General features: G+C 43.4%; 1 protein-coding gene and 1 pseudogene across 1 annotated transcript; one reads left to right on the top strand and one right to left on the bottom strand.

The window, feature by feature from the left end:
* The first annotated feature begins 7,562 nt into the window (after nucleotides 1-7,562).
* Nucleotides 7,563-42,048, top strand: LOC120850042 (cytochrome P450 3A4). The gene is made up of 4 exons (XM_040222386.3): nucleotides 7,563-7,774; nucleotides 10,290-10,479; nucleotides 23,888-24,096; nucleotides 41,122-42,048. Exons 1-4 carry the CDS (start codon nucleotides 7,592-7,594, stop codon nucleotides 42,046-42,048), a joined length of 1,509 nt encoding a protein of 502 aa, XP_040078320.2. The 5' UTR covers nucleotides 7,563-7,591.
* Nucleotides 42,049-53,799: 11,751 nt separating this feature from the next.
* LOC120850209 overlaps nucleotides 53,800-60,243 on the bottom strand; it is an 11,289-nt pseudogene continuing 4,845 nt past the window's right edge.

Genomic DNA, 60,243 nt, shown 5'->3' with positions numbered 1-60,243 from the left:
AACACAAAGACTGAAATATCCAATCTTATCCGATTCAAGCACAAGCTGATCGGGGTGTGTGGCTAGCGTGGCGGTTTACTAAGCTGAGTGCATTGATACAGCTATAGGTTTTTAAGGTAGAGAAGGGGGCTTATGGTCGGTATACAGGTACACTGGCTGGGTAACGGAGGGTGCGTCTTCCAGGAAAGGGGAGCATGTGCGCCCGATGCACCCGACTACAAATTTTTTTTCTTCGAGTGCAGTTGGGAAGTAAATATGTGGAGCACTAACCGAAAAATCGCGGATGTGGTATTCGCGCTAAGAGGGCCGCGCATCGACAGAGCGGTATTGTTAGCGCGAAGATGACGTCGGCGCTGCTTTCGTATTTTATTTTCATAGAACAACGACGGGCACAATATTTTCCCACTTCTAGTAATTTTCCAAATGAACATATCGCACGACAGTGCTAGTGAAGACAATAGCCTTTCAAGTCTAACGAAAAAAAAACTGAATAAAACGGTAATCGTTTGCTTGCGCTAACAGTGTTTTCGCGATGCACGCACTAATATCCTGCCAACCACTCTCTCATGATGCTTCTCTCGCTGCCCGTCGTTATGCCAAAGTTTCGTCAACGCGATGAAAGTTTAGATTATGGGTGTCCCTGCGGCGAAACTGAAAATCAGCACTTTTGGCCGAACACTTGTCGACCATGTTTATGTCCACGGCGGCCAAGCTGAGAATCAGCTCTTCTGGCCAAACACTCGCCGGCCGTGTTTATGTTTCCGGCGGCCAAGCTGAAAATCAGCACTGCTGGCCAAACACTTGCCGGCCGTGTTTATGTCTCCGGCGGCCAAGCTGAAGATCAGCACTGCTGGCCAAACACTCGCCGGCCGTGTTTATGCTTCCGGTGGCCAAGCTGAAAATCAGCACTACTGGCCAAACACTTGCCGGCCGTGTTTATGTCTCCGGCGGCCAAGCTGAAAATCAGCACTTGTGGCCAAACACTTGCCGGGCGTGTTTATGTCCCCGGCGGCCAAGCTGAAAATGAGCACATCTGGCCAGACACTTGCCGGCCGTGTTTATGTCCCCGGCGGCCAAGCTGAAAATCACCACTGCTGGCCTAACACTTGCCGGCCGTGTTTATGTCTCCGGCGGCCAAGCTGAAAATGAGCACTTCTGGCCAGGCGCTTGCCGGCAGTGTTTATGTCTCCGGCGGGCAAGCTAAAAACAGCTAGTTTGTGGCCGGACCCTTGCCGGCCTTGTTTATGTCTCCGGTGGCCAAGCACTTAAAGTGGCCGAGCTGTCCAGACACTGGCCAACCGTCGGCCGATCGGAATTCACTTTCTGGTGCTGCTTGGGAAGAGATTGCTGGAAAACTTTGGCCAAAAAAAAAGGATGAGTGCATTTTAGTTTGTCTTAGAAATTTTGAGTTAATATTATCGCTTCCCCAAGATGATGATAATTTCAAAGAATCAGTTAAGTTTACAATTCCAGTAGGCTCCATGGCAATTGGAAACATAGGTCTAAACTCACAACGTGGAATGTCATAAGATACATTTCCATCACCTACAGAAAAACTATTTGAAAAAACTTTATTAAACACTGATGGATATTCTGCCCGAGGGATTAACGCCCCAGAGTCATCGCTAAGAGAAATCAAGCCGTCGTCATTCATATTAACAGTCTTCCAGAACTATGTGGGGTCATTTAACAATAGACTCGGTAAAGTGTTCTTAAAAAAAATTTCTTTGACGTCTGATACAGCTTGGGAATATTCAACCTCAGCCGCAAAATATGCTTCCCAGTGATCAATCGTGTTACGTAATTTAGCTGAACGAAAAAGTCGCTGTTTTTTTATTGGAAAGACGTTTTAGGGTGTTAGTATACCAAGGTGCTTTAGCATCAGATTGAATACGCCTGACGGGTACATGCGCATCATTCAGTTCATTTACTTTAAAACAAAATAATCTCCAATTTTCCTGCACGCTTCGCTGATCAAATTCTGGCAGATATATGTCCAGATAGCTGCACAGTTTTTGGTTAATGAGATAAAAATTGGCTTTATTGTAGTCAGAAATAAGCTTTACTTTTTTACTATTGATTGGGGGAGCAACTTTGAGATCAAAATTTAACAACGAGTGATCACTTAAGCCTGGAAGATACGTAAGGGAAGATAGAAGGTCAGGGTGTGTCGACAGAATTAAATCAAGTGTGTTCGCTGTATCATTGGCATACCTTGTTGGTTTCTTTACCAGCTGTGTCGAATTAAAACAGGCGCACAAATCCAAAAAAGTTGACTCTGGGTTGAAACACGTTGAAAAGAGGTGGATCAGACCTCATGATATCAGGAAAATTAAAATCTCCTAATAAAAAATGGGAGAACTGGGCTACTGACAAACAATAGAATTTATAACGTAATGTAAATCGTCAATAAATGTCACTGCGCTGTTTGGGGGGCGGTAGCAGGCACCCAATAAAATTATTGTGTTATTTAAAGTGATACAAGCCCAAACCATTTCTAGATCGGAAGCAACATCTACGAAAAATGAAGGTATGCACTATGATACGGCTATGAGTACGCCACCCCCATGTCTACCGTCTCTGTCAAAACGATATACATTATATGTTTTATCTCATTGGAAAATTTCAAAGCTGCAGGCATGTTTACTAAGCCATGTTTCCGTAAGAAAGATTAGGTCTGCGTTCGTTGAGCTGACAACAGAGTTAAGCTGATCTCGTTTATTCATAACACTTCTTGTGTTAGTAAACGTAACTGAAACAGATGAAAAAAAAGTAACATGTTCGCCACTGCTTCTTGCACGTAGCTATGACGCTTCTGACAGTGTCTGCGAATTAGAAGATGTCGCTGCCTGATTTTTACGTGAACGGGTGGAATAGGCTTGTTCGTTTGAACGTACTCGGTCATGGTCGCCCGAAATAGTTTTGGCACCAGCCAGTCTTTCGCGTGTTTGTTCCCGCAGCCTGTCACCGGCCCTACCTCTTCCGGACTGGGAAGTGCTAGCAAGATGACCTTGTGCATCGTTCACGTCATCAATCCCAGAGCCCGTAAGCTTACACCTTTGACAATTTTCGTCATCCCACACATACACATCCTGATTAATAACCAACTTATCATACTTAAGATATACTTTATTTTCGGGTTTTCTTTTATCTTTACCTGTTGCCCATAACTGTTTCCGGATGTTCTGAATTTTAAGCGAAAAATCTTCTGATACTGAAATTTTCGTTCCCTTAAATTTCCTTGCGTTTTTCTTAGCAGATCCATTTTTTCGTTAAAGTCAAACAAACGCAAAATTACAGGGCGAGTTTTGTTTGGTGTCTTTTTACCCAACCGATGTATACGTTCGAGGCTACTAACCTTAATACCCAGCTTCTCCTCAAATATTCCTGTCAAGACAATCTTCGAGAGAGAATCGGGCGTTTCTGTTTCACGTTCATTGACTCCATATACAATCAAATCATTCCGTCGACTGCGGTTTTCGAGATCATCTATTTTGCTCACTAGCGTTGCAACCTGATGATTTAGATTGTTCACTGCATGCTCACAGTCATCCACTCTTTCTACTGTACGCGAAAAAGACTCCAGCTTTCCTTCTATAGAAGTCAATCCTTTATCTGTTTCCGATATGTGCGAGTCTAATTTTTCTTGAATTAACTTTGGTTCTTTTGAGTTTTTTTTTTGACTTTCAATGATTTGTGCCAGCTGCTCGTTGATAGTTGGACCAGGGTTCATTTCAACATCCCCGCTCAAAAGAAGAATAAGAAAACAAAACGAGTCAAAACAACGCGCTATACAATCACACAACACGCCTGGGAAAGGCAGCACAATGAAACATAAACAATCACTTTTCAATTCCTTAGTAGAAAGCTTTCTACTAACCTGGACGAAAAAAAGCGAAGAAATTGAGCCGTGGCTACATCGTTCGGCTGCTGCCTTGCCCACTGACGAAAAAAGCCTGTGGGGCGTTGCTCGCTGGTCCTGTGGATGTCGATGATGTCGCTTGGGTGTTGCCTCGAAGAGGATAAAGTTCGAAAAACCGAGCGATGCTTTCGTTTTGTACCGCTGAGTCACCATCGTCGAACGTTGTCATCGGTAGTGGTTGGTGGCACTTGACAAAGGAGGAATCACCCGCGCTGCCGACATCTCCGATAGAAACCGGGTTGACGCACTTGACGCAGCAGGAATCATCCGCGCTGCCGACATTACCGAACGAAACCGGGTAGACGCACGAGGCAAGAACCTGGACGAAAAAAGCGAAGAAATGGAGCAGTGGCTGCAACGTTCGGCTGCTGACTTGCCCACTCTTTACGATTAAAATAGTTCATTTTATCAAAAATGTTCAAGTATGAATACTCTAAATTTTGAAATGCGAGTTGCATGCAAATTAATGGTAATATTTTTATTGACGGAAAGGATACAACAGTGTGATGTTTTCGAATGCGAGCAGTTGCACGAAAATGTAGAAAGGTTAATAAATCGGCATCGAAGTGACCATGAATTACTATGTGTAGAAAGATAATATCTCGGGTGAGTGGATAGATGTTGTAAATACAGGCTTTTCGAGTAGGTGGTCTAAGTTATAATAACATCTGTGTAAATACTTATCACATATATTACGAAAAAAAAAACTTCCTTTGCGGTTTCAATTCGCGGCACATCAAAGGCCGTCGAAGAGACTCATGCTACACTAACGAACTCACGTAATGCTCATATAAGGCAGAAAAATAGGAGTACAGTAAAAAAGAAGTCCCTAAAGTCACATGAAAGCCGAAAAAGTAAACCAAGCATTCGTACAAAACAGGCAACGATCTGACGAATATGACCAGGAAAAGAAAACCAGCTGTCAAAAGAAATCGCAAGGTCACGAATCATGGCGACACGTGTGATAGCGAACTGTTGAACCGAAGGGTAAAATAAAATCTCGCGTTCTCCTGATTTTGTCAGTAGTTCGGTTTTGTCTCGATTAAGTATCAAGAAAATTGCTGAACACCCCTCATAAACGCGTTCAATATCTTCTTGTAAGGCACTAGAACGAGAGGACGATTGTATATTTGTAAAAATATTGATGTCTTGAGCAAACTTCAACTGACGTGACAGCTTTGTGCACTACTCAGGATGGTTCACGAAAAGGAGGAATAAAAGAGGCCCTGGTCTAGATCCTAGGGTACACGAGATGTGGGTGTGAAGGTATCAGAATAGATGTTCAATATCCTATCACTACTTTGACGATCAGTCAAAGGCGTTAGGACAAGTAAACGGTGACGCTACTTTGAGGCTGCTTTGACGATAAGTCAAAGAAAAAGTAAAGGATTTCAATGAAAGGGTAAATATGTGACATATTGTCACAATCATCAGTCAATCTATCTTCATCATCATGCTATTGTTGTTTTCTTTTTTTGCCTGATATAATCTGAGAATATTGACCGCTATCACCAGCTGCACTTGCAAGCCCTCTATTGGAGACTCAGAGGCCAATGGTATTAGCTGAACTTTAAAATTTTGTGCTGAAATATACGCAATAAAACAACTAAATATGACTTGTAGTACACTCGCAGCGAATCCCTTCTGACCTACTTCGTGTGACGGTCGAAGCAATGTCGAAGGACTCGAATAATACCTAATATTTTATTACGATTTGCTTTTTGATGCGGCATAACGTGGTGGACTTGCTTTTTTATACTCCAAATACTTCAAGATAGTTAGACAGATAAGCAAAACATTTACGTACGGGCTGAAGCTTCATGAATGGGAACAGTGTTCGCTTTAGAGGGGCATGATATAACTGATGTTGTATGCTCAATCTGGCAGCGAAGGTGTTACCGTTCATTCCGGAAGACCCTATGGGATAGAATAAATACATTTATTTGCCAACTGACTCCTATTCGTGGATACCGGGTTCGATATAACTGATTAGTCTCTTAGTTTTGTCATGCACAAGCTGGCAAGACACGCGCGATCGGGAGCGTATATTCAATTAGGTGAAAAATGCATTTGCAAGCGCTTACGAGGACCGTCATCACGGGAGTCAAATCGATATGTTGATGAGCGACACTCTGAACATGTATCCATGCACCCGCGATGATAGTCGTCAGTAAACACTATAAAGATGGCTCATTACTCATGAGACTTCTATTATGGGCAGCTGTCACCTTCATAATTCCCATGGGACATATAACTCGTTGTTGCTTTTAAGCGGATACTTCAAAATTGTAACCAAAAAGGCTGCATTGTGAAGATAACTCGCGACATCTTGCAGCTGATCTGCAGTATTAAAATTGCGGATTAGCTGCCGAATTAGGCACATAATGTGTTTCAAAAAGCGATTTGCAATTCTGGAACTTAAACATGATCTGTGCAAATTTCTTGAGAAATTTCAAAGAATTTCAGTGCAAACAAACACAAGGTGTGCAAAATTATTTAACACTGAATTGAGAAGGGATCTTTATATTGTACTAAAGAAGATATAGTTATATTATTCCGCATAATATATTGTCAAAGGTAAAAGCTAGTTGGACCAATCGAACTGCGTCAAATGTGCAAGTCGCCGGGGCTTTTTTGTTTGCGATTGGTGCAGCGCCGATAGAACACGTACAGAAACATCACCTACGCCATGATAGCGCGCTTTTGAAGCTGTCTGAATGGTCGCGTCAGCTCGTAGCGTGGGCTGCGTCTGGACTTAAGGTGAAAATAAATATATGTAGATACATAGGGAGCTAAGCAAGAACTTAATGTTCTTCTTATAATATTCTGCTCGCGTTAAAGTATTCCCGCCAGCAGGGCCAACATCATGAACTGCTTCAGTTTGGTGCGTTGTGTTTTCCTAAAGTGAATCATAAATAAAATAAAATTTATTGGTAAGCAACCTTTTGATCATAAAGCGCCACGACGCGACGTGTCATCCCCAAGAGTTGAGAATATAAATATTTAGGGCACCTATGCTCTAACAACAAAGCTGCAAAACAAAAACTCGCCTCCGTTGATCGTTTTTTTAATTTTTTTTCTCAACTAAGAAAAAACTTTGTGCATTGTATAAATTAAATCGACGAAGAGAAAACTTACAGAACATCGCTTTCGGTAACTAGAACGTGCACTCCAGAAGTGCACGTAGCAGGGCGCGTTGAAACACTACAGAATATACAGAAAGAATAAAACACGTAATGGACGAACACAGACACACACAGTTCTTTCAAGTGTGTGTCTGTGTTCGTCCTTTACGTGTTTTATTCTTTCTGTGTATTCTGCACTCCAGAGCCGCACGCTTGTCCTCTCGTCCTTCGTAGGCACCTCCCTGTCCTCCTCGAGCAAAACAAGTTTACTCTCCCTTTCCCACTCCCTCTCGTCTTGCTTTTCGTCTCGCACTCTCCGTTCCTCTCTGTCGCCAGTCTCGCTCCAGCTGCTTGCAAAGACGAAGTTGAAGGCCAAGTTGTATGGAGTTCAATATAACTTCCTCTCCCGTTCGTACAGGCCGCGCAGCGATACCTAAGTTATGAAGCATTTCGTGGTCATATACGCCTTGTGTATATTGCCTTCCTTCAAAAATATTTGAGATAGGGAGGTGTACTTTTTTTAGAGAAAGCAAGGGTCCCGAAGATGGAAAGCTCGCTGCTGACGACATTGGTATGGGCGACGCTCGTTGTTGCAGCAACCGCTGCCTTACTCTGGGTACTGAACCGACGGCATCAACACAATTTGTTCAGAAGGTATGGAATTCCGGGCCCCAAGCCTGATCTCTTCTCCGGCAACTGGATGCAACTCAAGAAAAATCGACTTGAGGTGAAGTAATTTACTTGGAATTTCAACATGCTTCACCGGAACCTTTAGAATATTACGTTTTTTAAGGTTTTAAATTTGGCAACGTAATTCCCTTGAGGAGTCCTGTGGTGGTCCTATTATTGAGACCGGTGGGTACCGATCTTTTAAAGGAGCATGTTAAATGTTTCTAGGTATTAAAGCCTGTGAGATTATCAAACTCAAAAGCTTGTTGAAATACGTACTCCGTACTTATTTTTTTTTACCAGAATAGACAGTTTCAATCTTTGAACACTAAGCTCGACAGACGTTGGGCGGAAGTTAAAAAATTATGTGCTTGCGCGAAATAAATACTTTTCATACAAAAACTTAGCAATGTTATCGGGGAAAAACATATTCTGAGACAATAAATGTGCCGCATATCTTTTAGTCCTACAGGAGCAGTACTGTTCAGGTATCGGTATCTTTGTGACTTCACTAACAATTTAAAATGAAATACATTCTAAATGAATTTGTTTTGTTTCTGTGAGCATGGATATTCATTATCTATACAATATAAAAACGATGCTTGATTAATATCATAACTAATAGATTTTCCTGTTGTATACATTGTTTAACAATTAAGTGTAATTTTCCTAGGAAGGGTGCAAGGCTTGTGGTCCAGTCGACCATTAAAGTTAAGTGTTGAGCTTGATATTCGATTAAAAAGAAGTTGAGATCAATAGGACCAAGGCCGTACCATATTGACTTACAATTTATGTGTTTGTAGCAGATAACGGTTTCTTAGGTGTGGCAGATATAACCATCTTTTCTACAACCTCCCCTTCGAGCTGAATATCCTTGCACCACCGCTGTCGCAGACTCTCCGTGGTGTGAAGGAACTACTTTTATGGAATGCCTCTCCCCCTCGCCTGTGCAGCTGTTTCCATCCTATTATTAACCGCATAATGGCGTCTTCGGGAGGGGTTCCTTCCTGCCACCCACCAGAAGAAAACCACTAGGGGCCTGGCCATACCCATGCGCGTGAAAACCACTGGGGGTCAGGACATAATCACACCCGACCAATAAATATTATGACTGGTCGTACAATATGTCACAAAAGAAGGCCGAGTCCAATCGGGTGCTGGTCAATCACTGCGTTGTTTGCATTAAGGTTTTTTCGTGAACGGCCGTCATCTGATCGGGTTCGGCCGTTTTTTTTTAGCACGCCGTTATGAACAGTCGAACATTTTGCCGCGCATGCATTTGGCCTGACCAAGCCCCCAGTGGCTATTGCCTTATAGGTTACAATGAAAATGTGGACCCTACGAAGACGCCATTTTGTCGTCATAAATATTGCGGAAGAAACTGTCTAGGCGCGGGTGTGAGGCACTCCCAAAAAGCGTTTCCAGCATGGCACGGAGAAGCTGTCGCATGGGTGGTACAAGGGCACTCGGCTCCAGGGAATGTTTGTCGAGAGGGTGAACATATGTACTGACCTATATGGAGCCGGCATATGCAGGAAAAAAATTAATTGTAAATAAATATGATACGCCTCTCGTATATTTATCCGGTTAGCTGTGAATATGATTGAGTTGTTTTGTATTTAATAAGATTTACATCACTGTTTTTTTCAAAGTAGCCCTTTTTACTTTTTACGTCGTCGATTATGATGGATTTGAACATTACATGGTATCTGACTTATAAGCCCAAACATGTTTTTTTTTTTTTTAAAAGTACTCAGATATTTTAGCTCTTATAATGTTGTTGCATTCAAGCATGCAACCAGGGGTTCTTTTTAACAGTACTCCTGCTTTGCGTACGAAACACCTGTCTTTGTGCTTTCGACATTGACTTATACATAGTTTTCTTCTGTTTAAATGCTCAATCACCACACAATGTACTAGCTCAATCGGGGAGGAACTCAGTAGTATTCCAAGAAACCTCAAGCTGAACTGATTTGCGCACTACATAGTAATCCACATGTTTGCAAAATTTACTGGCACTCTAATCAATCCGCCACGCAGGAACCTGATAATGCGACGTTGCTCCACACCAGCCTCTGTTTACCTTTGTTCGATGATTTGCTGTTCATCTGAGTATACTTACGAAGGTGCAGAAATTACCATCCACCAACTCGCGAGCGATCCCAATTAGGCTTTGAACTGGATTTCTCTGAAATAAATTATTAAATGATTTTCACGTTATTGAAAATATGCTGCTGGCTATCACGATGACACTCAGTTTTTTTAGAGATGTAGGTTGTCCAGAGGTTTTTTCTTTTAAGGTAAAAATTCTATGTTCGAAATTAGACACCCACTAAATGAGTACGTATCTAAGTGAAACGTCTACATCCGTTATCTGGTTCTCCAGAATGCCCATTTTCGAGTTTTTAAAAAAACTGTCTATGCTACCTTGATATTCATGTTTAACTAAAGTGAGTCGTACAATTGGAGTACTTAAACACTCTTCTACAATATAGCGTTATAGTAATATTATCAGTAAAATGTGTGCTAAATGCAAATGGAGTGCAAATAAGCGTATGGCCACGTCTATACAGGTCATGGAAAGTTGGATCAAGACATATGGCAAGGTTTTCGGCTACTACGTGGGAGAAGTGCCGTACATGGTAATCACGGACCTGAACATAATCAAGCAGTGCTTGGTAAAGGAGGCAAACATCGCCTTCAACCGGCCTGATTTGGTTGTCAACGTTGAGCCATTCACAAGTTGCCTGATTGGACTCGTCGGCAAGTTCCTCACATATTATGTGCGGTTTGTCATAAGGCGCTAGTAACTGTATGTATTTATTTTTTCAATTGCTGAACGTGTAGCTGTCTGCCTCTATTGTCCTCTATGTCCCTCTTTCGTTTTCGTAAATTATTAAAAAGGCAGACAATCATATATTTATTCACTTAGATATTTGGTTTTACAATAAATTAGTAATTAATTATTTTTTACTTATTCATTTGATTTGAATGAAGCAGACCACGCGGACAATTCAGGAGGAAGAAAGAATAAAAGCATAAGCATATTATAACATGCTTAAAATTGAACCTAAACAATGTGCATTCATAAAAAGTTTGTCGAAGTAGCCTGGCCGTCAAATGTGGTCTAAAAATGTGGTAGAAAGCAAATCATGAGGACGTTATCACATCCAGCAAAACTATCCACGAGTAATGAACTGGGCCAAAACCTTCTCACGATGATTTACCAAATTAGTTTCTTAATGTTAGTTTTTTTTTTTTTTTTTGCATTCTGTGGTGTTGGCCTCCCTTTGCCTTGATGGGCAAAGGGAGGCCAACACCACCTTTGCCTTGATGGGCAAAGGGATGTGCAATTTATGCGTATGAGTCCAGGACTGTGAAGCAAAGCAACAATCTGAAAGTCTTAATAATCCACGCCACCAATATTCATTGAGAATGCAAATGGCTAACAGTAAATATCAAAAACTGAGAACCCTACAGAGTTCTTCAACTGAATGTTATGTATTAGAAAAAAAAAGGTTATGTTAAACAGCCAGAAAACAATTGATTCCAAAGTAGAGATTTCTATTTATTTCATCTGGCGTAGGTAAACTATGTACAAATCCTCGAAGATGAGACGGAAGGCTTGTTGCGGAAATATTCTCAAAGAAATAAAGTGCGGTTTTGTAAAGTAGAGAACACAACGGACACTTACGACGTCTCTGTCCGCTCTCAAATCTCACAGTAGTGGGATTTTGCTGCTTTTTTCGTCAACCGCCACGTTCAATTCCATCCCTTGCTTAGGTGCATTTCAGTGGCTAAAGCTGGGAAGTCCGCGGCGGAAAAAGTTACGCCGCAGACGTCGACTACAGCAAATGCCGGCGACGTCAACTTTATTTTACGGCCGCCTTTTTTTTTTGTCAAAGCCCAGGTGAACATTTTGTTTAGTGCAAAAAACCACAAGGGTAGTTTGAGGAAAGTCTATGCTGTCATTTTGCTAGGATTCAACAAATCTTTATTAACCGGCGCGACATCCATCAACTATGCTTGAGGTCGGTGCAACCTAAAACCAGTTAGAGCTCAATGCTGTGCCTCAAAAATATTGCCCAGGGCACCGTTTGATCTACAAGAATTCGAAGCTTACAGCCAACTAAAACATTTTGCCAGGAACAACTACAAGAACCTAACCTAGAGGCGCATGTATTTGAGTGGAGTAGTCTACCTCTAAACAAGTAAGACTCGATACCGTCTTGGCTTCTATAAAATAACTGAAAGTGTCATCAGAGAAAAAAATTCATGATGGCCTTGTCGTTTGTTCATGTTTTAGGTGATTGGAAGTCAGGAAACAATAAATTTGCCAATCACAATCAGTGGCAGAGCGTCTGAGTCCCGAAAATGCTGAGGGACCGAAACTCAAGAAATTTGACGTTACCAAGATTGGCGCACACACATTGATACCAAACCAAAAAGCAGTTTGGCATATCGCCTATTATGTTCTTTTCGGAGGTCGTGGTATAAATCTCGCTACCAAAGCAATTGCACCATGATGTACCAACCCAAGAACGTAACCAACGAATCACGATCTTGTCCCAATATTTTCTTTACGTTTTCTGAATGAACCATTGGAGTGTTCAACTTCGTGAAAGCTGCGCTTTACCGTGAAGTAGAAAACTGATTGTATTGAGCTTATAAGAAGTTAATATCATATAGTATAGGAAGTTTAGTATGTGAATCAATAGTAATATTTTAAAACGTTCAATTACTGAAGAGCGTGTTGATAAAATCGACTGGCAGGAGAAAGTCAGTACATAAAGCAATTTGCTATTCTATTGCGATTTGCAGACGAAAGCATCATACACCGAGTGTCGTTTTATGAAGAGGGCAGAGGACGCTAAGTCCTGTCTCAGGCTTCAAGGCGCGCGAGGCCATGCAAGCGTCGCCACCTTTTCCTTTTCCTGCCTTGTTGATTTTCAAGCTTTCGCAGCTGGCGAAGTGTTCTCGAAGCGTTTCGGAGTTTTTTCTCCTGTCTGTTCGGTTTTTTTTTGTTCATATTTTTCAAAGATGGATCGCTTGATTGGCGGAACTCGTGGTGCAGGTGTTTGGTAGCCGGCCGACTAGATTTTACCATGCTTCTTTAAATTTTTACAAGCTAAATCAGAGGTGGCCTCAGTCAGAACTCAATTCTGCAGTAACACCTCATTCAACATTTGAAGTCAATTATCAAATGGTGTGAAGCCACCAATAAATTCTCGAGCACATATTATTGACTGCATCATTACCAGCAGCGCCAGGCTTTGGCGGAGGGGAGCTTTCTAGCTCTATCCTTCAAACTTCCTAAGGGCCACCGCCCAAGGTGGGGGATGACGGGTGGTCGTTTCTAAAAAAAGATGACCGGATAGGAAAAGATGGGCATGCTTTTAAGCAGGTTAGTTTTTACTATTTAGCCAATAATATACCCCGCGGTAAACACGTGTGTACAGTGCAGTACGCTTATGTATGCAGTTATTGTTTTATTAAATCATCTTGAGTATTGACTTGGCGGGAATGTGAGATGGAGATAAATGAGGATTACGTAGGATAGCTCATTAGATTTCGTCCAAACTTGTCAAGCGTTTCATATAAAAAAAATTGTGTGGTTGCTGTAGATTTCTGAGCAAAAAAATTCTCATTCAAAAAGATAAAAAAAAACTGATTCACTGAAAAAAAAAAAGAAAACCTAAATCCCAGTTGGTGAGTTGAAACAAAACCTCAATTTGATTTTATCTCAACTTTGGACGTAGTTTTAAGACTATTGGCTAAGAAGAGAGTGATATATTTTCTTACGCGGTAAGGAAAATTACAAATCATCGTTATCAATAAAACGGTAATTTGTAAGTTTCATAGGTATTTTAGCATAAAATAGTGAGTCTACTATCAGGAGCAATTTGACCTCCAATATCGATTACTCCAGCAAATGAACGACCGTTAACGATATGAAACAGGTGTCCGTGCAAAGCAATGCCTGCAAGCTATCTGGTAGTTCAAAACATTGTATTGGGCTAGTTCGTTAACTATAAACTAAAAACTTAAATGCGAAAAAAAAAAATAACGCGAACAAGGAACGGAGACATGCAACGCGGACTGGCGCTAGCGCCAGTGCGTGTTTTATCTCTCTCTTCCTTCTCCGTGTTTTTTGCGCTTTATATCCTCCTGATCCTGTTGTTGCTGTTATCCTCCTGGTGCACCTGTTGCCTTGGTATTGTTTGACAAATAACTTATATTGAGATACAAATATATTACAATTTTAATATTAAGATATATTGGAAATTCATTTTCTTAGAAATGCCATGTTTTATTTCTTACTTATCATTATTATCCAGTAGGATAGGGGAAAAACAAAGGCGATTGATAGAAGAGAGAAAAAAATGCACACAACAGGAGAACAACGTACAACCTGTTTGCGAAGGGACGTTAAGCTGATGCACGAAACTGTCAAGTGGGTCGGCATGAGAGATGCTGGTATGAAGGTTATTTCAATCTCATATCTTTTGGGAAAAAAATGGATATTTCAAGCAGTCAAGGCAAATCTGGAAATTATCTACTGTTCTTGTGTTATAGGCCCTAGTATTGTTTCTAGTGGAAAATCTAATGACGTTGTCTGTATTGATCTGAAGGTCAGTTGGGATGATTTGGAAAGTCGTTTTTAATTTATAATTTTTTGCGCGGTCAGCTAGAGTTGTCGAATCAGTTTGGTTTAATAATACCGACGGTGAGTCATATCGCTCAAATATGTTGAAAATAAATTGTAGAGCCTTCCTTTGAATTATATTCAATATCTCTATATTAACAGCCGTGTAGGGGTCCCAGATGACGTTCGCATATTGCACTGTGGGCCGTATTCATGTTTTATAAACGAGTAATTTAACTTTAGTTAAATTTGAGTGAACGGTTGAAACGCCATAATTTGTTTCTAGCTTTTGCTGTAATTTACGCGATGTCCAAGTCCCAGTAAAGATTGTTTGAAGTGATAACACACAGGTATTTGTATTCGTGAACGTTGTTGAGTGTATGACCATGTAGGCTTTACTGAAACTTGTAGGGAGCTTGAACTTGTTCGTATGGGAGCTAATAGCATAAAACAACTCACTCGTCGGCAAACAATGTGATGTTGGCGTCAACATCTAAAAATGAATCATTAATAAACAGCAGAAACAACAGCGGGCAGACTCTTGAACCATGTGGCACACTGGATGTGACATTGCAGTTTATAAGGTCCAGAAATATTCAATATGTGTTTTACGGTTAATGTTTCTTGTTGTAGTTGCAGACTTGTGCCTATCTCAAATACTCTACTCAAGATACTGTATTTTAAATACTTTTTGAAGTATCTAGGTATCTTACGAATACTTTTGATCGAGAGTATAATACTCTATCTTAATTACATTTTTGAGTATCTTGTACTCATTATCTCAAATACATTTTTGACATTCCGCCATTTTCCGAGTTTTTTGGTATGAAGTGGCGTGGGTGTGGCACGAGCAAACGTGAACATTCTCTCCAGCAACCAAATCTTGGTGCTACTCCGATTCGCCACGATGACTTTGATTGAGCTCGTGAAATTTTGCCGATTGTGATTCATATTTCATATTTCAGCCGAAAGCTCGTACAATGAAGGTTTTCCCCTCGCCTTCTCAAAGGCGCCTTTTGTTTCCTAGAGTTTCCCCCAAAAAATCCTCAAACAAAAGGGGTGGTTTTACGGAAGTAAAGATTGCCACATTGAGGCGCAACGCAGACCGGGAAATGACCTACGACAACACTGCAGACTTGGCTTCAAAAAAAAAATAGCAAATAGAAGAAAATGAGAAGTGGACACAAAAATAATACTTTTGTTTTGCTTGTATATTTGACAACGCTACTGCAAAACGTCGAGATTTTTTTTCTTCTTTTTTGTGTTGCTAGTACGGCACTTATTGCTCTCGCGAACACTCTCTGGAAACGATCATTGTTAAGCACAGAACAGGACAGGAAATGAACTAAGAGCCGGATGACAACTCAAAATGTCAAAAAAGCGTCTCCCAACGTTGAGTGCGTTTCTGAACGCAACCTACTTGAAGGTGCGACCACTGCCGTGGCTATTATGTGGGTTTTCTTTGTTATCCCTTCACTCATATCCGTATCCCAAGTTCGTTTATAGCGAACTCAGGGAATATGGATTGTAGTTAAACGATGCGTCCGTGTAGGACCTGATATTTAGCGATGTCGCGGCGCTCTGTCTTGTTTGTTGTCTCCACACCTCGGTATTTACCCAACACAAGGCCTGTGCGCGTCCTTACAGGCCTTGTGGGAATGTCCATGACGTTAAGTGCCGGATCTCTCCCGAAAGCAGTCGTCAGAGGATGCGAGCTTGACCCACTTCGGCATTTGTGCTTAGCTGAGGACCGTCCATGCTGCATTGTTCATGCAAGCCGGAGTGGTAACAAAAAAGCCCCTCCTCCCCCTCACTGGAGAACACGAACTCTAGCCGAACGCTGACGCTGCATTCGGTCATGTCAGCCGAGCGACGAGTCATTGTTTTTGTTGTCCCCATCTGTGTAGTTCTAAAGTTAACCGCTTGGGGCGCCACGGTCTGATCCCCTCCCCAAAGCGACCTTTCTTTTTGTCATAGAGGTGTTTTGTAATATTATCAGTGATATTGCCACGCGCGTTGCTGAGCGAATGCGTGTCCGAATGGCTGCCGCGCTTGGCTCTCGGGCGGAGGCTCCGGGTTCGATTCCAGAGAGCGGACTCCTCTTTTTATCTATTCTTTCAACTTGACATTCTCGCAAGTTGAAAACCTTATCGTCTGATCGGATTTACGAATGTTCTACGCGCCGAACGTTCTACGCCGAAGGTTCCAGAAATCCACGCGGGTGCAAAAGGTGCTCCGTGTGGTGGCCCAGAGTCAGCCTCGCCCCAGCGCTCGATCCTGCTGTTTCGCCGACATAGACGCCTGCGACGCTAGTCTTTCTCTTTTTTGTTTTGGCACAAGTTCGCCCAATTAAACGTTTATTTTCTTCATTTATTTGCCGCCTCATAATTTTTCATTCGCGACAATATCCTGCTCCTTATAATATGACTGCATAAAATAAGCGTAGGATGTTTTTTTTTTTTTTGCCGTTTTGTGTTGTTGCGTGCTAATACACCATTCCGGTAAACCAGAGTTGCGCAGCTGTATAATTGTCGTTGTCAATGACGTCGATACAAATTAAGCAATGCGAAAGTATCTTCAAATTAACTGAATTACATTTCTGAGTATTTGTACTCTACTTAAGTAACTTTGCTGTGAAAGTAACTTCAGTAGTATTTTAAATACTTTATAAAGCAGGTATTTAGTAATTTAACTTAAATACTTTTATCGAGTATTTTGTCCAACACTGGTTTAGAGACAACCAGTTAAGCTAAATATGTCAATACGTCCTGATCTATGCTACCTTCACTGCAATTCTACTGGTGGTCTCAATATTAGCAGATGTATTCTGGAATCTACTTTACCACGATTTGTGTGCTGTTATATTTGCTCATAGCAGCACCTAAAATATCCGTTTGGCGTTAGGAAGGGCTAGAAAAAAAAATTCATGCTAAAAGAAGTGCCACCTGCTGTCTGAGAGCGGGGCGAGCCATACATGTTTCAAGTTTTCGCAGAAGAGTGTTTTTAGTGGATTAATCGATGGAGCGAAGTGCAATCAAGTAATCTTGCATATATAGGTTATACTATTTAGTATAGCCCTGTTGCTCATATAAAATATACACCTAAATAATATTGCAAGAGCCGTTACAGATAAAAAATATATTAATAAACGATTTGTATTGCATTCCAATGTATCTGCCGATATAACCACTTTGGTTTTTGACAGTTGACGGAGACCACTCTCCATGCATGCAAGCAACAAATCAAAAAGGAAGTCTTTGTCAGCGACTATTTTTTTATTTCATTCATTTGATTTCGTACTTGTCCACTTAACCAATGTTTGGTGTAATCGTTTAGCCACTTATTTTTTATCGTCAGATTGTCTCTATTACTTACTTGCGTTCTCTTTAAAAGAATATATATATAAGACTATTTATTTGTGATGCATTTCAGCGATTAGAATTTACGAAATGCTGGACACTAAAACAATAAAGGGTTCAAAATAGAGGGAGAGAGATAAAGAAGCAAACATGACTCGCTTTCACAAGGACTAAGACACTGGTTTTGAACCAGCAAGTAATTTGCCACTCGCATTTCGTACAATAATGGTTTAGTTATGGCTCAGTTTTTATCGTAAAAGAAAATAATGTGGTCAGATCTGCTTTCCGACGCAACGATGTGCGAATTTCAGAGATTACTGTGAGTGACCCATCTTCAAGCCCTCCTGGAAGCCTTGGTGAGCAGCATAAAGTAGTATAATATATCTAGAAACAAGTATATTATGCAGGGCTTTAGACACCCTATTTTAAATTCTCATTTGTATGAGAAATTTCTTGTGTCCAATAAACACATATGAATCATACAAGATATATAAGAACATATAAGAACCGTAAAAGAACCATATAAGAACTATATAAGAACTATATGGGATATATGAGAACATACAAGCGCCAATAAGAGACTTGTGAGAAGTTTCTTATAAATGTCGTATATGGTTCTTAATATCTTATATAGTTCTATATAATTCTTACATATTTCTTACATGGTTCTTATATGTTCTTATATGTCTTGTATGATTCATATGTGTTTATTGGGCACAAGAAATTTATCATAAAAATGACTTTTTTCACTAGGGCAGTCTCCCTTGCGCATGCTGCATGTCCTAACCGCAAAGAGCCGGCACAGTTACGCTTCAAGAAAACAGAAGGAAATTGAGGGTTCCTACTGCGGACATGTAGGTATAAAAGTGACAGCACACACCCTTGCAACGAGCAAATCAAGTGCTCGCACTGAACCCTCATGCCTCTATTGTGAGGAGTGGTAAGCGAACCTCAGAGTTTTTTTTTTTTTTTTTATGTCAATGCACCATGTTAACAAGATTGATGTCAGCTGCTCACACTTGTGGTTAAAAGTGAAACTGCCAACGAGGGCACACGTTTAATCCACGAGTCATCGAGTATTATTCTAAAAAGATCCGAGAGACTTCGTGGACGTTTTGAGTATGGGAGAGTCTGGAGCCATGCCAAGGCGCTACGATAAGTGAAAACGTTATGCAGTAAGCCACGCGCTCTTACACCGACGATAATCTCGACTGTTCCCACCGGAGCCTCAACAAGAAGGACGCTGTAAACGTTATGAAGGACGATGAACAAAAGGTAGTCATCTAACGTTACGTGATGAGGTCTATCAGAGAAGCCTAGCAGCTGTTCATGAAAGCCAACACGGATTACAAATTTGAACTGACGAAGTTTCTTCTTTTTTCATGTTGCGGCCAAAATAGTTTAAGCTAAACCCTGACTGTTCCGTATGCGTATTCGTGTGCTGCACACATTTTAAAGGCTGCTTTCCCTCAACAACATGGGGCGGAAAGAAACAATAGCGGAGAAGATAAAAGCTTTGTGCCTTTGCCTGAGTCCATGACCGATTGTTCACGAGGCGAATGCAAGGAGTGCCTAGCATTGGTCGACTCTTTTCAAAGTACTACAATTTTTTCCAGACGAGGAAATTACATTTTTCACGTGGGAAAGCAGCAATTCGGTGAAAAAGACTGCGAACTCGAACGCCTTTTTGATAGAGGTGCAAAAATGGCACACAATATTTCCCACTCACGATTTCATCTGAATGAGTTAGCGGAATGCTATTCGGATCGAGAAGGGAAAGGTGACCACTAGACATAATGGCATGCGTGTTGACTGTACAGAAAATTTAACAATCATTTTGCCAGAAATCACCAAATTTCAGGGATCACGTGTGCTGTGTCGACCTTGCAAAGTCCCTGATGTTTCGGTGTCGTGTGTGAAGACCTGTGCAACGACACTCCCCACGCGGAACTCGTTTTGAGATGCATTGAGGAGTGGCTGGAGGAGCAGATTTCAGTATGTGCCTCACTAACGTATGTATCTGGTGGAGCGCCTGCTCAAACTTCAGCTCTAAGAGTTCGAACAAGCCGGTCTTCTGAAGGCGGAGTGGAACTTTTTTGTCTCGGTACACGGTAAAAACATCTGTCATGGAGTTGCGGGGGCTTTTGAATCATCAGGTGTCTGTGCACAATAGCCGTTCGCCTGTGGTTGCGGTCATGCTGACATAAACTGGCCGTGTGAAGAAGGTGAAAAATTGTGAAAAACGTGATTTACGTGAACAAAAATAGAACGTGAGTAATTTCCACAAAACCAAGACAGCCAAATTGGGGTCCGTACCGCCTAAAAAAGGCATCCATCTTTCACGCCTGTGGTAACTTGTAAACAAAAAGGTGTCTCCAGCAAACTTCACCAGGGTATTTTAGTGTCTATATGGTGTTTTGCAAGACAAAGAGCAGTGTAAATTATCTAACCAAAGGACGGGCTTTTTTTTAAACAGTCATCGGCGTGAACACGCGGGGACTGTTGTGGATAATCATCTACGTTTATATATGCATATTGTTATAACGTATGTACATTACTAGTTAAATTTAGTGTTTTAATGATGTGATACCAGCGGTTGTTTCTATTTTATCAGCTCAACTATGTATGTTTTATGTAAGCTGATAAACTAAATAAAATATGATTTTCACATTTCAAACCGGCCAAGTTTCTGCAAGAAAGATTTGGTGCGTTCTTGAGTGAAAAAAATAATTGGGACACCACCAAGTTTGTTTAGACATATGGGCATCGGAGAAATTAGGTACTGAGCAGCATTATAAATGATTCCCCGGATGTTTTTTTTTAATTGCGCTTCTTATGTCATACTGTGCTCTAGCGATTGGTATGAAAAAAAGACTAGCCTGCCAATGCCGTAAATTCAATGCCTTGCTCGTCTCGCTCTCAGACTGTAAGTGGCACTGCTGTTAACATTAATTGCTTATTGTAGCCCTCTGTAAGGTACTTCAAATATTGCAGTTCTACATGAGCGCATACAAAAGCAAATAATAAAAATCACACTCCAAAGAATCTAATATTAATGAAACCGCGTGAAGCATTGCTGTTAAAGCACATATAGCCCAACCAGGGATGGAATGGCAAGAACATTTTTTTTTAAACTGGCTGTCCCAGAAATACCACGAAAATATTCCACCCAAGACTTATATGTATTCAGTATTTCTAGATCTTATAAAATATCAAATAAAAAATCATTAAAAAATTACTTTTATACAAAAATTCATTTGAAATATCTCAAAAGTTTATAATTGTAACATGTTTGGAGCTAATTCCAATGTATCTCGTAAGTAAAACCAAAATAAAAATTGCACCACCAGATAGATTACAATCATAGCAATGCAATGGCATTCGTTTCATGTCGCTTCAACATTTCGCTTACTGCAGCAATTCAAATTGAGGACAAAATTGGTCCAGGTAGCAAAATTACGATTTAACACAAAATTAATTATAACACCTAAAAAGTACTGTGTTATTGCTGGACATGGCCCGTACCATTTCATGAAGCGTAACATGTATTAGCAGCTTGAACAGATTAAATAATTTTGAGAAGACGTCAAAAGATTAGAAACAATTATATTGAGTTTTTGACACATTTCGCCTTCTGTCATTTCGAATTGCTTTCATCATCATCATTTATTATTCCTTGAAGGCCCAGGGGGCATTATACAAGGGAGTCAGCACTTAAAAAAATAACACAACTATTTATTAACGAAGGCACGCTGCAATCTAGTTATAGGTTTGAACAAATAAGCTAATGGCTGCAGAACATTTCTTAGTGTCAGATAAGGAAACAATTACGTCAGGCAGTAAGTTCCAGTCGTCAATGGCCAATGGTAAAGTAGACATTTTGTGAGTTACGGTTGACGATGAAATCGAACGGAGTTTGCAAGAATGGTCAAGACGAGGGAAAATGAGGTAAGGAGGCGATAGAAAGCTTTGTCTGAGATGACTGTTGTAATAAAAGATCCGATGAAGAAAAGAATACGAGACACCCTGCGGCGGTGAGAAGGAGTGTCAAGGTTAGCTGATTGGCGAAATCCTGATATGCTTGGGTAAGGGGTATAGTCGGAATAAATAAAACGGAGTGCCCTGCTTTGAACGGATTCCATGTTGTTAGGTATGCCTGCCACGGTGACCATATGGAAGAAGCGAATTCTAGTTTAGTTTTGACCAAGGTAGTATAAGCTAGTTATATTACTGGGGATGTAGCTTGTCTGAGGTTACGGCGAAGAAATCCCAGAGTGCGGTTAGCATCGGCGATGACATTCGTTAGGTGAGTCGTCCATGACAGGTCAGTTGTCAGATGAATTCGTAGATATTTATACGATGAACAAGCAGTTACTGGGATGCTAGAAAGGTGGTAAGAGGAGGATAAAACTGTTTCTTTATAACTTTTTAAAATACAGTTTGGTTCATCGGAGGCACACGTTGCCAATTACATCATAAATGTAATCATATTACAATTACAACTTCCCGAGCCGAAATGTAATGAATTACTGTTACTAATTATTTTTCCTGAAAAAGAACGAATTGCATTGCTCGTTACTTCCAAATTACGTTCACATTGCCTTTCCCGCACACTTACTGAAAACAATGCAAAACGTTTTGATGTTTTCAAAAATGTTTTGCAACTCTACTTCCTGTTTTTAAATGCCCGGGTTATGAAGGACCTTTTAAGACCAAACTTTTGTATTTAAGAGAAATAATTTAAGAGCACTCCTTTCACCTGTAAGCTGATAAGACAGCGAAAGCTGCAACTACTCCCGCCATCCCACTAGTTTACAGCGACCGGAAATGATCCCTTGAATTGTGCAGAAATAGCTTGCGGGGCGCATGCTTAGTAGCAGCGTCTACCTCCACTACGGAGATTCGAAAATAAGCGACGAATCAACGGAAGCTTCCAGTAGAAACGGGCCTTTCATGCGTGAACACAACGTATCAGAGCTGCGGTCTCGTGCCTGTAGCTTTGAACGCTATGCCAGCTTATGCATGAACGGAGTAATGTTGCGTGCAATACAAAAAATGCATGGGCGCGAGCGCTCGTTTTTGAGCTTTGGTAAAGCGGGTGATCGCACACTCATATATTGCTCGTTTCTGCATTATGGGTAGATTTACAAAGGTAAGAGTAATTAAAGTAGCACGAGCGTTTTTCCATCACAAAGGTAAGAGTAATTAAAGTAGCACGCAGGAATTACTCTTACAAAGGGTAATTCAAGTAGCACGAGCGTTGTTCCATTTTTCTCAAAAAGCACGCAAGCAGGGCGTCTGGCAATTGTCAGTGCCTCAGTTGAAAGTGTGTTCAGAACGGCGAACAACATCACCACTCAGAAACGAGGCCAGACGTCCGAAACGGCTTCTGAGAGCAGCTGTGCATCAAAGTAAAAAAAGCATGACAGATCGCAACAATAAACGCTTCCATAAAACTTGCGTTTAGTGTCATACCCTAGGACAGTAAGGTATGAAGGACAGTAAGGTACGCAGTAAGTATAAAGAGAAAAGGTAATTGTAACTGTAATTAGTTACAAATTTGCCTTGTGTAATTGTAAATGTAATTCCTTACCCGTGATAGAAACCTGTACAAATCAGGATGCAGGTGCTGATGTTTTTTGTTCATACGTCGGCAGTGCAGTAGACAAAACTTCTTTATGAAGAGGGAAAAAAAAGAAATAAAGAGGCATTTCTAGGACGTTGTATACTCTTGTTGTTCGTTGAAAATTCCAGAACTCCGTCCTATTTGTCTTATCTAAAAGTTATCTTGGTTTAAAGTACTACATGATTATGCATATGCGTTATTCATTGCACCCAGTCAGGAGTATTGTTCTTTGCAGAAAATAAATTGAAGCAAGTGCTGAGCATGGTCTGCCAATAAAAACCAAGGATATTGCATCCCGTGAATAGTCCCTAGAATATTACTACTACTACTACTACTCTTACTACTACTAACAATTGTATTATTATATTAATTTCAAGCCGTCAGGACTTTAAACATATCGAGAATCTGTGGGGCGTTGGGAGTACAGCTATATTTTCAAAATTATAATAGACAAAATACCGCAAAAGTAAATGTAAAATTGTGCGCGTAAAATTAGAAGTGAAATAATTACTTCATTCAAATCTTCAATTATGTCTGCAGGTGAAGAATGGAAGAGGATCCGTGCCACGCTGAACCCAATCTTCACCTCTGCTAAGATGAAGATGGTGACGCAAATCATTCAAAATTGCGCTGATGAGATGGCGGAAGTTCTGGCTGACCTTGTGCAAAAAGGAGAAATTGTGGACATGGCGACGGTGACTCGAGGCTTTTCTATGGACGTCATTACTAAATCTGCACTGGCATGGCAGGTAGGACTCTTTTGAGAGGCATTGTCTGCTTTTAGAACTCTCACTTTAAGAATATTTGTGAAAAAAGTGCAAATTAAAAAGCTTGTAGATGTGTGTTTTCGTCCTCCTGCTCGTTTTGTGTTTTCTTACAGTTACAGAGCGCTACCTTACGGGATGTGTGATGCTGCGAATCAATGTTAAAGCCATTGTTTCAATATGCCTTAATTTTACTGCATAACATAATTAAACTGACTTTGATATGTACATTGCACTTAGAAGGAACAGCTCATGTAGATTTCCGACGACGGTACCTAAAGCTTACAAACAGGATATAGAACACAGGTGAACAAACCTTCTTTTTTTTTTTAAGAGCCAGGGGACTCTATACCTTTATTGTTGCTGTTTGCTTTATCGAATTACCAGAATATACGTTTCTTTATTAAACCTGCGGACTTCCTTTTTTCACGACCCTACGCTACGTTATTCATAAGCTTTATTAGATTATAATGTAGCATTTCTAATTGATTAAACCAGCAATGCGGGGACATAATTTACTCAGTTTATTTATTATTTGATCTATTTTTTCGCAGCGCTCCAAGACATTAGTGTTTGAAGTGAAAAATATAAAACAAATTATTTCAGACTGTGCCTTAAACAAAAAACAATAATGTCATATGATTTCATGCCGAAATGCGAACATTTCATAGACATGTTTTGCTGCTGCCCTTATTATGATGATTTCTTGCACAAACACTCAAAAGAAGCGTGTTTCGTAGAATAATGAGACTGTTGTAGCGGTGATGTTGGTCGTGACTCATAGATATTAAACTGCTAAGTTAGACGAGACAGTTGTAACGTTAAAAAAAATACTCGCTGAGATTTTAGAGAAATAAATAAAACGAAAACATAGGTACACAGATCTAGGCACTTCAAAATAAATTAAAAATGATAGTGATGGTTACAAGTCGGGGAAATACATCTAGCACAGAAGTTCGAAGTAGACGAGCACTGGCTGCAGACCGGTGCAGATGCATGGGGGATTTTGTGCAAAGTGCCAAGAAGGGCTTCGGTCTTGTTGAATTAAACGGTAGCATCATCTTGACCCGCAGCGGGAGTCTTTGTTCTTACTGGGCGCCAGATGTGGAGACCGCTGCTGTTCCTAACGAGGTCAGCTCAGTCCCGCACGAATTGGCGCGTGAAGACCCGGTGGGAAGAAGGTTTGGTTGGACCTCTTGAGGCAAGGAGGGCTGTGTTGGATATTGACCTGTACATCTTAAAAGGTCACGGAAGTAACGTATAGGCGTCTGATTGGTGGAGGTAATTGCCCGCACCAATCAAACGCCAAAAGTCACTTCCGTGACGCATTGCAATCAGACGCCTATACGTCATTTCCAATTGCATCTACCAATCAGACGCCAATACGTCACTTCAGTGACCTTTTAAAGCCTATACGTATATGCCCAACCTAGGTACTTTGGCCGACAACAGAGGTACAACGTTTTCGCACTGCCAAGCCTTGATCGATTGCCTCACGACACTAGCTCTCATACCGCTCCTTTCTTTATCTCACCACGCGCTCTTCTCTTCTTTATTTTTTTTTTTTTTTTGGAATTGGCCATAACAAAAGGCTAACACCGAAGTTATATTCTTGTATGCTGAAAAAATAGAAATAAAACGCACACTCATGGGTCGATATCCCTTTTCAATATAACATTTCATTCAGACTGGCATATTATATCACCATCATCACCTCAAGAAGAAACTTTATTCAATACACATCGAACATGAGTCGGGAAATCGCCTCCTACGTTGCCAGTTCGATTGATATACTGGACCGAAAACTTGTGTTCGTGCAGAAACAAGCTCCACCTCCATGGTCTACGGTGTGAAACTTTCATTTTAAGCATGTACTGAAAAGACTGATGGTCCGTCTGAATAATACATTTCTTTCCATATAAATACAGATAAGATTTCTGAATGACGCAGAATAACGCTAGAGCTCGAATTTCGATGACGGGATACTTCCTCTTCCTGGGCAGCAGCTTTCTACCAGCACGCGCAATGGGATGCTAGAGGGTCGAGTACTTCTGCATTAGCATAGCACCCAGACAGCTGTCTGAATCATCGGTTTGGTGTACATACCTCCTGGTGAGAAAGAGAATTGGTCCAACTGAAAGTGCCCGCTTCGAGTACTCAAAAGGTCTCTACTCACAGTTGCATTTGAAAGCGTTTGAGTGCGTTTGAATGCTTTACGGCAGTGAGAAACCAGGACATCATTGATTCTTAGGTCGCGTACAAAGCTATTTCTTTAATTAGGTATCACGCTTTATACCAAGCACACCTGTGCCGGTCACTTGCTTTCCTTCCTTGATGAAACTCAGTCAAACTCTGTTAAACGCTTTCAAACGCAACTCTGCGTAGGGGTCTAAAGGCATTTTCTTGCTTTGGGGTCCAACATATTTAATTTCACTCCTCTTCCTAGTCAGCTCGACAAAAGGCAGTCTTCTCTACACAATTGGAAATGAACTGGTGGTAATAACTATTTTATTTTTTTTATTTCATTTCATTTAGTATGTCTCTCAGGGCCCGAAGGCATTACAGAGAGGGGTGGGGCACAGTAAATGGAACAAAGCAAATAACAACGGAAAGGCAAAAAATACACAAAATAACTACTAAACATCACTTAACACGCTAGTAATGGCACACTACATGGTGTAAAACAAATAACAATGAAAAGGCAAAAAATGCAAAAAAAATACTACTAAACATCATGTAACAGGTTAGTAATGGCAATCTTAAATTTATCTGAAGCAGTGATTGTGACAATGGTTGCAGGAAGGCGGTTCCAGTCACTCGAGGTTTGAGACAAAAAGAGGAATTAAAGGTAGATGTGCTGCAATGAGGGATCCCAACTTTTAATCGATGATCGGTGCGTTATGATTTGTAAAATGGTTCAGAAAATAGTGCTTGGCGATGAATAGGGTTAGACCGATATATCATATGGATCAAGCATAAACGGGATATCTTTCGATGAAGAGAATGATTAGGCAAGGATAGAGACGCTTTCATAAAAGTGGTGCTAGCTGTGTGATGATAGTAAGAAAGTATAAATCGGGTGGAGCGGTTCTGAATGAACTCTACGGCACCCGCTGAAATGGTGTTACTCCCGTGGTCACTTGCACCACCGTGCTGTAAGCAAACGTGACGTAGGGCAACACCTCATTCCAGGTCTTGTGCTCTTAGGTGACATACATGGTGATAACGCCGGCGATAGTTTTGTTTAGTCTTTCTGTTAGTCCAATTGTCTGCGGATGGTACGCGGTGGCTTGACGGTGGATGGTAATAATAAGACGAAGGATATCTTGAGCGAGCGAACCGTCAGCTTTGATCCACGGTCTGTAATGAGGACATCGAGGGAATTGTGCAGGAGGACAATGGACTCGACGAAAAACTTGGCGACTTCAACAGCTGTACCTAAAGGAAGGTCTGTCGTCTCGGCGTACCGTGTGAGGTAATCGGTCACGACGGTTATCCATCTGTTTCCTTGCGTCGATGGTGGGAACGGTCCAAATGAATGTATTCAAATTTGCTGGAAATGGGGCATAGGGTGGCGCACTAGGCTGAAGAACTCCTGCCGGTCTCTTGGGTGGTTTCTTCTGTCGTTGACACTCGTGTCAAGATCGGGTGTAGTGATGAACTGTCTTCGCAAGGTTGGGCCAGTAGTACTTTTCGCGTACCTCGGTGATAGTCTTGCTGGAGCCAAGGAGTCCCGCCGTTGGGTAATCATGGTAGCCTTGAAATATCTCTTCTCGAAGACTGTAAGTGATCACCAACAGCCACGCCGTGCTGTTGACGATGAAGTTTTCTTTTGTACAGCACACCTTGTCGGATAAAGAAGGCTGGCAGTGTTCGTATGAAAACGCGGGGAACAGCGCCTCCTTGTCCTTCTAGATGCTCGATCAGTCTTCGCAGATCAGGGTCATCTCTTTGGAGTGCAGACATGTCACTGACATCCAGTGCACTAAGAAAACACTTGTCGTCGTCGTCTTCAGTTTAGGCAGGATCGGCCTCGACGGGGGCCCTTGACCAGTGCTGCCAACCTTAGGGATGTTCCCCTAGATTTAGGGATTTTCTTCATCGTTTAGGAGCAAAGAAAAATTTGTTCAAATCTAAAGATTGTTTTTAACGGGTTTCAGAGGGCTTTAAAGGCATGGTCCTTCCCTCTTTCCTCCTCGTGCCGGCCGAGTGCGGCGGACAAAAGGCTTCTCTGTATATTGTCAGGGCCAGAGATAATCTCCAGCGGTAACAACAGCGCTTTGGAGGGGCCACACAAGGCCAGCGTAACAAAGTTTTTTTTTATGTAAAAAGCTTTTCACGAACAAAATTCAACCTTTAAATCACTACTCCATCACGATAGTCTGAATATGAACGCAAATTAACTCATTTTCTGGAAATCTAGGGAACTCTAGGGAATTCCTCGATAAAATTGTGGGAAGAAACGACTTTGGAGGTTGGCGACACTGCCCATGACAGACAATTGGCATCACTGTGTGTTCCTTCGACTGCCCTTGCACACCACGGTCATGTCAAACACCTGCAGTCGCAGACTCCACCGGGCGAGGCGTCCTCGGGGGTCCATTAGATTCGCGAGCCAGCAGAGCGTGTGGTGGTTTGTAGCCACTCTAAACGAACTTCCGTACAAGTACGGGCGGAACATTGGCATTGCCCAGACGGCAGCGAAGCACTTCTTTTGAGTCATTGAGTAGTTCCTCGCCGCGTTAGACAGCGTCCGACTTGCGTAGTCGATGACGCGCTTACAGCCCTCCTGCCTTTTGGACCAGTGCTGCGCCAAGTCCGGTGTTACTGGCGTCCAAATGGATGTCTCTTTCAGCAAACTGGTCGAAATGACCAAGATTTGGGGGCGTCTAAAGTCTTCGTTTGAGCTCTTTGAATGACCACTGGTGATCCTTTTCACACTGAAGCTTCACGGCGTCCTTCGTTAGGTTCGTCAGCGATGCGGAAAGAGTGGCAAAGTCTTGAACCAACCGTCTGTAGTAGGCACATTGTCCGATAAACCTACCTACGCCCTTTTGTAAGATGGCGGCGTAAATGCGGCTACGGCGTGCATCTTCACGAGGTCAGGGCGAACACCTTCGTTGCTCACGTAGTGGCCAAGGAATTTTAGTTAACCGTAGGCGAACACACACTTTGTAGGCTTGAGTGACAGACCGGCCCTCTTGATGGCTTGCAGCACCGCTCGAAGTCGTCCCAGGTGTTCGTTGAAATTCCGTGTAAATACTACCTCGTCGAGGTGAACGATGGAGCTCTGCAATTTCAGACATGCCAGCACAGTGTCCATGTCACGCTGGTAGGTGGCTGGTGCTGTACAAAGTCCGAACGGCATCACTTTAAGCTCATACAGTCCATCGGGAGTGGTAAAAGCAGTTTTCTCGCGGTCGCGTTTGTCGACTTCAGTCTGCCATTAGTCCCTCTTCAGGTCCATCGACGAAAAATATCGGCAGTGGCGCAACCGGTGTAGCGTATCATCGATACGTGGGAGCGGACGGACGACTTCTTAGTCACAAGGTTCAGACGACGATAGTCCACGCAGAACATCAGGTCGCCGTCATTCTTGTTTACAAGAAAAATCGGGACGCCCACGGATTTATTGAGGGCTGTATGATGTCCCCGTCGAGCTTTCCTTGAACTTGCTGTTGAATAACCTGTCTTTTATTCAAAGAGATTCGGTAAGGCAATTGATCAGCAGGGAGGGCGTCGTCGTCGGTCACAATGCCGTGCTTCGCTATCGTCGTTTGTCAAATCTCCGAGGACGTAGCGAAGCACTCGCTGATTCCGCCGAGAGGCTCGAAGAGCTGTCGTCGTTCAGTAGCAGAAAGATTCGGCTCAATGTCCGGTGTCGAGGGGCATCCTTTGGTACTGAGTTGAAGACGGGTTTTGCGAGACTGCAATTATTTCTGCTGTGTCCCGGAGTTCATCGATGTGGCGCACGATGGTACCTTTTGTAAGGTTTTGCGGTTTGTGTCGAAGTTTGTAACGAGGACCATGGCAGGCCCGTCCTGAAGCCGCGTTGCAACTCTTGCGACGCCGATTCCTCGTGCTAGAAGCAAATGGACGCTGCCCAGAAGCTGAACTTCGACGCAAGGAGCTTTGTCTGTCCCGACGGGTACAAAAGCAAATGTTCGTGGCGTAAGGTTTACATGGTCGACGAGGACTCCGACGGACAGTGACGTTATATAGGGTTTCTCTGGTGGCAGAATAGGTGTCCGAAGCGCAAATCTATTCTCTCCAAGGTTGATGACTGCGCCGTACTCGCAGAAAAAGACCATTCCGGGTCTATCGTCTCGCACAGTCCTGCAGAACAACGAACTTCACTGAACACGTCTCATCATGACTCTTAGCCCGGGCGGTGTACCTTCCGACGGGTGTAATAACATGCCCTTTGGTAATAACATGCCCTTCGGCCATTCTATGGTGTAGTCAGTTTCCAGAGGCGTTGCGAGAGTCTCCCATTTACCGAGGAGAAGTCCGTTCCGGTGTCCACGAGTGCCGACGCGTCGTGGCGTCGATGAGAGTGTTTAGGTTGTTGGGCACCATTGCAGGAGCGTCGTTACGATGCGTGGCGTCGGGAGACTGGGAGCGCTCCGGCATTCTTGAGGGCTCTTTACTTCGGTCGCCTCCGGCAACGCCTGGAGGCGGCAACGCCGCCTTCGGCAACGTTGGCTTTTTCAAAGGTAACCACCTGTGCTGGAGATACCACGCCGGGTCATGCAAAGGGTTTCTATCTTGTGACTTAGCGCACTTCAAGAATGAAAAACGATGGGTGGCCATCACAGCCCTTCTATCCGGCCTAATATTTGTCACCATCAGGCCGGACGAAGCTTTAAAACTTAGGTCTCGAAACTACAGGAAGCTGGATATCCTAAGTCGCTCCTGATTGCGATTGGCGAGCACGTCTGCAGGACCATCAAGCGCGGATTTCGGTGCACGGATAACACTACAAAGGAAAAGAAAAATACTCGATATGCGGTGGTGGCAGCGCTTTGTGTTCTCGAGATGACCCACAAATTAAAAAAAAAAAAAAAACGTTCCTAGACGCCAAGGCGTTTAGGTAGTGTGTCTGGCTCCGAACAAAGCCAATTCCATGTGTCGCAGGGTTGTACACGAGCGAAGCAACAGCGACAGGATGTGCGGCACAGCTCACAAGTCTCAATGCGCCCTGTATGAGAACGAAATTGTGAACCACATTCCGCTGACATGCGGCCGAAGTTACATTCGACAAACCGGCCGATGCATCAAAAATCGGGAGGGGAGCACGCAACTTCAGTGAAACACCTGTCGGGAAAAGGACAACCCATTGTCGTGCGTGTCAATGTCCGGCGCGGTTTTACGACGTAAACATCGTGGCAAGGAGCAGGAAAAAACTGGGACGTAAAATCTTGAAGGCCCTTGCCATTGAGGAAAAGGGCGATGAGTGCAGTAGTGCTAATTCTCTGGCGCTGCACGAGAAAGAAAAAAAATTCCTCGTGTGTTAAATATTCCGTTAAGTAGAAAGAGAAAGGAAGAACCAAAGAGAATACTTCCTTCCTATGGCTTGGCAGCAGTAGAAGAATAAAACGAAAAGTCAGTTGTTAATCCATCTGTGAGTATAACATTTTTTTGTGTGTATGTTTATTTTAGTTCAGTTGGCCTTACCTGAAGGCCTTGAGTCGCCGAAGGTCGATGCACACTCGGTAGGTTTTGTCCGACATTTTGCAAGAACTTGTGGATAAAATTACTGAGATGTCGACTTTTTAATCACGTGCAACATTGGCATTTCGTTAACATCTTCGATCACCTTATATTGAGCAGTGTGAATCTGCTCATATCTTGCTCGTTGTGTAATCGATGGTTGTTTCAAATAAAATAACGTCTTGATGATAAACGAGGTCTTGACAAATGGGTTGTTGGAATTAAAGAAACACTAGATTTAATATTCTCGATACATTTTTTAGTTTACAAGACGGACAGTATTGGTGGTCGCGTACCACCATCGCACACATACTCTCGCTTTGAGTCCCGCTGTTAGACTGCCGCATAGTTTTCTTGAGCAGCTTGGTCTCGCCCAAGGCTGTAACCCGATCCGCATCCTGCCCGACGCCAGCCAGTCGCGCCTTCATGGCACGGGCATCCACGTGCGAGATTCCCGGCGCCGAGGAGTTCAAATAAATCACGATCTTCTGAGAACTGAACCTTGCGCCCACCGAATGAAAGAAAAAGGCAAAACACAGTGGCGCCTGCTTGGAATGCGCTCGGCGAAATAAAATAAAAGAGCCAGTACAGAATGGCGCTCGCTTACAGTTGCAGCCGACATTTTAACAGATTCGCCCGGCCCGGCACAATTGTGAATATCTTGTTGTATATCTCTAAGATGTTCACGACATCACTTTTCTGCTCCTGGCTAAAATCTTGAAGTAGCATTAGCTAATCTGTTCCCTCTGTGAATTTCAGATCAGGAGAGGGGTTGGGTTGATCAAAAGGCGTGACCCTAAGCACTATCACTGAGGACACCTGCTCACTGGTTCTCGCTCTTCATATAGATTGGGCATATTTATTTGAAAAAGTTTCGTTGCCTGTCCTATGTCTGTATGGCAATCTACCTCGTTCCTTCTGCGCAGAACCCTGTCGCAGATTCTCCCAGCTTAAATACTGTACTCAGTATACAGTATTTCGAGCACTGGTCGCTAGTATTTCCTTAGCTTGACAACACATTTTTTCTAGAATATTGGCTACTCTACCTTAACTACATTCCTCACTATCTTATGCTCACTATCTCAAATACATTTTTCAACCTTCGACTATTTTTGTCGCCTCCGCAATCTACGGAAATACGGATCGTCGGAGACCAGGGCAAAGCTAAACCGATTTCAGACTTGGAGGCCAGCGACCAAACACAGAGCAGGAAACATGGCATGAGCAAAAGGCAGTTTCTGAACACCAACAAAAGACCAAATGGATAGCCCCATATAGGACCGCCTTTGTGTGTCTTCTTGTGGTATGAAAATATGCGAGCACTTTTTTGAGTGAGCGCGAACACAACATCGACCAAGGAAGCTAGATCCTGCTTGCTTTATAGAGCTGCTGTGGCTTAGATTGGGCTTTCTCAAAGCCAATGTGTGGTTACTGTGGCTTAACTTTGGTTCCAAAGCTCGTTCAAAAGTGTTTCCTTTATCTCCCTCCGAAGGCGCACATCATTTTATTTTCAGAATCCTCCAACTCAATTCCCCGGCAGGGGAGCCAGGGATTGAAAGCGGCTTTGTGGACGCTCTCTTGAGTTACTTGTGTTTCCCTCTTGACGGTCCTAATATTTTTGACAGTTCGAAAGTACAAGCACTCCTTCTCACCCCTGGCGGGGAGACAAAATGTTTGCTCTTGTTTGTTGATCAGCGACAGAGGCAGCTGTCCTTTAACCGATGCTTTTCATGAGCCTGCACATTTGTCGTTCATTCGCGTACTCATCATCACGTTTTGCTGCCAGATCAACTTCAAGTACGGCTGTTAGGGATATCCAAAGCCGGACTCTCTGTCAAGTACGCCGAATCGCGTCAAGCTATATCACGACCTTATTGCGGAACGCGTCATGGGCCGAGCCTGCTGTCAAACTAAAGCACGCCAGTTGCCATGCCTACAATACGTGAGTCCTCTTGCTCCTAAAATCTTTCGGTACACGCTATGTTGCATGTCCGGAATTATTTCAAAATTCGATTGCAGCAGCTAAGTCTCTTCTTTCAAGTCATAAAGATCAAAGCAGAATGTGAGTTTCAGCGAAGTCATCACGTGTGAAGCATCGTCTTTTTTCTTTTTTATTGTTATAATACCAGGTTGCAACGCACTCGTCGAGTATCTTCGAATGTAATTCAAGTACTTTTTTAAAAGTACAGTAATACCTCGTTAACTCGAAGTCATAAAAACCGGGGAAAAATTCGAGAAAAGCGAAAATTCGAGGTAAGCAAAGTACCGAAATTTTTTTACCTCTGATCGCGCGATGTTTTAAATGAAACTTCTAACAATCGCGGCAACATCGACTTCTCTGATCACAAAAAATTTCCTCTCAAGCGTCAATGATTTGCACTGTTTGGGCTGCGCCTTCTTCTTGGTCAATCGAGCCACGCGCCAACAACAATAGAGAATCCACAACCGATGACCGAATTAACACTTGACCCTTGCTCGTGTAGCCCCGCAAAACGACCGAAACACACAAGAAAAAAAAAATGGCGGACAAGCAACAAAGAGTAGCGACACTCCAAACGAACAAGACACCTCTGGGAAACACGAGACTGACGACGACCGACCGGGAAAGGAACGGAAGAACCCAGAAGTAAAGAGAAAACGAGAGACAGAGAGGAACAAAACGCTCGAGGGAAAGGGGGCACGGAACGCGAACACCTCGGCTTGCGATTAGCTTCTTCAATTATAAATCGTAAAAACAAACAAAAAAAAATTGAAAAAAAACAATAAATAAAACAAACGTTTTTGAGTCGCATCGCGCATCCTCTCCGCGCCTCCGTACACCGCACCCGCGGTTATCGTTTTGTCTTGTTTGCTCCCGCTCGCGCGTTTTCTTCCGTTTTTTTTTTTTTTTTCGCAATCGCGTTTTCTTTTTCTGGCACGCCGCGCATTTTTCGTGTCAGTTTTTGTTGTTTTTTGCGTGTTTTTTTTGCGATTTTCGCTGACGGGATTTCGAGATATCATAAGTCCGCCCTGAAAACCTTTCGAAATAAGCAAGGGCAAAATGCATTGTGTACATAGGAGCTCATTCCATGACAGGAAAATTCTACGACTTAACCATTATTTCGAGATAGCCGTGTTCGAGTTAACGAGGTATTACTATTTCTACTCAAGATAGTTTCTAGTAGAAGTAAGTTAAATATTACTATAAATACATTTTCAAAAGGGTATCTAGTATCCTATCTTAAATACTTTTAGTGGGTATTTGGCACAACACTGCCCTGTAGGGACCCCTCCAATTCAATATAAGTTTGTTCTTCGATGGTATTATGAGCAGGGCGCGATCTGCCACTTTAAACCCTCGTCTTCGACTCTTCTTTGCCGCATATATTCTTGTACATATTGACAGTTGCCAGGTCATGGTGCGCCAGCCCTGTTGTGCTTTCAGGCAGTCGCAATGATCACGCACGTACCCATACGTCGTCCTGAGATTGGTTCCCAGCTCTTCGTGCAACCGCATTGTCAATGGTCCTCGTATCTGACGACCATATACCGAGTCGAATTGGGCAAAGCTTAGCTCGTTTGCGGCATTTCGCAATGCGCAAACAGGAGTGGCGCTAGGTATCGATGCCAAGAGCGTGGCTTCTCTTGACTCATATTAAACAACATAATTCGCAAGGTGCCATTTTAGCTTTCTACTAGCCCATTAGATATCGGGTTGTGGGAAGTAGCGTGCAATCTCTCAGTGGACAGCAGTCGAGTTAACTTTTTCATCAGTCCACGTGTGAAGCTGAGTCCTCGATATAGTATGATCTGCTTCAGCGAACCAACTCGGAAAAGAATATCTAAAAGTTCCTTCGCGATAGTACGAGTTTCGCAAGATGTTAATGAGGCGGCATCCGGATACCTCGAGGCACTATTTGGCATAGTCAAAATGCAACGATTTTCACCCTTACAAATACTTGGGAGTGGACCTACTAGGTATGTGGTAACCCTTTCAAAAGGGGAGATTATCAATATGGGCATCCGCAATAGTGGAGATATCTTGAGTTTACCTTTTGGTACAACCTTCTTGTCAAGCAACCCAGGACTTTACAAACCTTTTGAAATCGGCTTGTACTGCCGCCCAATAAAATGCATCTAACACCAGGCCGGAGGTTCGATTTATGTCTCGGTGGCCTGCCATTGCACTATCATGCGCAGTTTTCAAGAGGTAACCTCTCAGCGACATTTGCACCAAAACCTTTTTGAAACGCTTTCCACCTTTTAGTTCATAGCCACAACACAAAATACTGTTGGAGAAGTAAACACTATGTGTACGCATACTTCGTGTTCTGCATCTGTACAACTTTTTTAAACTATGTTTCCAGCGTAGAAGCTTCTTTTTGTCGCTCTTTTAATATTCCAGCGTCCATTTTTTTTTTTTGAGTCGGTGTCACCTTTATCTGGATCGTTTTCTTCGCCTTGAATACCACATTTAATGGCCGTACAGCTTCTGCTGAGTTGTGTGCGTGTACCGTGTTTCTACCGATATCTAGCTACACGCTGATCTATTGCTTGTTCAACACCCCGCTTAAAACAACGTGTTCTGCACATGGCTGAGCTTCAAAGTTTTCCTGGACCACGTTTATTGACACTGCCTTGTAGTTGTCGGCAAACGTAGAGTTAAACTTCTTTCTAAAGTCATCTGGCAGTACCTGTTGATGAGAGCCCTTATTTACTAAGCATACCACTCTTGTGTTTTCTTGTCGTTTTTGAGAACAATCGTGACATCATACAATATAATTTTTTTTTTCTACTAAATTGATGATTTTAGATTAGGTGATGTGACAGATACTCGTGCTCGGCAGAAAAGCATGCGGAAACGAGCAAACCTGGCCAGTTTGAGCCTCAAAAGCGACGATGTTGTCTTCGCTCTAAATTCGTCTCTTCACATAAACATGTATTGAGATCAAAAAGTTACGAGATTAATTTTGTGGCGTAAGAAGATAATGCGGCACGGTGATGCACGAACAGCAATCGAAGGCAGGGACCTTCACCTGTTAATATTCTAAAGAACGTCGGTCAATGAAAACTTGGGGCTACGCCACACGTATTGACGTCAGGTGCTCGAGCAAAAAAGTAAGTTTAGCATGGACTGCCAACCAAAGCGGGAGCCAATATCAATTCTTTGTAAACATGGTAAAATAAAAAAATAAAAAAAACTTCTTCAATAAGTCAGCAGATTTGTGCCTAAAAGCAGTGATTCGTGCGAAGTATTTTAAGAGGTATTCAAACTTCAAGTGTTCCAGAACAACACTAGAAGACGCATGAAGAATGAACAACTTTGTCCGACCTTTATTCTTATGTCCGTGGGTTGTTTTTGGACATCTGTTAGCTTCCGGCTGTTAATGAATAATTCAAAACAGATAATGTTGCAAGCACACCGTCCCGTCGAATCGTCTGAAATACATCGCAGCAGCCGCTGTAATTATAGCACAATGTTTAAACGCATGCGCAGATTGTATGCCTCGCGGGTCTCTTTCTGCTATAGCTATTAAAAATAGTTTTGCAAGTGCCATCGCAACTTTCAAACTGTTTTTCATTAACATTGTCATGTGCTACACTTGCCACCAAAACTCCGGTAAATCTTGGATTTCAAGAGTGAGTGCTTATAAAACAAAAAGAAATCATCATCCTTAACCTTGAACGAATCGAACAATAGACGGTATTGCTGAAAGTGATGTGTGCCTTCGCAGTGGTTGTGGGTATTGACAGATTGTGAACCGATCTGGGCATTTAAATCTAAATAATGTCCACTTATCTAAGAAAAAGTGTGCCGCAGTCTGATGTTTCATCGAGCGCTCGGCTCTCGGTGCTATTTTACACTCAATTTTGGTTTGGCCGACTCTAGGCAGCTTACCTTTCCCACTCAATATCGCGGATAATTTACCTGTGTACTTCTAAGAACTGTTATAGCCGGGAACGCGACAGAACAGCACACGACAAAACAGCACGCGACAAAACAGCACGGTCAAAACAGCACGCGTCAAAACAGCACCGCGTCAAAACAGCACGGCGACAAAACAGCAGGCGTCAAAATAGCACGCGACAAAACAGCACAGCGTCAAAACGGCATAGCGACAGAAGAGCACGTGCCAAAACTGCGCGGCGTCAAAACAGCACAGCGACCAAACAGCACGCATGTAGCAACTTCGAGCGCGCTCTTCACATCTCTCTGCGCGAATATTTTCAAACCTCCTTAACCCTTTCGTTTATTGTCGCTAGGTGATAGAGGAATTTATCGCCTATTTCATTTCTAAGTCAGTGTCGCGACTGGTGCTGCTGTGTTATTGCTAAAAACAAACGAAGTTAGCAGTAGTTACTATACTACTTAACTACGCTGATCTTTGAAGAGATTGGGTAGTTAGGGGTGATATCTTCGCGTCGATGCTGGGCGCGTTGTCTGGTATTTTTTTTTTCTTTTCTTTTTTCTTTTTTTAGAACCAACGAAAGATGAAAAGTTATTTGGAAAAAGAAATCCATAAGTTCAAGTTATGAACCGTTGCGGCGGTCCGGTGAGGTTCTGTAGTACTCATCGTTTCGTAATTACCACCTAAGCGTATACAGCGTCCCCCCAAAAAGCGGGAGATGCGCCGATTTCAGATGCATTGATAGAACCGGGAAGATAAGGTAATTTTAACGTGGAGCGTATTCAAGGTGTACCATGGGCACCGATTCTCCGGGGTTCATTCGCCGTGAATAAAATGTCCCGGAAACACGTGGCTGCAGCGTGCAGGCGAGAAGTTGTTTTGAGTTAAATTCACAGATTATTGCCGACGAAGGCTTCGATCGAGTGGAAACCGGTGAAGCAGAAACATGCCACAGCCTCAATGTTGTCCGTAGAGCATGGGCTAAGCACACCGTTGCGGCACACACTTTTTTTAACAACTAACAACAGCACATTGCCGTGCGATTGATTCATTTATTGTAGACGACATCACCAGCAAACTTGAGCGTCAATATTAGCAGAACTGCTTGAGAAATTGCCAGAATACGCAAACCGAGGGCTTCGGTACTGCCCAGGGAGCCTTCATGAGAACGGATTCGACAAATTGGCCGTCGACGAGATGACGTACGAGGAATTGGCCTAGACCCTCCATTCCTTTACAGTGCCTACTCTGAGACACGCATTTTAACTCCATCGCTATATTTAGGGTTCAGCGTTTTCGGCCTAAACCGATAAAACCGGTAAAAGTACGACGATTTTTTTTTTAATTCGGTTTTAACTGTCTCGAGGTCAGCATTTTCGAGGGCGTTTGGAGGGGTGGGTGGGGGAATGTGCTTCATTACTGACCGTATGACCACTTCCTTCCTCAGTTTTTAGCCTGTCTCCGAGATCGGTTCAACGCAATGGTCTTCAGGACGAAATGTGGGTTTTTCACCTGATAGGAATTTGTGCGTCGAATTCTTTGTTCAAAGAAGAAAGTTTAATCGTGAACTGAACAATAAAATTAAAGGGCATTCGTAAACGCCGCACATTTTTAACACCCCTAGCTTCCGTCCGCTAGAGGAGGGCATAAATACGATTGATTTCTTGTCGTTTCTTGGACTGCGCGATTTAACAACCTCTCGCAGCCGTGAAAATGGGGGAAAGAAGCACTGAGTACAATGCTTGTAAATTTTTGGATTTTGATATTTGCCTCTCGGACCGAAGTGGTAGTAAAGCTCATGTTCGTCCTGTGTACAAATACGAGCCCACGACGTTATAATGTCAGATCACGATAGGGCCCCAGTAGGTCTTGCAGAACAGGTCGCGTCCGCTGCCACAGACAGCAACAAATAAGAAATCCAGTACCTGGTTTGCTCACTATTCATTTTAAACAAACGCCTTTAAATAAACCGAAAAAAAATGAAAAGTTTATGAGTCTACAAATATCCTCAGCAATCAACCCAAAACTTCTGCTTGAAATAAAAACCGAAAAATGTACGCCGAATTTCAAAATAATTAAAACCGAAAACGCCAAACCCTAGTTCTATTGTCAATGTCCTGTTCTGACGCTGTGCTGTTCTGACGCTGTGCTGTTTTGACACCGTGCTGTTTTGGCACGTGCTCTTCTGTCGCTGTGCCGTTTTGACGCTGTGCTGTTTTGTCGCGTACTATTTTGACGCGTGCTGTTTTGTCGTCGTGCTGTTTTGACGGTGTGCTTTTTTGATGCGTGCTGTTTTGACCGTGCTGTTTTGTCGCGTGCTGTTTTGTCGTGTGCTGTTCTGTCATGGTGCCGTTATAGCCTAGTTCCACGACCTGTAATACATCTATAATTGGATTCTGACAGATAAACCAAGTATTCAACAAATATTATTTCGGATTTAGATAAATAAGTAAATAATTATCAAAATGAATTTGTACCTTTACATCCGCCGATGTCGACCCCGTTATCTTGAATGTTTTTTTATGCGTCTTTTTAGATTATTATTACCCTTTGGAGAAACACAGTGTAATATCTGCAGGAGGTGCTCCAGCCCCCAATTTCCTTGTGAAAACCGGTGCGAGAATTGCAATTTTTCAGTCTGTCAGCATAACATACTTATGACATCAAGAAAAGTGTGGCGTAATTCAGTACTATTTTTTGAAGATTAGCGCCCATAAAGAAGATAGAAGAGCTCCACCAGATGTCTATAAAGCCTTCCGACGTGGTTATTGAGTCGAGCCTTGGCTTTTGTGGGAGAAGACCCTGTTGCTGTCTTTATGCTGCAAGGACTATATAATTCCTCATAATTCAGATCTAATACTCCCTTCAATGAAGGATGATCCGTATTTCAATTCTTAAGATATTTTACTCTTACTCTGCGTTTCTGCTGGTTGTACGTTTTTTTTCAAGAGTTTCTTGTTTGGTCTTTAAAGATTATCCATTTGGATTATCTTTCGCGGATATATCTTGAATTTATATCACGAAACAATTGTGATATAGATTTTGCTGTTACCAACCCTATCAAAAATGAGCTTGTGGAATGCGCTGGAAAGAATAGTACTAAAATATTAAGAAAACAACAACAACAAAAGATCATAAAATATGTGCCTGCTCTAAGTGTTCGTTATGCATCCAAATCTTAATTAACTTCCCAGTGCAGATTGAACTATGCTCTGCAAAATATATTGCTTCGAATCTGAGCTTGCAACAGCTGTGTTCAAGAAAATTGTACCTCCGTGCCCATCCTTGCAAAAGCAGACACTAGGTACGGGTCTGTTTCCCTTGCTCACCTGATTGAATTCTTGTTTTTGATAACTGCAGATCTTTAAACAATCAAGAGTGCATACACGGTTTGTTTTGTCGTTTTCAGGTGGATTGCCAGAAGAACCCAACAGACCCCCTGCTGATGGGCGTACAGAAGGTGTTCGAAGACGTTGATAACGCTGTCATTGTAAATGCAATTCGTTTCCCAGTCCTCCGAAAAATACTGGAATGGCTGTATCCATACGCCAGCTACTACAAGATCATAAACAAAATTACAGAAAACGTTTTAAACGTGGTAAAGCTCCGGAGGAGCGGACAAAGCCCTAGGACAACTGACATGCTTCAGCTCATGCTCGATGCTCAAACATCCGGAGAAGGATTATCTGTGGGGTCTGGAAGTAATGCTACAGTATTTGAGGACCGCCATCTCTTGTCCAACTGTTTTCTTTTCTTAATCGCCGGCTTCGACACAACGGCATCGTCCCTGGCCTTTATTATGCATGTGTTGGCCAAGTACCCCGAAGAACAAGAGCGTGTTTTCAACGAGATTTCAAAAGCCTTTCCCGATGGAGCAGAGCTGACATATGATGGCGTTCAGCATCTGAAGCGCCTGGACATGGTGGTCTGCGAAACCCTACGCCTCTATCCGCCCGTGGTGCTTTTTGTTAGTCGCCACTGTACCCAAGACACCACGGTATCGGGTCAGTTCTTTCCGACTGGTGTGAACGTCTTAGTTCCCACGTGGCACGTTCATCATGACCCAGAATTTTGGCTAGAGCCTTTTAAGTTTGACCCAGAAAGGTTTAGCGAAGGAGAAAAGGTACAGTTGGCATATTTCCCGTTTGGGCTGGGGCCCCGGGTCTGCATCGGAAAAAGATTTGCTCTGCTGGAAGTGAAATTGGCCACATGCAATATTATTAGAAGGTACAAAGTCTCTAAATGCGAACAAACGCAAGATCCACTTAGATTTGTCGTACCATCAGTGGTACTTAACCCAGAAGATGGAATACGTGTTAGGCTACACAAAAGATGAGAGCAAGATGTCCTGCGGAGCCGATCTTGGTAACGGCCTTTGTTTGAGGATGTCCCGCCTTTAAACAATAATGAGTTTCTCACTACGTTTCAACTTCCACAGACATTGATGTTGAATAAAAGCCATTTAATGTGCGTGTACTAGATAATAAAGTGTTCCAGCACGTTCAAATTTCCAGAAAATACAAGATTTTGGGTAAATTGATAAAAAACAAAATTCATTTTAGATTACCACCTATCAGAAAGTAAAGTGCCTAAGTAATATCATCTACATTCATCATGCGAAATTAACTAAAACAATGGGTGTGTAAATTCAAGAAATGGTAAACATGAACATTCAAATTTCAGAGCTGCAAACAAAAATAAAACATCCAAGCGAAATATCATCTCCGTAATATACGTTCCTTCATATACGCAGTTCCAAAAGCCCATTCCCACGATTCTGCACGGCAGATATCTGCGCGCTGAAATCGCAGTGTTTTTGGCATTTTTCTTTCCTGGACAGGTCGTGTTGCTTCCCTTCTAGTAACACAAATCCTCATAAAACATTTTAGAGCGCAGTTTTTGGGCACCCATTTCCGGCTTGAGTGGCGTCGCCGTCGCCGTCGGCGTAACCGCGCATTACACTATAGGACGTTTCCCATAATGACGTCACAAGTGACGTCACGAGAGTCGCGAGTGACGTCACGAGGGTCACGGTTGACGTCACGAGGGCCACTAGGGTCCCGAGTGACGTAACGAAGGTCATTAGTGAAGGTCACGACGAAGGTCACGAGTGACGTCACGAGGGTCACTAGGGCCACGAGTGACGTCACGGGGAAGGAGGGAGAGAAGGAGGGGGAGGAGGAAGGGACGAGAAGGAGAGGAGGTGAAAGGAGGAAGGAGAAGGAGGAGGGAAGAGCAGAGAAGGAGAGGTAACGGAGGTGGAGGAGAAGATACCCTCCCATCCGTATCCTTCCCCCCTCCTCCTCAAGAGCTGCGCTATAATTCGGCATTACAGGGAATTGTAAACGTCATTCATTTCGATGCCTGAATTGACATAGAAAATAAATGTTTTCTTTAATCAAAATAAATCTTCCATAAAAGCTTTAAAAAAATATTTCTAAAAAACATTTAGGTCATGAGACTCATTTCAGCGAATCCGAAGAATGCTTTTGTTTCCGGGTCGATGCCTTGAAATAAAATAACGGCCTTACATTATATGCTGAATGAAAAGAACGTCTCGGCGTTCTTTTCCCCCGTCTTTTTTCTTCGAACAAGTTTCCCACCTTTTACCACAGTCTCGGGTATTCTAGATCATGATCAACTTCCACCAGCTCGCCTGCGCACTCACTGTTTTTTCAAAAAATTATGTGTTTCAAAACATAATTATAACTTAAATATTTTAATTAAACATTTTTTTGTTATGCGTATCTCGGAGGTTAAAACGTTTTCGGTAATTCAGTATCAATTCGAAAAAAAAAAGTATCTGCGGGTGTGGTTTTGAGGTCACAAGAAATGCAACCAACACGCAGTGCTGATATGACCCAAATATGGTGGACAGATTTCTTCTTGGGAAACGAGGAGGATTAAACTGGGGAGAAAAACTAAGTGACGAGATCAAAAAGTTAGTGGGTGAGGATTAGTTATTCGTGTATATGTGTGCTGCAGTAGATTAAAAGATATATGTAGGATTGCGCATTTCGGATGGTATTTCTCTAAATTGCTTTCCTAGCAAAAGCAACTGCAGCTTTGCGCTTTTTTTTACTTAAGACATTCCTCACCCCCATTATAATTTTTAACTCTTCTATCTTAGGTCACATGCATACTACTTATAGAAAACAGGTGCACCCAGTTTGTGTAACAATGCTATCGAAAACGAAACGACCACTTTGGTCATCCTATTGTTCTATACTTTGTTTCATAATAATTCAAAATTCAGTTGACGGCTTGAACGAGAATTACCTCGGAAAATATGAGCTGAAACACCTTATTTGGCCTTTTTGTGAACATGTACTCCCTACAAGTTCCATTCTCTCAATTTGTGACAAATGTGTATGGGATCTCCACATCGTACTCAATTCCTAGCTGGAACAATATCTCTCTCAAGTATCGGCAGGCACGCCAAATGATCATGTAGGACTCTGTCTGCTCATATCGCCCGCGAGAAAACGAACACACACACGCGAACTGAAACCGGAGGTCACAGGGTTTCCAACGCGCTCGGTTGATTTAGTTGCCAAAATTCACTTGCAGAAAGAAAACAGCGCCATGATGTTACTGTTTCATTGCACATGGGTCGATTGACTCTACGCGAAGTTCCAGTCTTTTTACGCTTTCCTTTCAAGAAGAGTGGAAATTTAGGGTTCGAAACGAGTCAACCGAGATTGAACCGTCGGCTCGTAGTTCCTCTTCGCCCCGCAGAGCTAGTGGTTGGCTTAAGCCTCCGCCCGATTAAGAAGATTTCTGACGCAGAGATTTATGCATATATTATCTGACCCCTACCGGGCATGTTGTGTGTGCCCACTGCCTGATGTCTTTATGTGGAAAAGTTACATTGTTGCTAAAGTCAAAACAGCTCCACAGGTTCTGTAGCGAAGATTCATCAAAAGGCATTTTTCAGGCCAGGATAGATTCAGAAGACAAGAATTTGAAACTATATAGTTAGTAATATATTGCGTCAAGTTGCACTGATTATAACAATCTTTGTGGCAAAAAAAGATAAAGCAGGTTTAAAAGCTCAAAACGCTTCATAGTTCCAGCACTTATGGTCGGTAGTTGTCTTCATATCAGGTAGTTGTCTTTATATGAAACTTTATTATTTGAGCACGATCGGAGTTCTAGCGATGCCCAATTTTTGTGAAGGAATATTTGCATCTGTCAGCTAATATTAACATTAGAACGGAATCGATTGTTTCATTAGACCGCGCTTCGTGGCCTCTCATCTTTGCTTCCTAGACCGTCTTGCTGCGCTGAATTGTCGATCTCGATTTTGCTTTCGTAATTTGACCACATCATTTGTTTATTATTTCTAATAATAAAAAGAAGAATAATTCATTTGGCGTGGCCAAGGACAACCTTTCGAACTACAGGATGATGCAGCTAATCTAAATTAGACTATCTAATAAGTCCGAAAAATTGGCTGCAATAAATTGATTCCAGAGACGTTCCTGAGTGAACTTGTCGAATTGCAATACATTTAAATTAAACATACACTCGATTATTTCACAGCTTCGTTGCTGGAAATTATACATGTGAAGGTATAATCAGTGGCATTACTCAGAAATAAAAAAATTAGTCGAACCTATTTTGAGAAGTTTGAGGAAAAATCACATTACTGTTTGTTCCTCAAAGTAGAGTAGTTAACGAATATGATACTGCCAAAAATATAATCTTTTGCACTGGACGCAGCATTATAATTTCAAGACGCTGCCCCAACTGGTTTTAATGCAAAAGCATTAACTCTTCCATGGAGCGAACCGACGTCATCAGCTTTGAAACCACGACAAATGTTGGCCAAACAGCACCTATAATTCCCTTTTCCTAGTAAACCTGATTTCTGATGCACTTTGCTGCCATTGACGGGCGCGCGTCATTAAGGAACGAGGCTTCCATTGGCTCTCGTGCGGCGTAATTGCAAAAAAACGCCGCCACAAAAGCCCTCTTCATGGCGGCGCAGCTGCTGCGCGCCCGCCGGTAAGAGGAGCTCAGCCGTGCTGAGATCAGCCGCGCTGAGCTTAACACGGCGGCTGAACTCCATGGAGCGAATTATGCGACGATTAACTGAAGAACTTCGCCACGACGGCATGCTCGCTTCGCGCGCGACGTAGCACCAACTGGGCTGATGCCGCGCGCAGGGCAAAAGCCGCCGAGTGAAATTCGTCGATTTTTCGCAGCATATTCGTCCGATGGAGTCCAGCCTTTAATGTCTATAGGGAGTATTCACTGGCGGCCATTGCTGTGTGCGCGACTGCTGAGCGCGTGCTGATGCCGAACTTCCACAGTTCTTTTGCAACGTGCATTCCAAACCACCAAGACTGCCGGTCTTAGCAACCTCTTAATATGAGTTCGTTCTGAGCATGCGCTCGAAACAGCACCCACAAATATGGCGTCCAGTGAACACTCCTTATAGGCACATCTGCGTTTGAGCGCGGTGCGTCCCGTAGCGGCAAGCGGATGCGTTGCGTTGCGAAGAGTGCTTGCGCCATGCTTGTACACACAGAGGCCACAGTTGCGCTGACACACAGTCAACCGCAGTCAAGAGCCAATAGACAGTTTTAGTATAGCGTCGCTGGACCTTACGTACGCAATACGCAATAGTATAGCGTACGGTAAAAATGACCTGCTCGGACCGAATTTAGTTGTGCGTTACGTTTTCGAGTGAACACCGCTCATGATCTTGGTTAAATTTGCTAGAGCCGTAGAATTCCGCGTGCTTATAGCGCAACCTTGCTCCTGGAAAGAAATATTGAAAAAGAAAAAGTGTCCATTTTATTTCAGATTAAACCAAGCCACAGCTGCCTCGTCAAGCGCGCTTTTCTGCAGGGTACAGAGGCTACGAGTACGAGTGCGTAGCCAAATTCGATCACGGAGCCTCCGTCAGTCGTCCCGTGGAAACGGCACATTTTATCAATGCTATCGCGGAATGAAATTCATGACCCTGATGTCCAGTGCATAGCGAGAACTTCGACGATTTCTTTTAGAGTCGTTCGTCCGTCGGCGATGAACTGTGGGAATAGGCTTAGCGTTGAGCAGATCGCAGCGTCGACGCACACTGCGAGCGGCGAACATTTTCACTGTACACTCCTTCAGCTGCACGGCGATCTGATTCGACCGCGGTAGGTCCCAGAAAGAATCGCCGAGCTGAACACCACGCAATTTCACGTAACACAGAACTTGGAAAACACCACGTCGCCCTTGCTGCGCCAGTCGAGGCAACCGCCATCTTGAAACTGGAGCTCTCGTTGGGTCCGAGATCTCTCGAGAGCGTCCCGCAAGGCCCGCTAGCCAGCAACGCAAAATCCCCAGCGTTGCGTGCGTACGCAATACGCTAGCCCTTCTATTGTGTTCTGCGCATGCGCACTCACTACCCGCAATCTCCTTGCGTACGCAAAGCTATAGCGTACGATCCACTAAAACTGTCTAGTAAGAACGCGCTATCGTCGCTAGCGGCTCACCAATAGTAAGCGAAATGCACGGCAACATGGCGGCGCCCAGCGACAGCGCCGAAATGTTCGATCTAAGGACAACCCCGCTCACGGCTCACGGCATCTGGATATCCTTATTCGATTCTGTTCGATGTCGCTGAATCCATGATTACATCAAGTGGAAGACCAACAAGAAATAACTTCAAGGGACGCCGACCGGCTGTAGTGCCATACATACACCGCATTTCCCATAACTTGAAGCTGGCGGCATCCAAGTTTGATGTACAGGTTGTGATGTCAGCTCCTGATAAACTAAGGAGGCTATGCCCAAAAATCAATAACAAGCAGGAACAAACTGCAAAATGTACAGTAAAGCATCAACACCAATATGTCACCTGCATCAGCGGTGTAGTGTACGAAATACCGTTTTCGTGTGGAAAGGTATATGTGGAACAATCCGGACGTTGTCTAAATGTCAGGCTAAGGGGACATGCCCTAGCGTTAAGGTCATCTCCCGCGGGACATCTTGCGGTGCATGTAAGAGACTGTCTGTGTACCCCACTCTTCGAGCACACGAAAGTCCTCAAACGGTTTTCTGGTCAGAGGAGTAGAGAACTCTTCGAAGCACACGTCATAATATCCAAGGGCGACGCCTGCACCCGTGCTCCTTCAGTAGCCTTATCGGAAAAGGACAGTTTTACCTCAGCCCTTGAAGATTCTTCCTACACATTATGTTGACACTAAATTCCTTTTCTTATTCTTTTCTTGTTTTTCTCCTTCCTTTTTTCTTGTCCTTTTTTATTTCTAGTTTAGCATTATTCCTTATTTTCTTAAATTTTTTAACTTTTTTGATTTTTCCTTTATATTTTGTACATAATTGCAAAAAGCATCCTTCTGTTTCAAATCCGATCTTTTTTATCTTCCTTCTTCTTTTTCCATCGCCTTTTTTTGTCTTTGAATTGCCTCACTGCTTTTCGTCTTCTCTTCTCTTGTAAATAAAACGCCAGTTGTCAGTTAGCGCTCTTTCCTGTCTCTCGTTCTTCCCTCCGTCGTCCTTGCGCTATTTTTTTAATTATGTTTACCCATCTAGCCCATCAGATGATTTTATTGCATTTTATTACAATCCCGCTGGCTTCTCCGGCATTTTCTCGAACTTGAGCATCGCAGCCTTGGAAAATACAGTCCCCACCGCTCCCCAAAACGGAAAAGCAAGCACTGCGAGCGGAGAACCGGATACGTCTCACCGAGTCGGCCGAGTGGCGCGAGCGGACACGTCACCCTCCTCTCCTCGGTCGGCTTCTGATTGGTCGAACGCACCGCAACGCTTCGGAAAGTTGAGCGAGTCTCTACTCGCTTGCGTCGCGCTGCCGAGCGTTGCGGGAACGTGCGCAAACGACCGCTTCTGGCCGCAAGGACTCCGCAACGCACCCAAACGCGTTCAAACGCGAATGTGCGTACGGACCTTTAGCTCAGCATGGCGCGGCCACTTCACAAAAGCGCGCGCTCGACCGGCCGAACGACCATTCATGCTTTCGTATTCACAACTAATAAGTGCTTAGATTTCCTTGGACTTTTTTGCCGCCTATATTTGATGTCATATTCACAGCACATGTATATGTGCTGTCAATATGATATCAACTGGGATCATATAGGATAACAACGGACACTTTGACGGGACCGAGATCTTCAGTCGCAAAGACTCACTCAAATGTGCAAATGAAAAATCCCATCAACACACAGCGTGTGGATAGTTGAGCGTGTTGGTGTCTAAATTACGATAACGAAAGAGTGAAAGAAGGACGCAAATACAGTATTTTGATAGGGCAAACTTTCTTTTTGATATCAAAGAAGCGATTGAGTCCGTTTTTTTTTTATCAAAAAGAAAATCTATAAATCATCTACTTTTTATTGAAATCGGCCTGTGAGGTCATTAAACTGCTAAACCAATTACGAGGTACGAGAAAATTCCCCAAATCTCAAAATCTTGAAGGACACATGCAAAGGAAAAAAACTTTTTTTTTAACAGCTTAGATGGAAAAAGGATGTCATAAAACGATTTTACGACGAAAAAAAAAAGGATTAGAGCTATATTTACAACGCTATACGAATTTGTAGTTGGTGCCCGCGGGAGCCGCCGCTGGTCACGTGGTAGGCCCGCGCGACGCCGCGCTGCGTCGCCGCACGCTGAGAGTTGTGCGAACGCCGCTTCAACGCGTTTCTCCACGCCGTCGTCGCCGCCGCCACGCAAGTTCGTCTGCTTCGGGGCGCCGCCGCCGTTGTCTGACCGGCGCACAGGTCTATCACGTCTGCTTCCGCTTTTTCGGGAGTTTCCTGTCGGCTCTAAAAATTACCTATTGATCTTAGTTTTTTGTTATACTTCAAACAAAGAAGAATAAGTTACTTTTAGACGCCATACGTAGCCTCCGAAAGAGCGCAAGCACCACGTGATAAATAAGGGCCACTTTTCCGCGGCGCCGGCGGGCGCAACTACAAATTCGTATAGCGCCGTACATATAGCCCTAAATTTCTTTTTTTCTTCGTTGTAATATTGTTTTATGACATTTTTTTCCCATCTAAGCTGTTTAAAAAAAAGTTTTTTTTTTTTCTTTTGCATGTGTCTTTTAAGAGGCGAGGTGCTCGCAGTCTTCGCCGTTTCTGTGGCGCAATAAACTTGGTGCTAACAACGTCATGTGCATTGAAACGTTTGTCTTGTATTTTCTTTGGCAAGGAAGTCACCGGCGTCTGGGGCGGGGCCTGCACATAGGCGATGCAAGTCGGTGGTGTTCCGTCTTGCTGCGACGTGGTGCTCATTGTGGCCGTAGTCCTCGTTGGCTTCCACGGTAGAGTGACGAATTCCGGGGGCAGGACTTGGGGGTGCGGCGGCTGGCCCCTGTTTCAAGTTCGTCAACGGGAATAAGCTTTCCGGGACTTGAGAAAGATCGAGCACGGCAGATCAACTGAGGGGTATGTTTCACTGGCATGAAAAGTGGTACCTCGTAACGCCATCAAAAATGTCGTGAATGACAATTGATGAGGCGATAAAAACTGAAGCAACCTAAATGTTTAGTGGGGCTAACTTGTTCCCAAAACAAAAAAAAAAAAAAACGGCCTGCTTCACAGGCGTCGATGGCGGCGAAACAGCAGGGTCAAACGCTGGGGCGAGACAGACTAATACTGGGGCCACACGGGCAACTCGAATGTCATTTACAACGAATGACATTCGTGGGAGCAACGAATCTGCTCGCGATCTGTCGTGCGTGAAACGCCCCACGCTCGGAGTGTCGCGCGCTGATTCGCCGATCGTTCAAATGTCATTCGTTGTAAATGGCATTCGAGTTGCCCGTGTGGCCCAAGTATAAGGCTCGCCACACGGAACACCTTTTATACCCGTATGGGTATCTAAAACATTCGGCGTTGAAGGTTCCGCGCGTAGGACATTCGCAACTCGATCAGACGAGAGGGTTCTCGAACGTGCGAGAACGCCAGGCAACGTTGCCCAAATTTCAGCCAAAACCGGCGCTTGCGTGCCGCGTAAATCAATTTAAGAGCCACGGTAATAATCGTGCCGGGATCGATAGCGGCGACGCCCCGAGAATTGCGGGAAAAGTCAGGAGAAGCGGATTTCACGTGACGTTGCGGGCCTTGAAGCGTGACGTCACAAGAGTCGCGTCAGCGATTGGTCGAAAGGAGAGACGTGCCCTAGGTCACGTTTTGGCTCGCGATTTTTATAAACACTGTTTATATTTCCACTTGAGTAACCATAAAAAGTATAAATCAGACAAAAAACAATTAATCAACAAAAAAAAAGTTTTTTCTTGCTACGCTGGACGCGAAACGGACAAGAGCAACTATAAACAAACTAAAAAAAAAACAAAAAACACTGCGCTGATTACACGTACAGAATATCTCGAATGGATGGTCGAAGTCACTTGGACAAAATATGAAAAGGGCGCAATTGACTGAGGCATGGGACATAGTGGTCCTTGTTTCCTCACTTTTCCCGAGCTTGGGCAGCATATGTGGCAAGGACGTTGCGGTGGCGTAGGCGAGTTGGGCCGCGGCGAATCGCTCTATATCGGTGACTGAGAGGTCGGCTGCAATTCTGGACGTTCTCGTAGCGAGGCGTTTCAGAGTGCCGCGTCCTTAGGAGCATCTCCCGCTCCGTTGGTGTTAGGTCACTGAACGTGAGCCCGAACTCGCTCGTGACAGCGGCAGTGTCGTCCATGTTGACAGGTCCAACGAATCTATAGCGCCCCCGCACTGCCATAGTCCACCACAGAAACCAGTGTTTCGATCTCCTAAATGCTACCGATACCGGCTATTCATAACTGACGTCAGTCCCTACGTCACCTCCGTTTTCGGCGATCCAGAAGTAAGAATGAAGATAGTTCAGTTTCGATTTTTTCAGTTCTTTTGAGACACAGAATAGACCCTTTCCGAAATTCAGTCTGGCCACTTTGATTCCTATCATCATCCGTGGTACGGCATCTGTGCCATACTAATGGCGGCCTTCTAGTGACTGATAAAGGAAGGCGTTGAAGATGCTCCTAAGCGGATGATGCGAGGTTTGTACATTTGGGGTGTCAGTACGACGTGACGTAGGAATGGAACACAAGAGCTACGTAAGCGTTTATTTCTAACAACTCAGATTCAATCAATCTGAGGGCGGCACACAATCGGCCTTAAAGCACTTTGGTGTACAGAAGTTTTCGAGGCATCTGAGTGGGTTCGAGCTTTTTCTGAATGCAGGTTCTTGGTGAACATCGAACTGAAAGTGATCGAGAAAGAACTCGCACTGAAAAATTCCTCGCGTGCTGTTGACTTGCGAAAGTGACGGTGTCGATACAAGTTCCTTTCCGCCATTTATATGGCAAAACCTAAACTGCTTTACGAACTACCTGATGGCACTGAATTTCGAAAAGGGTCTATTACGCCTCACAAATGTCTATAAACAATTGGGCAAAGTGCTAGCTTCCCAGGAAACATAAAGACACCATGTAAAAGAATAATTAAAATCGTCTTCATTGTCCCTTTAAGACTGCTTTTGCGTAGGAATGCGAAGGCATTCTAGTCCCGCGGGTGAAATGTTTTTGAGTAACGTCTCTACACTTATTGAAGGCTTCAGGCGTTTTGTGACGAAGCATCTGCGTTTCCATGCGCATATCAAGGACAACGTCAAGGACGGCGTCTCGGAGGACGTCGAAGATCGACGTCAAGAGCGAGGTATTGGACGGCCCTTAGAGCAATCTTTTGGACGAAGCATAGGTTGACGTCTAGGACGACTTCTAGGACGGCCTCTAGGAAAACTTAAGGACGACGTCTAGGAAGACGTCGAGAACGACGCCTAGAGGTCGACGTCAAAACGACGCATAGAGAATGACGTCTCAGATGACCTCTAGGACAACCTAGACGCCCCTAGAATGACGCCAAGGACGACGCCGTCCTCGGCATCGTCCTTGAGCATAGGATTACGCGGCGTGTGCTTCATGACGTAATTTTATGCCAATCTTTCGGGCACCACGACGCCGTTTTTTCGCGAAATGTGTCTAGTGAGGTTCTCACCTTAAAAAATGTCTCGTGCAGCCAGTTGTCGCGGGAATAGTTTGGCGTGATTGGTTTCTTCCCACTTATCTGAGCACGCGGACCTGGGACGGACCTTGGGCAACCAGGAAAAACCTGCAATAGAACGAGTTTAAAATCTAGACAACTGTTGGTACTACTCGGGTGCTACCCTGGTCGCAAACAAGAAAGTGACGTAAGGAAAACGTTGGGGCGGAGCCTCAAACTAGAAAGATTTTTGTTTAAGGCTCCGCTCCAACGTTAGGGTTCACGCACGCGGCCAGCTAGAATCTGACGATCCCCCTACATCACGATGACATGTCCAGGCAGTTAGTGCGCAGAAGTCCTCACCTTCCCCCTGTTTTTTTAATTTTTAGGGGCGAAGCTCCTTAAGGGGTATTCACACAAGGGAGAAATCCCGGGGATTTCTCCCTTGTGCACGCGCATCCCACGGCGAAAACGTCAGGCTTTGCGATTTGCAAAAGCCTCGCGGTTTCATCTCGTAATTCGCGCGTGCTGGGGAGAAATCCCCCGGAGTAGTAGTAAATCTGCACCACTCCGGCCACCTGTCAATCACAGCCCCAGGTGGGCGGGGCCAATCCTGACCAATCCCGAAGCAGCAGGGCGGGGCCTCTTCCCTCTCTCCCATCCCAGGGACCAATGACAGGGCATGGGCGTTGGGAGCTCATCGAGGTCCCGCCCTCTAGTCACGTACGCGGCACGTGCCTCGTACGCAATTACCAGGTGTTAACACCTGGTAATTACCTGGTTAACAGCTGGTAATCACCAGCTGTTATCAGTCACGTACGCGGCGCGTGTCAGAAGCGTGGGAAGGACACGTATCAGGGATGTCATCAGCACGGCTCTCATCACGTGATTCTAACCACGTGATTCCCCAGGGTTCGAGTTGCGTCCGACAGAGGGCGCCCACGTGACGTCACACACGGTTCGTGTTGCATCCGATAGAGGGCGCTGCGCCGCGGTCACGTGATGGTCACGTGACATTATTTGAATCTCTGCGACGGCGGATTTCTCACCGATGAGGAGATGACACGAAGCATCAGCTGTTATTCGCTGTCCACATAGTCATCCTCCACACCACTATCGTAGTCTGAAAAAAAAAGAAAAAGAAAAGTGGATGAAGCTATCAAGCTGTACATACGTGACTCACCAGTCCGCACTGGCAGCAGGTGCTCAGCCGCTATCAGATGATCCCGCACAAATTCTCGCACCTGCTGCGTCGCCTCGGCCGCCTCGGCCGCCCCGCGGGATCCACCCAACCCAGCCCAAAACTGTAGAGTCCGGAAGCGGGCCGTCAATTGTTGAACAAGGTCAGAGGGTGAAAAATACGATAAAAGCATCCCGCAAGGGCAGATATACTCACCGAAGGCGACCGCAAGGATCGCCGACATTTGCATCGCCAAGTATGCAAATAGAGTTGGTTGTATATCTCTCCCGGGATCAACTTCTTCCTCGTCCCAGTTTTCTCCTTCACCCGAGCCGTAGTCGTGGAGGAGTTGCGGATTGACAAACGCAATAATCTCCTCCAAAGACCGAGGGTTTCTTTGCCGAAAACGCTCGATGAAGTGAAAATGTACAACATCAAAGACTCGCTGTCCCTCCTCTGCCATCTTTAAAACGACGGGGTAGTTATCGGGCTGCCTTTGGGTAGCGCGACAGCGAGTCAGTTTCTACCCCTATTTTATACAAACCTTTTCCTCATGTGCAACTATATTTAATTTCAGATATGCGCGAGTACAGCGCGCATATTAATCTTTGTTAGCCCGCGGTTTTAAACGGAGTTATGAAATATGCACAAACAAAGTTGTTTTTCGACGTCCTTCTTGAAACTACATGCAATGGAGATTGAGATAGTTAACGTTGCATGAAGGTGGTTAACGTCTCACACGTCTGCTATAGAAGCGCTCATCGAGAAAGCGCGCGCGCGGTATATCTCGAAATAGCGACCTTGAAGCGGTTTGACTGGTTTTTTGCTTCTTTCCAGCCACTGTCTCGTTTAAGCTGGTTAATGGCTCTGTCGGCGGGGCGTCCGCATCCCGCAGTAATTGCTTTTAGGAAAATATGCGTTAAACATTGCGACTTCACCGTTTCCTGTGATTGCACAGCATATGTTTCATTGTGTGTACACCAGCTTTGGGACTCTATAACACTGATTCGCAACCGAAATACCCGACTCACGCATCGTTTTTCTCCTGATCTTCGCACTGCAGTGTGAGCAGACTAAAAGCCTCGCGTTTTCCTTGCGAATAAGACATTTTGTAATGTAAGTGTCGTCGTATGTGCACATCCTACAGTACTTGCTTAGAGGAAAATCTGCGTTAAACATTACCACTTCACCGTTTACTGCGATTGCACAGAATAGGACTCCCTGGGCGTACTCCAGCTTTGGGACTGTATAAAACTGCCTCGCACTCGAACAACCCAACTCACGCATCGTTTTTCTCCTGATCTTCGCGCTGCAGGGTGAGCAGACCGAAAGCGTCACGTTTTCCTTGCTAATAAGAAAGTTTTCTTCAGAATTTGGTCATCAAGAGGGAGAAAAATTACCTCGGTTTGGCATCACACCGTTCTTTCACAGCAAGGTGAGCAGACTAAAATCCTGGCGTTCTCCTGGTTAATAGGTCTTTTTTTTTTGTTTCGATATCTGAAAAGTTCACACATGGATTCCGCTTTACGAAAGTGTGTGGAATGCAGGGATTGGTGCTCCACGCGCTGCACGCGCTGGCCGCAGCTGTAGTAACTTTTCTAAATCAAATTCCCAAAACAAAACAAATGGCATCCTGCACGTGCGTTCGTCAACACTTTATTTTGGTTACTTACTTCGAATTTTTTATACGAGGAAGGCGTGCGCGTATTGGGCATGTGTGACACCGGTCCCTTTCTCCCTGATGTTTGAGTAATTTAGCAATTTGTCTTGTGAACCAAGGCTAAGTGAACTTGCAGCGCTTTCGTAAAGCGGAATGCATGGCGATGGAGTCACATTGTGAACCAAGGCTAAGTGAATTTGCAGCGAGTCTGCACTGCAGGTCCAAACCGCGTTTGTGGACGGTCAAATCAGTAGTTCGATGCTGCGAGTCCGCACTGTAATAATGCTGTCGGTCGTCGGGAGAGCACAGGTTACGAGTAACCATGACGGGTATGAAGTAGCTAGACGATATCCTTAGGTATTCGACGATCAAGAAACGAATTTGCTATCGGGAGAGCACAGGATACGAGTAACCATGACGGGGATAAAGTGGCTAGACGATATCCTTAGGTATTCGACGATCAAGAAACGAATTTGCTGGGTATCGCCGCGCGCCTCTCGCAACATTTTTTTTCATCCTGTTTTGTTTTTAAGACGCGCGCAGACATGTTTCAACCTGTTGTTGGGTGGGAGGGTAGTTCTCAGGACATTGGGTGGAGGGTAGTTCTCAGGACATTGGGTGGGGGCTAGTTCTCAGGACACTTCGCAACTCCTTCTAAACCTGCACCCAAGGATGAAAAAAAATGCGCTCCAGAATAAAATTAAATTGAATAAGCGCTCAGACTCATGGGTCCTTTGTCATCTTCTCCGTTCCAAAGCAGCAGGGCGATAATTTTCCTTATTGAGCCAGCACCCAAGTAGTCCATTTCATCGGCACAGGCTTGGGCCGGATTGGCGCGAGCTAGGACCAAATTGGCTCAAACCTGACACAAGCTTGCGCCAAACTCTCCCAAGTATGATCGAGGGAAGTGCACTGCTAGGGTGCAGGCCGACTAACGGTTTCAAAACAGCCCAAATGTCCAGAATTGCTTGACCACTTGATATCCGCAAGTATTGGCGTACCGTCGTTTTTCCCCGGCCTAGTGTTGGCACAATATCGTGGAAATAGTTTACGATGCGTCTGCTCTGCAGTGTCCGGATGTCGTACAAGTTTGCGTTGTATAGGCCGTTGGATATGAATTGTTGCATTTAAGCCACATAACCGGGAAAACAAAGTTGCTTTCGATCGCTCCAGAAGTTTTTAACCAATATTATTACACACATCGTATTCTTTGCACATTTACAGTCGTTATACTTTTTTGTAAACCGGCAGTCAAATTAATAAAAATAATTAATACAGTTTTTATGCCAAGCACTACTCATAAATTAAAGCACGAAAAAGTGTGGGGATTGAGAGGGAACCATGACTACTATCAGAAGAACGCTTGCGGCGTACTTACTGATAAAAAAGCGATAGCATGTAATCCTTGATGGATGTGCAATCCGACTCGGGCAGCACAGAGAAGCACAAATACAAGGTCGAGAAAGAGGGTTGCCCACATCCATCTGAAGTCTCGTCGTCGGCGAGGAGCGGTTTTTTTTGTCAAAGCACATCTAACAAACACAGCACAAGAATTCCAGGGACTCCGGCGGAAGAATGGGCAGTACTGAATAATTGACATGGATGTATTCCAGCCGTTTACGACGAAATACCACGGCCGTGTTTGCAGCGCACGAAAACAACGAAGCACTAAAATTACGTATCTTGGAAATATTACCTGCGTGGCTCGCCAATTTATATAACTTGAAAAACGGCGACGATTACAGCCTCGGTGATCCCATCAACGCGACAGGGAGTCGCGTGACGAATGTTTGTCCAAGAGTTTTTTTCGTACTCGTCCTACGGAGAGACATCACGCGTTTCGCTCAACTTCTCTGATTTGCCTAAAGCTGCCGCCGCGCTCGGTGAAGGCCACCGAAGGCAGAGAAGCATGTGGGGTGGCATCATAAAATTCAAGGATTAAGGGGGTTGAACGATGCAGCTAAGCTCCCTCACCTTTTTGACTGAAAGGGGAGGTAGTGTCTTGTAGGCGAGTAATGTAACCTTGGCTTAGACTGAAAGATTTTGAGAGAAACGAGTGCCTGGGTTGATGGTGTCAAATGCTTAAAATGAACGTTAAAATCGCCGCTATCAGATTAATATTTTAGTTTTCCTGAGTGTTAAGCGGGAGTGGTATCGCAAAGTCACGGTCGCTTCCGCTTTTTGTTATCGCTAGGCTTTGACAGTGCCCATTAAAAATGCAAGGCACGCACAGTGCTATGCCCGATTTTTGCTTTGCGGCGCCTAATAATGACATCTATTGAGTAGATGTGCGCACATCAGTCGCACGCAGCTCTTGTTCAATGGTAGCAGTTGCGATAACATCGAAACAGTCTCATGGCGCGTCCTTATATTGGCACTTGTTTGGCGACTTTGGCCTATAGCTTCCATATGACCGCCAAACAATAACAAAGCGAATACTAACTTTGGCAGTTGTTTAGGGACTTGGGCCCAGAGGAGCCAGATGGCAGTTTAAGTTCCAGGCAGTAAGCCTAACTCTGGCACCCGTTTGCTGAATTTGGTCGAAATATGACAGATAAGAGCCGAACTGCTAGGAAATGAAGCCTAAATTTTTCTTTAATTCATTCATTAATTTAGTTTGAGTGGCCCACGAACAGCTTGACTCCTTTTTAGTGGTGCACTCTTCAGATTAGTATGTAACAGCAGAACAAAAGTACGAATAGGAAGAGAAATTTTAAAACAACACAATATAATGAAGAAAATTTCTAGGTATACAGCGTCATAAAAAATGACAAGGCTAAAATTTTCAGCAATCTGTTCATAATCGTTATACGTTAATTGTAGTCCTGTCATGGGTTCAGCTTTATGCAATTCCAAAGGATAAAACATTGAATGCAATCTGCAAAAAATCAGAGGAACGCCTAGGTAAATGCAACTGAGTAATACAGATGAATCGATTATTGCATTCGCAGGCTTGTGGAGAAACTTCCAATTATGTATCAATCTTTCGTTACGCAATGTATCCAGTTTCAACTTCTTTGGCAAATTAGGGACAAAATACCCTGACTCTTGCCATAGAAGGACACATTTGGCTCTACCTGGGTTTCTTTCAGAATTTCAAGGCACAAACTTCCCAGACTTTTGACAAGACTTGGCTGAGAGCATGGTTGGTTCAATTTGGTTGTGTAGAAATTTTCAGAAAGGCACCAATAAATTATAACGTTCGAATCGCGTCACGACAAGATCTGAAACTTTGTCATTTGGTCCAGACTGCATGTACTAAATTTGGGTGCGAACTGGGGGTTCGCCAATCCATAGTTTAGCTTTTCAGTAAAAATAGCACAACATATCTGAGGGGACACATTGTAAAAAATGGTGAGCGTGCAGTCATATCTAAAGATTAAAAATTTACAAACATCGCAGTTCCAACAGAACATATGCTGTTTGTGAGCGTGATGGCACACTCCCGATAGCTAGCAGCAAACAGCAAAGGTACCTTTGTAATGGTATGCGGGACACAAGCCTGCTAACTGTGTTTCCTAAAAATGTACCGTCCTAAAGAATGATGGTACATGTGCAGCACATTGATATAGAACATGCTGTGGCAGCAAAGTTAGCAGGGGATGTGTCTCGTAATTAAACGCTCATTTTTGAACAGTGTGGCATAAGACCATGAAAAGCTTTAAAAACACAAAGATCTAGCCTTTTTGTGTGGCTTCTATTCATTCTGCAAAACTTAATAGAAAACAAAAGAATACATCAGATCTTTGCTACAAGAGAGAAATAAAAATATTGATTCGGATATCAATATTTCCGTCTAATTAGACAAATTTGGTTGGCAAGAAGTTATTTTTTTACGGAAAACGTTTGCTCTTTAAGGAAAAAACAAAAAGAATACTTCATAATATTTCTACAATTAGCAAATATTTATATGTGAATTTTTTTTATTTTTTATCTTTATTTCTTAAAATTGTAATTATAGGTACATCAGAGCATAACAGTTCAACTGTACCTTCAAGGTTCCGCTGTCGTTTTTCGGGGAACACGGTGCCATTTCGGTCAGCGACGAACGCGTTCAAGTTTAGTTCTCTGCTTCTGGTGTAGGCCAGTCATAGTCACCATAAAACTTCACGTAGCGACTATCTGTTCTTTTTCAAACATGTACACCTATGCAGTCGTCACTCCACCCGCTCTGTACAATAAAGGATAAAGTTTCCTCTGTACACTAAAGGATAAAGTGAAATCAGATGTGTGGGAACTCTGAATTTTGTATTTTCAATTATGTTTAGAATGTTATCTGAAGCCATAAATTATGGTTATACATATTTAAGCATTTCAATTAGGCATTGAATCGCTTGAACATTTGTGTTTTATGTTCAGGTTTAATGTAGAAAGAAAACATACACGTGAATATTTTATTGTCCCATCACATATACACATTGGAAAGAAAAGTTTTCAAAGAAGTTGTTTGGAATGTCTGGATTTTGTAAAATCAGAAATATTCAATACAGACAACTTAAAAACAATATTTATATAGTAAAGCTATATTCCTTTACATTATTAGGTTGTGATTATCTGAACACCGGAAAACTCATTTAATATTTAACTGTCTAAAATGTGATTTAAGCACCATTTATAGGGTGCACAAATATAGTTATAAATTATATCGCACTCTACAAATGCAAAATGTATTTACCACTCTAT

Source organism: Ixodes scapularis, unplaced genomic scaffold, assembly GCF_016920785.2.
Source record: "Ixodes scapularis isolate PalLabHiFi unplaced genomic scaffold, ASM1692078v2 PGA_scaffold3__209_contigs__length_174095766, whole genome shotgun sequence".
Lineage (NCBI taxonomy): Eukaryota > Metazoa > Arthropoda > Arachnida > Ixodida > Ixodidae > Ixodes > Ixodes scapularis.
Note: the sequence above shows the minus strand (reverse complement) of the source record. Positions and strands in the feature narration are given on the sequence as shown.

Bases quoted from the DNA above. Each gene is read 5' to 3' on its own strand.
- LOC120850042 (XM_040222386.3), top strand. From the start codon at position 7,592: ATGGAAAGCTCGCTGCTGACGACATTGGTATGGGCGACGCTCGTTGTT. The intron at 7,775-10,289 runs GTGAAGTAATTT...ACGTCTATACAG, and splicing joins TCAAGAAAAATCGACTTGAG to GTCATGGAAAGTTGGATCAA. The intron at 10,480-23,887 runs GCAAGTTCCTCA...TTATGTCTGCAG, and splicing joins TTGCCTGATTGGACTCGTCG to GTGAAGAATGGAAGAGGATC.